The sequence below is a fragment of the Anthonomus grandis genome, chromosome 3 (assembly GCF_022605725.1).
Source record: "Anthonomus grandis grandis chromosome 3, icAntGran1.3, whole genome shotgun sequence".
Taxonomy (NCBI): Eukaryota; Metazoa; Arthropoda; class Insecta; order Coleoptera; family Curculionidae; genus Anthonomus; species Anthonomus grandis.
This window is the reverse complement of record NC_065548.1, coordinates 33,756,184-33,828,272: the sequence shown is the minus strand read 5'-3', so window position 1 is coordinate 33,828,272 and position 72,089 is coordinate 33,756,184.

The window sequence follows — 72,089 nt, the reverse complement described above, 5'->3', positions numbered from 1 at the left end:
ATAAATTTGAATAATAGATAACCGTAATTGAATGAGATATGACTATTTTTTTTAAACACAATACATCAAAATATTTTTAAAAAATACTTAAGGTTAAACAAATTATATCTAAAAATTAAATTAAAATTAAATCTGAACAATCGTTAGCGCTATTAGATATTATATTTTCTTAATTCTGGTTGTGTTCAAACCGTAAAAAACATCATTTGGCTATCTTGTATATGCGAAATAGTAAATTTAAATTATATTCGAATAATAGATAACAGTAATAGATTGAGATATAATTATTTTTTTAAAAAACAATTCATAATTTATTTAATTAAAAAACAATTAAATTGGAATCAAATCGGACAATGCTATAATAATTAATTGTTCTATTTTCTTAACCCTGGTTATGTCCAAAGTTAAAAAGGATCATTTGGGTCATCTTGAAGAACCTAAATATTAATTTTAAAATAAATTTGAATAATAGATAACCGTAATTGAGTGAGATATGACTATTTTTTTTAAACACAATACATCAAAATATTTTTAAAAAATACTTAAGGTTAAACAAATTATATCTAAAAATTAAATTAAAATTAAATCTGAACAATCGTTAACGCTATTATTTATTACATTTTCTTAACTCTGGTTGTGTTCAAACCGTAAAAAACATCATTTGGCTAACTTGTGGATGCGAGATAATAAATTTAAATTATATTCGAATAATAGATAACAGTAATAGAGTGAGATAAAATAATTTTTTAAAAAACAATTCATGAGAAAAATTTTAAAAATAATTTACAGTACATTAAATGAACTTCAAAAATTAAATTGGAATGAAATCGGACAATGCTATAATGATTAATTGTTCTATTTTCTTAACCCTGGTTATGTCCAAAACTTAAAAAGGATCATTTGTGTCATCTTGTATTACCTAAATATTAATTTTAAAATAAATTTGAATAATAGATAACCGTAATCCGTGAGATATGACTATTTTTTTTAAACACAATACATCAAAATATTTTAAAAAATTACTTAAGGTTAAACAAAGTATATCTAAAAATTAAATTGAAATTAAATCGGATTAATCGTTAACGCTATTAGTTATTATATTTTCTTATTTCTGGTTGTGTTCAAACCGTAAAAAACATCATTTGGCTAACTTGTATATGCGAAATAGTAAATTTAAATTATATTCGAATAATAGATAACAGTAATAGAGTGAGATATAATTATTTTTTTAAAAAATAATTCATAAGAAAAATTTTAAAAATACTTTAAAGTACATCAAATGAACTTCAAAAATTTAATTGGAATCAAATCGGACAATGCTATAATAATTAATTGTTCTATTTTCTTAACCCTGGTTATGTCCAAAACTTAAAAAGGATCATTTGGGTCATCTTGTATAACCTCCTAAATATTAATTTGAATAATAGATAACCGTAATTGAGTGAGATATGACTATTTTTTTTAAACACATTACATCAAAATATTTTTACAAATCATTTAGAGTTATTCAAATTATATCTAAAAATGAAATCGGAACAATCGTTAACGCTATTAGTTATTACATTTTCTTAACTCTGGTTGTGTTCAAACCATAAAAAACATCATTTGGCTATCTTGTATATGCGAAATAGTAAATTTAAATTATATTCGAATAATAGATAACACTAATAGAGTGAGATATAATTATTTTATTCTAAAAACAATTCATAATAAAAATTTTAAAAATAATTTACAGTACATTAAATGAACTTCAAAAATTAAATTGGAATGAAATCGGACAATGCTATACAATGATTAATTGTTCTATTTTCTTAACACTGGTTATGTCCAAAACTTAAAAAGGATCATTTGTGTCATCTTGTATTACCTAAATATTAATTTTAAAATAAATTTGAATAATAAATAACCGTAATCCGTGAGATATGACTATTTTTTTTAAACACAATACATCAAAATATTTTAAAAAATTACTTAAGGTTAAACAAAGTATATCTAAAAATTAAATTGAAATTAAATCGGATTAATCGTTAACGCTATTAGTTATTATATTTTCTTATTTCTGGTTGTGTTCAAACCGTAAAAAACATCATTTGGCTAACTTGTATATGCGAAATAGTAAATTTAAATTATATTCGAATAATAGATAACAGTAATAGAGTGAGATATGACTATTTTTTTAAAACACAATACATAAAACTATTTTTAAATATCATTTAGGGTTAATCAAATTATATCTAAGAATTAATTTAAAATTAAATCGGAACAATCGTTAACGCTATTAGTTATTATATTTTCTTAATTCTGGTTGTATTCAAACCGTAAAAAACTTCATTTGGCTATCTTGTATATGCGAAATAGTAAATTTAAATTATATTCGAATAATAGATAACAGTAATAGAGTGAAATACGATATTTTTTTTTAAAAACAATACATCAGAAAAATTTAAAAATAATTTACAGTACATTAACTGAACTTCAAAAATTAAATTGTAGTCCAATCGGACAATGCTATAATGATTAATTGTTCTATTTTCTTAACCCTGGTTATGTCCAAAACTTAAAAAGGATTATTTGTGTCGTCTTGTATAACCTAAATATTAATTTTAAAATAAATTTGAATAATAGATAACCGTAATTGAGTGAGATATGACTATTTTTTTAAACACAATACATCAAAATATTTTTAAAAATCATTTAGGGTTAATCAAATTATATCTAAAAATTAAATTAAAATTAAATCGGAACAATCGTTAACGCTATTAGTTATTATAATTTCTTAATTCTGGTTGTGTTCAAACCGTAAAAAACATCATTTGGTATCTTGTATATGCAAAGTAGTAAATTTAAATTATATTCGAATAATAGATAACAGTAATTGAGTGAGATATGATTATTTTTTTTAAAAACAATATATTAGAAAAATTTTAAAAATAATTTACAGTACATTAACTAAACTTCAAAAATTAAATTGTAGTCAAATCGGACAACAAATCAATCACCTGGTTATGTCCAAAACTTAAAAAGGATCATTTGTGTCATCTTGTATAACCTAAATATTAATTTTAAAATAAATTTGAATTATAGATAACCGTAATTGAGTAAGATATGACTATTTTTTTTAAACACAATACATCAAAATATTTTTAAAAATCATTTAGGGTTAATCAAATTATATCTAAAAATTAAATCAAAATTAAATCGGAACAATCGTTAACGCTATTAGTTATTATATTTTCTTAATTCTGGTTGTGTTCAAACCGTAATAAACATCATTTGCCTATCTTGTATATGCGAAATAGTAAATTTAAATTATATTCGAATAACAGATAACAGTAATAGAGAGAGATATGATTATTTTTTTTAAAAACAATACATCAGAAAAATTTTAAAAATAATTTACAGTACATTAACTGAACTTCAAAAATTAAATTGTACTCAAACCGGACAATATTATAATGATTAATTGTTCTATTGTCTTAACCCTGGTTATGTCCAGAACTCAAAAAGGATCATTTGTGTCATCTTGTATAACCTAAATAATAATTTTAAAATAAATTTGTATTATAGATAACCGTAATTGATTGAGATATGACTATTTTTTTTAAACACAATACATCAAAATATTTTTAAAAATCATTTAGGGTTAATCAAATTATATCTAAAAATTAAATTAAAATTAAATCGGAACAATCGTTAACGCTATTAGTTATTACATTTTCTTAACTCTGGTTGTGTTCAAACGGTAAAAAACATCATTTGGGTCAGCTTGTATAACCTAAATATTAATTTTAAAATAAATTTGAATAATAGATAACCGTAATTGAATGAGATATGACTATTTTTTTTAAACACAATACATCAAAATATTTTTAAAAATCATTTAGGGTTAATCAAATTATATCTAAAAATTAAATCGGAACAATCGTTAACGCTATTAGTTATTCCATTTTCTGAACTCTGGTTGTGTTCAAACCGTAAAAAACATCATTTGGCTATCTTGTTATGCGAAATAGTAAATTTAAATTATATTCGAATAATAAATAACAGTAATAGAGTGAGATATAATATTTTTTTTTTAAAACAATTCATAATAAAAATTTTAAAAATAATTTACAGTACATTACATGAACTTCAAAAATTAAATTGGAATTAAATCGGACAATACTGTAATGATTAATTGTTCTATTTTCTTAACCCTGGTTATGTCCAAAACTTAAAAAGGATCATTTGGATCATCTTGTATAACCTAAATATTAATTTTAAAATAAATTTGAATAATAGATAACCGTAAATGAGTGAGATATGACTATTTTTCTAAAACAAAATACATAAATCTATTTTTAAAAATCATTTAGGGTTAATCAAATTATATCTAAAAATTGATTTAAAATTAAATCGGAACAATCGCCAACGCTATTAGTTATTATATTTTCTTAACTCTGGTTGTGTTCACAACCGTAAAAAACATAATTTGGCTGTCTTGTATATGCGAAATAGTAAATTTAAATTATATTCGAATAATAGATAACACTAATAGAGTGAGATATAATTATTTTTTTAAAAAACAATTCATAAGAAAAATTTTAAAAATAATTTACAATAAATCAAATGAACTTCAAAAATTAAAATGGAATCAAATCGGACAATGCTATAATACTTAATTGTTCTATTTTTTTAACCCTGGTTAGGTCCAAAGTTAAAAAGGATCATTTGGGTCATCTTGTATAACCTAAATATTAATTTTAAAATAAATTTGAATAATAGATAACCGTAATTGAGTGAGATATGACTATTTTTTTTAAACACAATACATCAAAATATTTTTACAAATCATTTAGAGTTATTCAAATTATATCTAAAAATTAAATCGGAACAATCGTTAACGCTATTAGTTATTACATTTTCTTAACTCTAGTTGTGTTCAAACCATAAAAAACATCATTTGGCTATCTTGTATATGCGAAATAGTAAATTTAAATTATATTCGAATAATAGATAACACTAATAGAGTGAGATATAATTATTTTATTCTAAAAACAATTCATAATAAAAATTTTAAAAATAATTTACAGTACATTAAATGAACTTTAAAAATTAAATTGGAGTCAAATCGGACAATGCTATAATGATTAATTGTTCTATTTTCTTAACCCTGGTTATGTCCAAAACTTAAAAAGGATCATTTGTGTCATCTTGTATTACCTAAATATTAATTTTAAAATAAATTTGAATAATAGATAACCGTAATGCGTGAGATATGACTATTTTTTTTAAACACAATACATCAAAATATTTTAAAAGATTACTTAATAGGTTAAACAAAGTATATCTAAAAATTAAATTAAAATTAAATCGGATCAATCGTTAACGCTATTAGATATTATATTTTCTTAATTCTGGTTGTGTTCAAACCGTAAAAAACATCATTTGGCTATCTTGTATATGCGAAATAGTAAATTTAAATTATATTCGAATAATAGATAACAGTAATAGAGTGAGATATAATTATTTTTTTAAAAAACAATTCATAAGAAAAATTTTAAAAATAATTTACAGTACATTAAATGAACTTCAAAAATTAAATTGGAATGAAATCGGACAATGCTATACAATGATTAATTGTTCTATTTTCTTAACCCTGGTTATGTCCAAAACTTAAAAAGGATCATTTGTGTCATCTTGTATAACCTAAATATTAATTTAAAAATAAATTTGAATATTAGATAACCGTAATTGAGTGAGATTTATTTAGAGATTTATTTAGAGAACTATTTTTTTTAAACACAATACATAAAACTATTTTTAAAAATCATTTAGGGTTAATCAAATTATATCTTAAAATTGAATTAAAATTAAATCGAAACAATCGCCAACGCTATTAGTTATTATCTTTTCTTAAAGAGTTAGGAAAATAGAAACCAGAGGGTTGTGTTCAAACCGTAAAAAACATCATTTGGCTATCTCGTATATGTGAAATAGTAAATTTAAATTATATTTGAATAATAGATAACAGTAATAGTGTGAAATATGATTATTTTTTTTAAAAACAATACATCAGAAAAATTTAAAAAATAATTTACAGTAGATCAAATGAACTTCAAAAATTAAATTGTAGTCCAGTCGGACAATGATTAATTGTTTTATTTTCTTAACCCTAGTTATGTCCAAAACTTAAAAAGGATTATTTGTGTCATCCTGTATAACCTAAATATTAATTTTAAAATAATTGATTGAGATATGACTATTTTTTTTAAACACAATACATCGAAATATTTTTACAAATCATTTAGAGTTATTCAAATTATATCTAAAAATTAAATCGGAACAATCGTTAACGCTATTAGTTATTATAATTTCTTAATTCTGGTTGTGTTCAAACCGTAAAAAACATCATTTGGTATCTTGTATATGCAAAATAGTAAATTTAAATTATATTCGAATAATAGATAACAGTAATAGAGTGAGATATGATTATTTTTTTAAAAAACATTTCATAAGAAAAATTTTGAAAATAGTTAACAGTACATTAAATAAACTTCAAAAATTAAATTGGAAACAAATCGGACAATGCTATAATAATTAATTGTTCTATTTTCTTAACCCTGGTTATGTCCAAAACTTAAAAAGGATCATTTGCGTCATCTTGTATAACCTAAATATTAATTTGAATAATAGATAACCGTAATTGAGTGAGATATGACTATTTTTTTTAAACACAATACATCAAAATATTTTTACAAATCATTTAGAGTTATTCAAATTATATCTAAAAATTAAATCGGAACAATCGTTAACGCTATTAGTTATTATAATTTCTTAATTCTGGTTGTGTTCAAACCGTAAAAAACATCATTTGGTATCTTGTATATGCAAAATAGTAAATTTAAATTATATTCGAATAATAGATAACAGTAATAGAGTGAGATATGATTATTTTTTTTAAAAACAATACATTAGAAAAATTTTAAAAATAATTTACAGTACATTAACTAAACTTTAAAAATTAAATTGTAGTCAAATCGGACAACAAATCAATCACCTGGTTATGTCCAAAACTTAAAAAGGATCATTTGTGTCATCTTGTATAACCTAAATATTAATTTTAAAATAAATTTGAATTATAGATAACCGTAATTGAGTAAGATATGACTATTTTTTTTAAACACAATACATCAAAATATTTTTAAAAATCATTTAGGGTTAATCAAATTATATCTAAAAATTAAATCAAAATTAAATCGGAACAATCGTTAACGCTATTAGTTATTATATTTTCTTAATTCTGGTTGTGTTCAAACCGTAATAAACATCATTTGCCTATCTTGTATATGCGAAATAGTAAATTTAAATTATATTCGAATAACAGATAACAGTAATAGAGAGAGATATGATTATTTTTTTTAAAAACAATACATCAGAAAATTTTTAAAAATAATTTACAGTACATTAACTGAACTTCAAAAATTAAATTGGAGTCAAATCGGACAATGCTATAATGATTAATTGTTCTATTTTCTTAACCCTGGTTATGTCCAAAACTTAAAAAGGATCATTTGTGTCATCTTGTATTACCTAAATATTAATTTTAAAATAAATTTGAATAATAGATAACCGTAATGCGTGAGATATGACTATTTTTTTTAAACACAATACATCAAAATATTTTAAAAGATTACTTAATAGGTTAAACAAAGTATATCTAAAAATTAAATTGAAATTAAATCGGATCAATCGTTAACGCTATTAGATATTATATTTTCTTAATTCTGGTTGTGTTCAAACCGTAAAAAACATCATTTGGCTATCTTGTATATGCGAAATAGTAAATTTAAATTATATTCGAATAATAGATAACAGTAATAGAGTGAGATATAATTATTTTTTTAAAAAACAATTCATAAGAAAAATTTTAAAAATACTTTAAAGTACATCAAATGAACTTCAAAAATTTAATTGGAATCAAATCGGACAATGCTATAATAATTAATTGTTCTATTTTCTTAACCCTGGTTATGTCCAAAACTTAAAAAGGATCATTTGCGTCATCTTGTATAACCTAAATATTAATTTGAATAATAGATAACCGTAATTGAGTGAGATATGACTATTTTTTTTAAACACAATACATCAAAATATTTTTACAAATCATTTAGAGTTATTCAAATTATATCTAAAAATTAAATCGGAACAATCGTTAACGCTATTAGTTATTACATTTTCTTAACTCTGGTTGTGTTCCATCCATAAAAAACATCATTTGGCTATCTTGTATATGCGAAATAGTAAATTTAAATTATATTCGAATAATAGATAACACTAATAGAGTGAGATATAATTATTTTATTCTAAAAACAATTCATAATAAAAATTTTAAAAATAATTTACAGTACATTAAATGAACTTCAAAAATTAAATTGGAATGAAATCGGACAATGCTATACAATGATTAATTGTTCTATTTTCTTAACCCTGGTTATGTCCAAAACTTAAAAAGGATCATTTGTGTCATCTTGTATTACCTAAATATTAATTTTAAAATAAATTTGAATAATAGATAACCGTAATCCGTGAGATATGACTATTTTTTTTAAACACAATACATCAAAATATTTTAAAAAATTACTTAAGGTTAAACAAAGTATATCTAAAAATTAAATTGAAATTAAATCGGATTAATCGTTAACGCTATTAGTTATTATATTTTCTTATTTCTGGTTGTGTTCAAACGGTAAAAAACATCATTTGGCTAACTTGTATATGCGAAATAGTAAATTTAAATTATATTCGAATAATAGATAACAGTAATAGAGTGAGATATAATTATTTTTTTAAAAAACAATTCATAAGAAAAATTTTAAAAATTATTTACAGTACATCAAATGAACTTTAAAAATTAAATTGGAATCAAATCGGACAATGCTATAAAGATTAATTGTTCTATTTTCTGAACCCTGGTTATGTCCAAAACTTTAAAAGGATAATTCGGTTCATCTTGTATAACCTAAATATTAACTTAAAAATAAATTTGAATATTAGATAACCGTAATTGAGTGAGATTTATTTAGAGAACTATTTTTTTTAAACACAATACATAAAACTATTTTTAAAAATCATTTAGGGTTAATCAAATTATATCTTAAAATTGAATTAAAATTAAATCGAAACAATCGCCAACGCTATTAGTTATTATATTTTCTTAAAGAGTTAGGAAAATAGAAACCAGAGGGTTGTGTTCAAACCGTAAAAAACATCATTTGGCTATCTCGTATATGTGAAATAGTAAATTTAAATTATATTTGAATAATAGATAACAGTAACAGTGTGAAATATGATTATTTTTTTTAAAAACAATACATCAGAAAAATTTAAAAAATAATTTACAGTAGATCAAATGAACTTCAAAAATTAAATTGTAGTCCAGTCGGACAATGATTAATTGTTTTATTTTCTTTACCCTAGTTATGTCCAAAACTTAAAAAGGATTATTTGTGTCATCCTGTATAACCTAAATATTAATTTTAAAATAATTGATTGAGATATGACTATTTTTTTTAAACACAATACATCGAAATATTTTTAAAAATCATTTAGGGTTAATCAAATTATATCTAAAAATTAAATTAAAATTAAATCGGAACAATCGGTAACGCTATTAGTTATTATATTTTCTTAATTCTGGTTGTGTTCAAACCGTAAAAAACATCATTTGGCTATCTTGTATATGCGAAATAGTAAATTTAAATTATATTCGAATAATAGATAACAGTAATAGAGTGAGATATGATTATTTTTTTAAAAAACATTTCATAAGAAAAATTTTGAAAATAATTAACAGTACATTAAATAAACTTCAAAAATTAAATTGGAAACAAATCGGACAATGCTATAATGATTAATTGTTCTATTTTCTTAACCATGGTTATGTCCAGAACTTAAAGAGGATCATTTAGGTCATCTTGTATAACCTAAATATTAATTTTAAAATAAATTTGAATAATAGATAACCGTAATTGAGTGAGATATGACTATTTTTTTAAAACACAATACATAAAACTATTTTTAAAAATCATTTAGGGTTAATCAAATTATATCTAGAAATTAAATCGGAACAATCGTTAACGCTATTAGTTACTACATTTTCTTAACTCTGGTTGTGTTCAAACCATAAAAAACGTCATTTGGCTATCTCGTATATGCGAAATAGTAAATATAATTAATATTCGAATAATAGTTAACAGTAATAGAGTGAGATATGATTATTTTTTTAAAAAACAATACATCAGAAAAATTTAAAAATAATTTACAGTACATTAACTGAACTTCAAACATTAAATTGTAGTCCAATCGGACAATGCTTAATATCTTTGACTAATGATTAATTGTTCTATTTTCTTAACCCTGATTATGTCCAAAACTTAAAAAGGATTATTTGTGTCGTCTTGTATAACCTAAATATTAATTTTAAAATAAATTTGAATAATAGATAACCGTAATTGAGTGAGATATCAGTATTTTTTTTAAACACAATACATCAAAATATTTTTAAAAATCATTTAGGGTTAATCAAATTATATCTAAAAATTAAATTAAAATTAAATCGGAACAATCGTTAGCGCTACTAGTTATTATATTTTCTTAATTCTGGTTGTGTTCAAACCGTAAACATCATTTGGCTATCTTGTATATGCGAAATAGTAAATTTAAATTATATTCGAATAATAGATAACAGTAATAGAGTGAGATATAATTATTTTTTTAAAAAACAATTCATAAGAAAAATTTTAAAAATACTTTAAAGTACATCAAATGAACTTCAAAAATTTAATTGGAATCAAATCGGACAATGCTATAATAATTAATTGTTCTATTTTCTTAACCCTGGTTATGTCCAAAACTTAAAAAGGATCATTTGCGTCATCTTGTATAACCTAAATATTAATTTGAATAAAAGATAACCGTAATTGAGTGAGATATGACTATTTTTTTTAAACACAATACATCAAAATATTTTTACAAATCATTTAGAGTTATTCAAATTATATCTAAAAATTAAATCGGAACAATCGTTAACGCTATTAGTTATTACATTTTCTTAACTCTGGTTGTGTTCAAACCATAAAAAACATCATTTGGCTATCTTGTATATGCGAAATAGTAAATTTAAATTATATTCGAATAATAGATAACACTAATAGAGTGAGATATAATTATTTTATTCTAAAAACAATTGATAATAAAAATTTTAAAAGTAATTTACAGTACATTAAATGAACTTCAAAAATTAAATTGGAATGAAATCGGACAATGCTATACAATGATTAATTGTTCTATTTTCTTAACCCTGGTTATGTCCAAAACTTAAAAAGGATCATTTGTGTCATCTTGTATTACCTAAATATTAATTTTAAAATAAATTTGAATAATAGATAACCGTAATCCGTGAGATATGACTATTTTTTTTAAACACAATACATCAAAATATTTTAAAAAATTACTTAAGGTTAAACAAAGTATATCTAAAAATTAAATTGAAATTAAATCGGATTAATCGTTAACGCTATTAGTTATTATATTTTCTTAATTCTGGTTGTGTTCAAACCGTAAAAAGCATCATTTGGCTATCTTGTATATGCGAAATATTAAATATAATTAATATTCGAATAATAGATAACAGTAATAGAGTGAGATATGATTATTTTTTTTAAAAACAATCCATAAGAAAAATTCAAAAAATAAGTAACAGTACATTAAATAAACTTCAAAAATTAAATTGGAAACAAATCGGACAATGGTTCTATTTTCTTAACCCTGGTTATGCCCAGAACTTAAAAAGGATCATTTAGGTCATCTTGTATAACCTAAATATTAATTTTAAAATAAATTTGAATAATAGATAACCGTAATTGAGTGAGATATGAATATTTTTTTAAAACACAATATATAAAATATTTTTATATTTAAAAATTAAATTAAAATTAAATCGGAACAATCGTTAACGCTATTATTTATTATATTTTCTTAATTCTGGTTGGCTTCAAACCGTAAAATACATCATTTGGCTATCTTGTATATGCGAAATAGTAAATTTAAATTATATTCGAATAACAGATAACAGTAGTAGAGGGAGATATGATTATTTTTTTTTAAAAACAATGCAACAGAAAAATTTTAAAAATAATTTACAGTACATTAACTAAACTTCAAAAATTAAATTGTAGTCAAATCGGACAATGCTATAATGATTAATTGTTCTATTTTCTTAACCCTGGTTATGTCCAAAACTTAAAAAGGATCATTTGTGTCATCTTGTATAACCTAAATATTAATTTTAAAATAAATTTGAATTATAGATAACCGTAATTGAGTAAGATATGACTATTTTTTTTAAACACAATACATCAAAATATTTTTAAAAATCATTTAGGGTTAATCAAATTATATCTAAAAATGAAATTAAAATTAAATCGGAACAATCGGTAACGCTATTAGTTATTATATTTTCTTAATTCTGGTTGTGTTCAAACCGTAAAAAACATCATATGGCTATCTTGTATATGCGAAATAGTAAATTTAAATTATATTCGAATAATAGATAACAGTAATAGAGTGAGATATGATTATTTTTTTAAAAAACAATTCATATGAAAAATTTTAAAAATAATTAACAGTACATTAAATGATCTTCAAAAATTAAATTGGAATCAAATCGGACAATGCTATAATAATTAATTGTTCCATTTTAACCCTTGTTATGTCCAGAACTTAAAAAGGATCATTTAGGTCATCTTGTATAAACTAAATATTAATTTTAAAATAAATTTGAATAATAGATAATTGTAATTGAGTGAGATATGAATATTTTTTTAAAACACAATACATAAAACATTTTTAAAAATCATTTAGGGTTAATCAAATTAAATTAAAATTAAATCGGAACAATCGTTAACCCTATTATTTATTATATTTTCTTAATTCTGGTTGTATTCAAACCGTAAAAAACATCATTTGGCTATCTTGTATATGCGAAAGAGTAAATTTAAATTATATTCGAATAACAGATAACAGTAATAGAGATATGATTATTTTTTTTAAAAACAATACATCAGAAAAATTTTAAAAATAATTTACAGTACATTAACTGAACTTCAAAAATTAAATTGTAGTCAAATCGGACAATGTTATAATGATTAATTGTTCTATTTTCTTAACACTGGTTATGTCCAGAACTCAAAAAGGATCATTTGTGTCATCTTGTATAACCTAAATATTAATTTTAAATAAATTTGAATTATAGATAACCGTAATTGATTGAGATATGACTATTTTTTTTAAACACAATACATCCAAATATTTTTAACAATCATTTAGGGTTAATCAATTTATATTTAAAAATTTAATTAAAATTAAATCGGAACAATCGTTAACGCTATTATTTATTATATTTTCTTAATTCTGGTTGTGTTCAAACCGTAAAAAACATCATTTGGCTATCTTGTATATGCAAATAGTAAATTTAATTAACATTCGAATAATAGATAACAGTAATAGAGTGAGATATGATTATTTTTTTAAAAAACAATCCATAGGAAAAATTTTAAAAATAATTAACAGTACATTAAATGATCTTCAAAAATTAAATTGGAATCAAATCGGACAATGCTATAATAATTAATTGTTCCATTTTCTTAACCCTTGTTATGTCCAGAACTTAAAAAGGATCATTTAGGTCATCTTGTATAACCTAAATATTAATTTTAAAATAAATTTGAATAATAGATAACCGTAATTGAGTGAGATATGACTATTTTTTTAAAAACAATACATAAAACTATTTTAAAAAATTATTTAGGGTTAATCAAATTATATCTAAAAATTGAATTAAAATTAAATCGGAACAATCGCTATTAGCTATTTAATTTTTTTAACTCTGGTTGTGTTCAAACCTTAAAAAACATCATTTGGCTATCTTGTATATGTGAAATAGTAAATTTAAATTATATTCGAATAACAGATAACAGTAATAGAGTGAGATATGATTATTTTTTTAAAAAACAATTCATAAGAAAAATTTTAAAAATAATTAACAGTACATTAAATGATCTTCAAAAATTAAATTGGAATTAAATCAGACAATGCTATAATGATTAATTGTTCCATTTTCTTGACCCTTGTTATGTCCAGAACTTAAAAAAGATCATTTAGGTCATCTTGGATAAACTAAATATTAATTTTAAAATAAATTTGAATAATAGATAACCGTAATTGAGTGAGATATGACTATTTTTTATAAACACAATACATCAAAATATTTTTAAAAATCATTTAGGGTTAATCAAATTATATCTAAAAATTGAATTAAAATTAAATCGGAACAATCGCTATTAGCTATTATATTTTTTTAGCTCTGGTTGTGTTCAAACCGTAAAAAACATAATTTGGCTATCTTGCATATGCGAAATAGTAAATTTAAATTATATTCGAATAACAGATAACAGTAATAGAGATATGATTATTTTTTTTAAAAACAATACATCAGAAAAATTTTTAAAATAATTTACAGTACATTAACTGAACTTCAAAAATTAAATTGTAATCAAGTCGGACAATGCTATAATGATTAATTGTTCTATTTTCTTAACCCTGGTTATGTCCAAAACTTAAAAAGGATCATTTGTGTCATCTTGTATAACCTAAATATTAATTTTAAAATAAATTTGAATAATAGATAACCGTAATTGAGTGAGATATGACTATTTTTTTAAAACACAATACATAAAACTATTTTTAATCATTTAGGGTTAATCAAATTAAATCTAAAAATTAATTTAAAATTAAATCGGAACAATCGTTAACGCTATTAGTTATTATATTTTCTTAATTCTGGTGGTATTCAAACGGTAAAAAACATCATTTGGCTATCTTGTATATGCAAAATAGTAAATTGAAATTATATTCGAATAATAGATAACAGTAATAGAGTGAGATATGATTATTTTTTTAAAAAACAATTCATAAGAAAAATTTTAAAAATAATTAACAGTACATTAAATGATCTTCAAAAATTAAATTGGAATTAAATCAGACAATGCTATAATGATTAATTGTTCCATTTTCTTGACCCTTGTTATGTCCAGAACTTAAAAAAGATCATTTAGGTCATCTTGGATAAACTAAATATTAATTTTAAAATAAATTTGAATAATAGATAACCGTAATTGAGTGAGATATGACTATTTTTTTAAAACACAATACATAAAACTATTTTTAATCATTTAGGGTTAATCAAATTAAATCTAAAAATTAATTTAAAATTAAATCGGAACAATCGTTAACGCTATTAGTTATTATATTTACTTAATTCTGGTTGTATTCAAACCGTAAAAAACATCATTTGGCTATCTTGTATATGCAAAATAGTAAATTTAAATTATATTCGAATAATAGATAACAGTAATAGAGTGAGATATGATTATTTTTTTTAAAAACAATACATCAGAAAAATTTTAAAAATAATTTACAGTACAATAAATGAACTTCAAAAATTAAATTGTAGTCAAATCGGACAATGCTATAATGATTAATTGTTTTATTTTCTTAACCCTGGTTATGTCCAAAACTGAAAAAGGATTATTTGTGTCATTCTATAACCTAAATATTAATTTTAAAATAAATTTGAATAATAGATAACCGTACTACTACTACCGATACCGACTATTTTTTTAAAACACAATACATAAAACTATTTTTAAAAATCATATAGGGTTAATCAAATTATATCTAAGAATTAATTTAAAATTAAATCGGAACAATCGTTAACGCTATTAGTTATTATATTTACTTAATTCTGGTTGTATTCAAACCGTAAAAAACTTCATTTGGCTATCTTGTATATGCGAACTAGTAAATTTAAATTATATTCGAATAATAGATAACAGTAATAGAGTGAAATACGATATTTTTTTTTAAAAACAATACATCAGAAAAATTTAAAAATAATTTACAGTACATTAACTGAACTTCAAAAATTAAATTGTACTCAAACCGGACAATATTATAATGATTAATTGTTCTATTGTCTTAACCCTGGTTATGTCCAGAACTCAAAAAGGATCATTTGTGTCAGCTTGTATAACCTAAATATTAATTTTAAAATAAATTTGAATAATAGATAACCGTAATTGAATGAGATATGACTATTTTTTTTAAACACAATACATCAAAATATTTTTAAAAATCATTTAGGGTTAATCAAATTATATCTAAAAATTAAATCGGAACAATCGTTAACGCTATTAGTTATTCCATTTTCTGAACTCTAGTTGTGTTCAAACCGTAAAAAACATCATTTGGCTATCTTGTTATGCGAAATAGTAAATTTAAATTATATTCGAATAATAAATAACAGTAATAGAGTGAGATATAATATTTTTTTTTTAAAACAATTCATAATAAAAATTTTAAAAATAATTTACAGTACATTACATGAACTTCAAAAATTAAATTGGAATTAAATCGGACAATACTGTAATGATTAATTGTTCTATTTTCTTAACCCTGGTTATGTCCAAAACTTAAAAAGGATCATTTGGATCATCTTGTATAACCTAAATATTAATTTTAAAATAAATTTGAATAATAGATAACCGTAAATGAGTGAGATATGACTATTTTTTTAAAACAAAATACATAAATCTATTTTTAAAAATCATTTAGGGTTAATCAAATTATATCTAAAAATTGATTTAAAATTAAATCGGAACAATCGCCAACGCTATTAGTTATTATATTTTCTTAACTCTGGTTGTGTTCACAACCGTAAAAAACATAATTTGGCTGTCTTGTATATGCGAAATAGTAAATTTAAATTATATTCGAATAATAGATAACACTAATAGAGTGAGATATAATTATTTTTTTAAAAAACAATTCATAAGAAAAATTTTGAAAATAATTAACAGTACATTAACTGAACTTCAAAAATTAAATTGTAGTCCAATCGGACAAATGATTAATTGTTCTATTTTCTTAACCCTGGTTATGTCCAAAACTTAAAAAGGATTATTTGTGTCATCTTGTATAACCTAAATATTAATTTTAAAATAAATTTGAATAATAGATAACCGTAATTGAGTAAGATATGACTATTTTATTTCAACACAATACATCAAAATATTTTTAAAAATCATTTAGCGTTAATCAAATTATATCTAAAAATGAAATTAAAATTAAATCGGAACAATCGGTAACGCTATTAGTTATTATATTTTCTTAATTCTGGTTGTGTTCAAACCGTAAAAAACATCATTTGGCTATCTTGTATATGCAAAATAGTAAATTTAAATTATATTCGAATAATAGATAACAGTAATAGAGTGAGATATGAATATTTTTTTAAAACACAATACATAAAATATTTTTAAAAATCATTTAGGGTTAATCAAATTATATTTAAAAATTAAATTAAAATTAAATCGGAACAATCGTTAACGCTATGATTTATTATATATTTTTTTTAATTCTGGTTGGCTTCAAACCGTAAAAAACATCATTTGGCTATCTTGTATATGCAAAATAGTAAATTTAAATTATATTCGAATAATAGATAACAGTAATAGAGTGAGATATAATTATTTTTTTTAAAAACAATACATCAGAAAAATTTTAAAAATAATTTACAGTACAATAAATGAACTTCAAAAATTAAATTGTAGTCAAATCGGACAATGCTATAATGATTAATTGTTCTATTTTCTTAACCCTGGTTATGTCCAAAACTTAAAAAGGATTATTTGTGTCATTGTATAACCTAAATATTAATTTTAAAATAAATTTGAATAATAGATAACCGTAATTGAGTGAGATATGACTATTTTTTTAAAACACAATACATAAGAGAAATTTTGAAAATAATTAACAGTACATTAACTGAACTTCAAAAATTAAATTGTAGTCAAATCGGACAATGCTATAATGATTAATTGTTCTATTTCCTTAACCCTGGTTATGTCCAGAACTTAAAAAGGATCATTTGTGTCATCTTGTATAACCTAAATATTAATTTTAAAACAAATTTGAATTATAGATAATCGTAATTGATTAAGATATGACTATTTTTTTTAAACACAATACATCAAAATATTTTTAAAAATCATTTAGGGTTAATCAAATTATATTTAAAAATTAAATTAAAATTAAATCGGAACAATCGTTTACGCTATTATTAATTATATTTTCTTAATTCTGGTTGTGTTCAAACCGTAAAAAACATCATTTGGTATCTTGTATATGCAAAATAGTAAATTTAAATTATATTCGAATAATAGATAACAGTAATAGAGTGAGATATGATTATTTTTTTAAAAAACAATTCATATGAAAAATTTTAAAAATAATTAACAGTACATTAAATGATCTTCAAAAATTAAATTGGAATCAAATCGGACAATGCTATAATGATCAATTGTTCCATTTTCTTAACCCTTGTTATGTCCAAAACTTAAAAAGGATCATTTAGGTCATCTTGTATAAACTAAATATTAATTTTAAAATAAATTTGAATAATAGATAACCGTAATTGAGTGAGATATGAATATTTTTTTAAAACACAATACATCAAAATATTTTTAAAAATCATTTTGGGTTAACCAAATTATATCTAGAAATTGAATTAAAATTAAATCGGAACAATCGCTATTAGCTATTATATTTTTTTAACTCTGGTTGTGTTCAAACCGTAAAAAACATCATTTGACTATCTTGTATATGCGAAATATTAAATTTAAATTATATTCGAATAATAGATAACAGTAATAGAGTGAGAAATGATTATTTTTTTGAAAAAACAATTCGAAAGAAAAATTTTCAAAATAATTTACAGTACATTAACTGAACTTCAAAAATTAAATTGTAGTCAAATCGGACAATGCTATAATGATTAATTGTTCTATTTTCTTAACCCTGGTTATGTCCAAAACTTAAAAATGATTATTTGTGTCATCTTGTATAACCTAAATATTAATTTTAAAATAAATTTGAATAATAGATAACCGTAATTGAGTGAGATATGACTATTTTTTTAAACACAATACATCAAAATATTTTTAAAAATCATTTAGGGTTAATCAAATTATATCTAAAAATTAAATTAAAATTAAATCGGAACAATCGTTAACGCTATTAGTTATTATAATTTCTTAATTCTGGTTGTGTTCAAACCGTAAAACACATCATTTGGTATCTTGTATATGCAAAATAGTAAATTTAAATTATATTCGAATAATAGATAACAGTAATAGAGTGAGATATGATTATTTTTTTTAAAAACAATACATTGGAAAAATTTTAAAAATAATTTACAGTACATTAACTAAACTTCAAAAATTAAATTGTAGTCAAATCGGACAACAAATCAATCACCTGGTTATGTCCAAAACTTAAAAAGGATCATTTGTGTCATCTTGTATAACCTAAATATTAATTTTAAAATAAATTTGAATTATAGATAACCGTAATTGAGTAAGATATGACTATTTTTTTTAAACACAATACATCAAAATATTTTTAAAAATCATTTAGGGTTAATCAAATTATATCTAAAAATTAAATCGGAACAATCGTTAACGCTATTAGTTATTATATTTTCTTAATTCTGGTTGTGTTCAAACCGTAATAAACATCATTTGCCTATCTTGTATATGCGAAATAGTAAATTTAAATTATATTCGAATAACAGATAACAGTAATAGAGAGAGATATGATTATTTTTTTTAAAAACAATACATCAGAAAAATTTTAAAAATAATTTACAGTACATTAACTGAACTTCAAAAATTAAATTGTACTCAAACCGGACAATATTATAATGATTAATTGTTCTATTGTCTTAACCCTGGTTATGTCCAGAACTCAAAAAGGATCATTTGTGTCATCTTGTATAACCTAAATAATAATTTTAAAATAAATTTGAATTATAGATAACCGTAATTGATTGAGATATGACTATTTTTTTTAAACACAATACATCAAAATATTTTTAAAAATCATTTAGGGTTAATCAAATTATATCTAAAAATTAAATTAAAATTAAATCGGAACAATCGGTAACGCTATTAGTTATTATATTTTCTTAATTCTGGTTGTGTTCAAACCGTAAAAAACATCATTTGGCTATCTTGTATATGCGAAATGGTAAATATAATTAATATTCGAATAATAGATAACAGTAATAGAGTGAGATATGATTATTTTTTTAAAAAACAATCCATAAGAAAAATTTAAAAAATAAGTAACAGTACATTAAATAAACTTCAAAAATTAAATTGGAAACAAATCGGACAATGGTTCTATTTTCTTAACCCTGGTTATGTCCAGAACTTAAAAAGGATCATTTAGGTCATCTTGTATAACCTAAATATTAATTTTAAAATAAATTTGAATAATAGATAACCGTAATTGAGTGAGATATGAATATTTTTTTAAAACACAATATATAAAATATTTTTAAAAATCATTTAGGGTTAATCAAATTATATTTAAAAATTAAATTAAAATTAAATCGGAACAATCGTTAACGCTATTATTTATTATATTTTCTTAATTCTGGTTGGCTTCAAACCGTAAAATACATCATTTGGCGATCTTGTATATGCGAAATAGTAAATTTAAATTATATTCGAATAACAGATAACAGTAGTAGAGGGAGATATGATTATTTTTTTTTAAAAACAATGCAACAGAAAAATTTTAAAAATAATTTACAGTACATTAACTAAACTTCAAAAATTAAATTGTAGTCAAATCGGACAATGCTATAATGATTAATTGTTCTATTTTCTTAACCCTGGTTATGTCCAAAACTTAAAAAGGATCATTTGTGTCATCTTGTATAACCTAAATATTAATTTTAAAATAAATTTGAATTATAGATAACCGTAATTGAGTAAGATATGACTATTTTTTTTAAACACAATACATCAAAATATTTTTAAAAATCACTTAGGGTTAATCAAATTATATCTAAAAATGAAATTAAAATTAAATCAGAACAATCGGTAACGCTATTAGTTATTATATTTTCTTAATTCTGGTTGTGTTCAAACCGTAAAAAACATAATTTGGGTATCTTGTATATGCAAAATAGTAAATTTAAATTATATTCGAATAATAGATAACAGTAATAGAGTGAGATATGATTATTTTTTTTTAAAAACAATACATCAGAAAAATTTTAAAAATAATTTACAGTACAATAAATGAACTTCAAAAATTAAATTGTAGTCAAATCGGACAATGCTATAATGATTAATTGTTCTATTTTCTTAACCCTGGTTATGTCCAGAACTTAAAAAGGATCATTTAGGTCATCTTGTATAACCTAAATATTAATTTTAAAATAAATTTGAATAATAGATAACCGTAATTGAGTGAGATATGACTATTTTTTTAAAACACAATACATAAAACTATTTTTAAAAATCATTTAGGGTTAATCAAATTATATCTAAAAATTGAATTAAAAATTAATCGGAACAATCGCTATTACCTATTATATTTTTTTAACTCTGGTTGTGTTGAAACCGTAAAAAACATAATTTGGCTATCTTGTATATGCGAAATAGTAAATTTAAATTATATTCGAATAACAGATAACAGTAATAGAGATATGATTATTTTTTTTAAAAACAATACATCAGAAAAATTTTAAAAATAATATACAGTACATTAACTGAACTTCAAAAATTAAATTGTACTCAAATCGGACAATGTTATAATGATTAATTGTTCTATTTTCTTAACCCTGGTTATGTCCAGAACTCAAAAAGGATCATTTGTGTCATCTTGTATAACCTAAATATTAATTTTAAAATAAATTTGAATTATAGATAACCGTAATTGATTAAGATATGACTATTTTTTTTAAACACAATACATCAAAATATTTTTAAAAATCATTTAGGGTTAATCAAATTATATTTTAAAAATTAAATTAAAATTAAATCGGAACAATCGTTTACGCTATTATTAATTATATTTTCTTAATTCTGGTTGTGTTCAAACCGCAAAAAACATCATTTGGTATCTTGTATATGCAAAATAGTAAATTTAAATTATATTCGAATAATATATAACAGTAATAGAGTAAGATATGATTATTTTTTTTAAAAACAATACATTAGAAAAATTTTAAAAATAATTTACAGTACATTAACTAAACTTCAAAAATTAAATTGTAGTCAAATCGGACAATGCTATAATGATTAATTGTTCTATTCTTCCCTGGTTATGTCCAAAACTTAAAAAGGATCATTTGTGTCATCTTGTATAACCTAAATATTAATTTTAAAATAAATTTGAATTATAGATAACCGTAATTGATTAAGATATGACTATTTTTTTTAAACACATCAAAATATTTTTAAAAATCATTTAGGGTTAATCAAATTATATCTAAAAATTAAATTAAAATTAAATCGGAACAATCGTTAACGCTATTAGTTATTATATTTTCTTAATTCTGGTTGTATTTAAACCGTAATAAACATCATTTGGCTATCTTGTATATGCGAAATAGTAAATTTAAATTATATTCGAATAATAGATAACAGTAATAGAGTGAGATATGATTATTTTTTTAAAAAACAATTCATATGAAAAATTTTAAAAATAATTAACAGTACATTAAATGATCTTCAAAAATTAAATTGGAATCAAATCGGACAATGCTATAATGATTAATTGTTCCATTTTCTTAACCCTTGTTATGTTCAGAACTTAAAAAGGATCATTTAGGTCATCTTGTATAAACTAAATATTAATTTTAAAATAAATTTGAATAATAGATAACTGTAATTGAGTGAGATATGAATATTTTTTTAAAACACAATACATAAAACATTTTTAAAAATCATTTAGGGTTAATCAAATTAAATTAAAATTAAATATTAACAATCGTTAACCCTATTATTTATTATATTTTCTTAATTCTGGTTGTATTCAAACCGTAAAAAACATCATTTGGCTATCTTGTATATGCGAAAGAGTAAATTTAAATTATATTCGAATAACAGATAACAGTAATAGAGATATGATTATTTTTTTTAAAAACAATACATCAGAAAAATTTTAAAAATAATTTACAGTACATTAACTGAACTTCAAAAATTAAATTGTAGTCAAATCGGACAATGTTATAATGATTAATTGTTCTATTTTCTTAACACTGGTTATGTCCAGAACTCAAAAAGGATCATTTGTGTCATCTTGTATAACTTAAATATTAATTTTAAATAAATTTGAATTATAGATAACCGTAATTGATTGAGATATGACTATTTTTTTTAAGCACAATACATCCAAATATTTTTAACAATCATTTAGGGTTAATCAATTTATATTAATATATACATCATATATATACATCAAAATATTTTTAAAAATCATTTAGGGTTAATCAAATTATATCTAAAAATTGAATTAAAATTAAATCGGAACAATCGCTATTAGCTATTATATTTTTTTAGCTCTGGTTGTGTTCAAACCGTAAAAAACATAATTTGGCTATCTTGCATATGCGAAATAGTAAATTTAAATTATATTCGAATAACAGATAACAGTAATAGAGATATGATTATTTTTTTTAAAAACAATACATCAGAAAAATTTTAAAAATAATTTACAGTACATTAACTGAACTTCAAAAATTAAATTGTAGTCCAGTCGGACAATGCTATAATGATTAATTGTTCTATTTTCTTAACCCTGGTTATGTCCAAAACTTAAAAAGGATCATTTGTGTCATCTTGTATAACCTAAATATTAATTTTAAAATAAATTTGAATAATAGATAACCGTAATTGAGTGAGATATGACTATTTTTTTAAAACACAATACATAAAACTATTTTTAATCAATTAGGGTTAATCAAATTATATCTAAAAATTAATTTAAAATTAAATCGGAACAATCGTTAACGCTATTAGTTATTATATTTTCTTAATTCTGGTGGTATTCAAACCGTAAAAAACATCATTTGGCTATCTTGTATATGCAAAATAGTAAATTTAAATTATATTCGAATAATAGATAACAGTAATAGAGTGAGATATGATTATTTTTTTAAAAAACAATTCATAAGAAAAATTTTAAAAATAATTAACAGTACATTAAATGATCTTCAAAAATTAAATTGGAATTAAATCAGACAATGCTATAATGATTAATTGTTCCATTTTCTTGACCCTTGTTATGTCCAGAACTTAAAAAAGATCATTTAGGTCATCTTGGATAAACTAAATATTAATTTTAAAATAAATTTGAATAATAGATAACCGTAATTGAGTGAGATATGACTATTTTTTATAAACACATTACATCAAAATATTTTTAAAAATCATTTAGGGTTAATCAAATTATATCTAAAAATTGAATTAAAATTAAATCGGAACAATCGCTATTAGCTATTATATTTTTTTAACTCTGGTTGTGTTCAAACCGTAAAAAACATAATTTGGCTAGCTTGCATATGCGAAATAGTAAATTTAAATTATATTCGAATAACAGATAACAGTAATAGAGATATGATTATTTTTTTTAAAAACAATACATCAGAAACATTTTAAAAATAATTTACAGTACATTAACTGAACTTCAAAAATTAAATTGTAGTCCAGTCGGACAATGCTATAATGATTAATTGTTCTATTTTCTTAACCCTGGTTATGTCCAAAACTTAAAAAGGATCATTTGTGTCATCTTGTATAACCTAAATATTAATTTTAAAATAAATTTGAATAATAGATAACCGTAATTGAGTGAGATATGACTATTTTTTTAAAACACAATACATAAAACTATTTTTAATCATTTAGGGTTAATCAAATTATATCTAAAAATTAATTTAAAATTAAATCGGAACAATCGTTAACGCTATTAGTTATTATATTTTCTTAATTCTGGTGGTATTCAAACCGTAAAAAACATCATTTGGCTATCTTGTATATGCAAAATAGTAAATTTAAATTATATTCGAATAATAGATAACAGTAATAGAGTGAGATGATTATTTTTTTAAAAAACAATTCATAAGAAAAATTTTGAAAATAATTAACAGTACATTAACTGAACTTCAAAAATTAAATTGTAGTCAAATCGGACAATGCTATAATGATTAATTGTTCTATTTTCTTAACCCTGGTTATGTCCAAAACTTAAAAAGGATCATTTGTGTCATCTTGTATAACCTAAATATTAATTTTAAAACAAATTTGAATTATAGATAACCGTAATTGATTAAGATATGACTATTTTTTTTAAACACAATACATCAAAATATTTTTAAAAATCATTTAGGGTTAATCAAATTATATTTTAAAAATTAAATTAAAATTAAATCGGAACAATCGTTTACGCTATTATTAATTATATTTTCTTAATTCTGGTTGTGTTCAAACCGCAAAAAACATCATTTGGTATCTTGTATATGCAAAATAGTAAATTTAAATTATATTCGAATAATATATAACAGTAATAGAGTAAGATATGATTATTTTTTTTAAAAACAATACATTAGAAAAATTTTAAAAATAATTTACAGTACATTAACTAAACTTCAAAAATTAAATTGTAGTCAAATCGGACAATGCTATAATGATTAATTGTTCTATTCTTCCCTGGTTATGTCCAAAACTTAAAAAGGATCATTTGTGTCATCTTGTATAACCTAAATATTAATTTTAAAATAAATTTGAATTATAGATAACCGTAATTGATTAAGATATGACTATTTTTTTTAAACACAATACATCAAAATATTTTTTAAAATCATTTAGGGTTAATCAAATTATATTTAAAAAATAAATTAAAATTAAATCGGAACAATCGTTAGCGCTATTAGTTATTATATTTTCCTTATTCTGGTTGTGTTCAAACCGTAAAAAACATCATTTGGCTATCTTGCATGTTGTCCAAAACTTAAAAAGGATCATTTGTGTCATCTTGTATAACCTAAATATTAATTTTAAAATAAATTTGAATAATAGATAACCGTAATTGAGTGAGATATGACTATTTTTTTCAAACACAGTACATCAAAATATTTTAAAAAATCATTTAGGGTTAATCAAATTATATTTAAAAATTAAATTAAAATTAAATCGGAACAATCGTTAACGCTATTATTTATTATATTTTCTTAATTCTGGTTGTGTTCAAACCGTAAAAAACATCATTTGGCTATCTTGTATATGCAAATAGTAAATTTAAATTATATTCGAATAATAGATAACAGTAATAGAGTGAGACATGATTATTTTTTTTAAAAACAATACATCAGAAAAATTTTAAAAATAATTTACAGTACATTAACTGAACTTCAAAAATTAAATTGTAGTCAAATCGGACAATGCTATAATGATTAATTGTTCTATTTTCTTAACCCTGGTTATGTCCAAAACTTAAAAAGGATCATTTAGGTCATCTTGTATAACCTAAATATTAATGTTAAAATAAATTTGAATAATAGATAACCGTAATTGAGTGAGATATTATACATAAGAAGAATTTTAAAAATAATTTACAGTACAATAACTGTCAAAAATTAAATTGTAGTCAAATCGGATAATGCTATAATGATTAATTGTTCTATTTTCTTAACCCTGGTTATGTCCAAAACTTAAAAAGGATCATTTGTGTCATCTTGTATAACATAAATATTAATTTTAAAATAAATTTGAATAATAGATAACCGTAATTGAGTGAGATATGACTATTTTTTTTAAACACATCAAAATATTTTTAAAAATCATTTAGGGTTAATCAAATTATATCTAAAAATTAAATTAAAATTAAATCGGAACAATCGTTAACGCTATTAGTTATTATATTTTCTTAATTCTGGTTGTATTTAAACCGTAATAAACATCATTTGGCTATCTTGTATATGCGAAATAGTAAATTTAAATTATATTCGAATAATAGATAACAGTAATAGAGTGAGATATGATTATTTTTTTAAAAAACAATTCATATGAAAAATTTTAAAAATAATTAACAGTACATTAAATGATCTTCAAAAATTAAATTGGAATCAAATCGGACAATGCTATAATGATTAATTGTTCCATTTTCTTAACCCTTGTTATGTCCAGAACTTAAAAAGGATCATTTAGGTCATCTTGTATAAACTAAATATTAATTTTAAAATAAATTTGAATTATAGATAACCTTAATTGATTGAGATATGACTATTTTTTTTAAGCACAATACATCCAAATATTTTTAACAATCATTTAGGGTTAATCAATTTATATTAATATATACATCATATATATACATCAAAATATTTTTAAAAATCATTTAGGGTTAATCAAATTATATCTAAAAATTGAATTAAAATTAAATCGGAACAATCGCTATTAGCTATTATATTTTTTTAGCTCTGGTTGTGTTCAAACCGTAAAAAACATAATTTGGCTATCTTGCATATGCGAAATAGTAAATTTAAATTATATTCGAATAACAGATAACAGTAATAGAGATATGATTATTTTTTTTAAAAACAATACATCAGAAAAATTTTAAAAATAATTTACAGTACATTAACTGAACTTCAAAAATTAAATTGTAGTCCAGTCGGACAATGCTATAATGATTAATTGTTCTATTTTCTTAACCCTGGTTATGTCCAAAACTTAAAAAGGATCATTTGTGTCATCTTGTATAACCTAAATATTAATTTTAAAATAAATTTGAATAATAGATAACCGTAATTGAGTGAGATATGACTATTTTTTTTAAACACATCAAAATATTTTTAAAAATCATTTAGGGTTAATCAAATTATATCTAAAAATTAAATTAAAATTAAATCGTAACAATCGTTAACGCTATTAGTTATTATATTTCCTTAATTCTGGTTGTGTTTAAACCGTAATAAACATCATTTGGCTATCTTGTATATGCAAAATAGTAAATTTAAATTATATTCAAATAATAGATAACAGTAATAGAGTGAGATATGATTATTTTTTTAAAAAACAATTCATATGAAAAATTTTAAAAATAATTAACAGTACATTAAATGATCTTCAAAAATTAAATTGGAATCAAATCGGACAATGCTATAATGAATAATTGTTCCATTTTCTTAACCCTTGTTATGTCCAGAACTTAAAAAGGATCATTTAGGTCATCTTGTATAAACTAAATATTAATTTTAAAATAAATTTGAATAATAGATAACTGTAATTGAGTGAGATATGAATATTTTTTTAAAACACAATACATAAAACATTTTTAAAATTCATTTAGGGTTAATCAAATTAAATTAAAATTAAATCGGAACAATCGTTAACCCTATTATTTATTATATTTTCTTAATTCTGGTTGTATTCAAACCGTAAAAAACATCATTTGGCTATCTTGTATATGCGAAAGAGTAAATTTAAATTATATTCGAATAACAGATAACAGTAATAGAGATATGATTATTTTTTTTAAAAACAATACATCAGAAAAATTTTGAAAATAATTTACAGTACATTAACTGAACTTCAAAAATTAAATTGTAGTCAAATCGGACAATGTTATAATGATTAATTGTTCTATTTTCTTAACACTGGTTATGTCCAGAACTCAAAAAGGATCATTTGTGTCATCTTGTATAACCTAAATATTAATTTTAAATAAATTTGAATTATAGATAACCGTAATTGATTGAGATATGACTATTTTTTTTAAACACAATACATAAAACTATTTTTAAAAATCATTTAGGGTTAATCAAATTATATCTAAAATTGAAATTAAAATTAAATCGGAACAATCGTTAACGCTATTAGTTATTATATTTTCTTAATTCTGGTTGTGTTCAAACGGTAAAAAACATCATTTGGCTATATTATATATGCGAAATATTAAATTTAAATTATATTCGAATAATAGATAACAGTAGTAGAGTGAGATATCATTATTTTTTTAAAAAACAATTCATAAGAAAAATTTTAAAAATAATTAACAGTACATCAAATGAACTTCAAAAATTAAATTGGAATCAAATCGGACAATGCTATAATGATTTATTGTTCTATTTTCTTAACGCTGGTTATGTCCAAAACTTAAAAAGGATCATTTGTGTCATCTTGTATAACCTAAATATTAATTTTAAAATAAATTTGAATTATAGATAACCGTAATTGATTAAGATATGACTATTTTTTTTAAACACAATACATCAAAATATTTTTAAAAATCATTTAGGGTTAATCAAATTATATCTAAAATTGAAATTAAAATTAAATCGGAACAATCGTTAACGCTATTAGTTATTATATTTTCTTAATTCTGGTTGTGTTCAAACCGTAAAAAACATCATTTGGCTATCTTGCATGTTGTCCAAAACTTAAAAAGGATCATTTGTGTCAACTTGTATAACCTAAATATTAATTTTAAAATAAATTTGAATAATAGATAACCGTAATTGAGTGAGATATGACTATTTTTTTAAAACACAATACATAAAACTATTTTTAAAAATCATTTAGAGTTAATCAAATTATATCTAAAAATTAAATCGGAACAATCGTTAACGCTATTAGTTACTACATTTTCTTAACTTTGGTTGTGTTCAAACCATAAAAAACGTCATTTGGCTATCTTGTATATGCCAAATAGTAAATTTAAATTATATTCGAATAATAGATAACAGTAATAGAGTGAGATATTTTTTAAAAAAACAATTTTTATTTTTTTAAAAAACAATTCATAAGAAAAATTTTAAAAATAATTAACAGTACATTAAATGATCTTCAAAAATTAAATTGGAATCAAATCGGACAATGCGATAATGATTAATTGTTCCATTTTCTTAACCCTTGTTATGTCCAGAACTTAAAAAGGATCATTTAGGTCATCTTGTATAAACTAAATATTAATTTTAAAATAAATTGAATAATAGATAACCGTAATTGAGTGAGATTTGAATATTTTTTTAAAACACAATGGATCAAAATATTTTAAAAAATTACTTAAGGTTAAACAAATTATATCTAAAAACTAAATTAATATCATATCGGAACAATAGCTATAGGTAATAGTAACCGATTTTCTTTATTCTGGTTATGTCCAAAACTTAAAAAGGATCATTTGAGTCATCTTGATAACCTAAATATTAATTTTTAATTATATTTGAATAATTAGTAGCCGTAATAGAGTGAGATATGACTATTTTTTTAAAACACAATACATAAAACTATTTTTTTAAATCATTTAGGGTTAATCAAATTATATCTAAAAATTAAATCGGAACAATCGTTAACGCTATTAGTTATTATATTTTCTTAATTCTGGTGGTATTCAAACCGTAAAAAACATCATTTGGCTATCTTGTATATGCAAAATAGTAAATTTAAATTATATTCGAATAATAGATAACAGTAATAGAGTGAGATATGATTATTTTTTGAAAAAACAATTCATAAAAAAAATTTTGAAAATAATTAACAGTACATTAACTGAACTTCAAAAATTAAATTGTAGTCCAATCGGACAATGCTATAATGACTAATTATTCTATTTTCTTAACCCTGGTTATGTCCAAAACTTAAAAAGGATTATTTGTGTCATCTTGTATAACCTAAAAATTAATTTTAAAATAAATTTGAATAATAGATAACCGTAATTGAGTGAGATATGACTATTTTTTTTAAACACAATACATCAAAATATTTTCAAAAATCATTTAGGGTTAATTAAAATATATCTAAAAATGAAATTAAAATTAAATCGGAACAATTGTTAACGCTATTAGTTATTATATTTTCTTAATTCTGGTTGTGTTCAAACCGTAAAAAACATCATTTGGCTATCTTGTATATGCCAAATAGTAAATTTAAATTATATTCGAATAATAGACAACAGTAATAGAGTGAGATATGATTATTTTTTTTAAAAAACAATTCATAAGAAAAGTTTTAAAAACAATTTACAGTAGATCAAATGATCTTCAAAAATTAAACTGGAATCAAATCGGACAATGCTATAATGAATAATTATTCTATTTTCTTAACCCTGGTTATGTCAAAAAACTTAAAAAGGATCATTTGGGTCATCTTGTATAACCTAAATATTAATTTTAAAATAAATTTCAATAATAGATAACAGTAATAGAGTGAGATATGATTATTTTTTTAAAAAACAATTCATCAGAAAAATTTTAAAAATAATTTATAGTAAATCAGATGAACTTCAAAAATTGAATTGGGAGTCAAATCGGACAATGATATACGGATTAAATGTTCTAATTTCTTAACCCTGGTTATATCCAAAATGTAAAAAGAATCATTTGAGTCATCTTGTATAACCTAAATACTATTTTTAAATTATATTCGAATAATAGATCATTGTGATAGAGTGAGATATTTATTGATTTATTTATTGATTTTCTTAAAAAACAATACATTAGAAAAATTTTAAAAATAATTTATAGTAAATCAAATGAACATCAAAAATTAACTTGGCAGTCAAATTGGACAATGATATAGGGATTAATTGTTCTAATTTCTTAACCATGGCTACATTCAAAATGTAAAAAGAATAATTTAAGTCATCTTGTATAACCTAAATACCAAATTTAAATTACATTCGAATAATAGATCATTGTAATAGAGTGAGATATGACTATTTTTTTAAAAAGCAATAGATCAGAAAAATTTTTAAAATAATTTATAATAAATCAAATGAACTTCAAAAATTAAATTAGGAGTCAAATTGGACAATGATATAGGGATTAATTGTTCTAATTTCTTTATCATCGCTACATTCAAAATGTAAAAAGAATCATTTAAGTCATCTTGTATAACCTAAATACCAAATTTAAATTACATTCGAATAATAGATCATTGTAATAGAGTGAGATATGACTATTTTTTTAAAAAGCAATAAATTTAAAAAATTTTAAAGATAATTTATAGTAAATCAAATGAACATCAAAAATTAAATTAGGAGTCAAATTGAACAATGATATAGGGATTACTTGTTCTAATTTTTTAACCCTGGTTATATCCAAAATGTAAAAAGAATCATGACTCAAATGAGTCATCTTGTATAACCTAAATACTATTTTTAAATTATATTGGAATAATAGATAACCGTAATAGAGTGAGATATGACTATTTTTTTAAATCAGAATACTTCAAATTATTTTTAAAAATTAAAATACATTCGAATAATAGATCATTGTAATAGAGTGAGATTTGACTAATTTTTTTAAAAACAATACATCAGAAAAATCTTAAAAATAATTTATAGTAAATCAAATGAACATCAAAAATTAAATTGGGAGTCAAATCGGACAAAGCTATAGGGATTATTTGTTCTAATTTCTTAACCCTGGTTATATCCAAAATGTAAAAAGGATCATTTGAGTCATCTTGTATAAACTAAATACCAAATTTAAATTATATTCGAATTATAGATAACAGTAATAGAGTGAGATTTGACTATTTTTTTTTAAAGACAACACATTAGAAAATTTTAAAAAATAATTTATAGTAAATCAAATGAAATTCAAAAATTAAATTGGGAGTCAAATCGAACAATGCTATAGGGATTAATTGATCTAATTTCTTAACCCTGGTTATATCCAAAATGTAAAAAGAATTATTTGAGTCATCTTGTATAACCTAAATACTATTTTTAAATTATATTCGAATAATAGATCATTGTAATAGAGTGAGATATGACTATTTTCTTTAAAAACAATACATTAGAAAAATTTTAAAAATAATTTATAGTAAATCAAATGAACATCAAAAATTAAATTGGGAGTCAAATCGGACAATGATATAGGGATTAATTGTTCTAATTTCTTAACCCTGGTTATATCCGAAATGTAAAAAGAATCATTTGAGTCATCTTGTAAAACCTAAATACATCAGAAAAATTTTAAAAATAATTTATAGTAAATCAAATGAAAATCAAAAATTAAATTGGGAGTCAAATCGGACAATGATATAAGGAATAATTGTTTTAATTTCTTAACCCTGGTTACATCCAAAATGTTAAAAGAATCATTTGAGTCATCTTGTAAAACCTAAATACCAAATTTAAATTACATTCGAATAATAGATCATTGTAATAGAGTGAGATATGAATATTTATTTAAAGCACAATACTTCAAAATATCTTTAAAAATCATTTAGGGTTAAACAAATAATATCTAAAAATTAAATTAAAATTAAATCTGAACAATAGCTAACGCTATTAGTTATCGTATTTTCTTAATTCTGGTTATGTTCAAACAGTAAAAAAGATCATTTGGCTATCTTGTATTTGCGAAATACTAAATTTAAATTATATTCGAATAATAGATAACATTAAAAGAGTGAGATATGACTATTTAAAAAAAAAAATTTATTAGAAAAATATTATATTAATTTATAGTAAATCAAATGAAATTCAAAAATTAAATTGGGAGTCAAATCGGACAATGCTATAGGAATTAATTGATCTAATTTCTTAACCCTGGTTATATCCAAAATGTAAAAAGAATCATTTGAGTCATCTTGTAAAACCTAAATACTATTTTTAAATTATATGCGAATAATAGATCATTGTAATAGAGTGAGATATGACTATTTTCTTAAAAAACAATACATTAAAAATTTTTTTAAAATAATTTATAGTAAATCAAATGAAATTCAAAAATTAAATTGGGAGTCACATCGGACAATGCTATAGGGATTAATTGATCTAATTTCTTAACCCTGGTTATATCCAAAATGTAAAAAGAATCATTTGAGTCATCTTGTATAACCTAAATACTATTTTCAAATTATATTCGAATAATAGATAGCCGTAATAGAGTGAGATATGACTTTTTTTTTATATCAGAATACTTCAAATTATTTTTAAAGATTAAATTACATTCGAATAATAGATCATTGTAATAGAGTGAGATATGACTATTTTCTTAAAAAACAATACATTGGAAAAATTTTAAAAATAATTTATAGTAAATCAAATGAAAATCAAAAATTAAATTGGGAGTCAAATCGGACAATGATATAAGGAATAATTGTTCTAATTTCTTAACCCTGGTTACATCCAAAATGTTAAAAGAATCATTTGAGTCATCTTGTAAAACCTAAATACCAAATTTAAATTACATTCGAATAATAGATCATTGTAATAGAGTGAGATATGAATATTTATTTAAAGCACAATACTTCAAAATATCTTTAAAAATCATTTAGGGTTAAACAAATTATATCTAAAAATTAAATTAAAATTAAATCTGAACAATAGCTAACGCTATTAGTTATCGTATTTTCTTAATTCTGGTTATGTTCAAACCGTAAAAAAGATCATTTGGCTATCTTGTATTTGCGAAATACTAAATTTAAATTATATTCGAATAATAGATAACATTAAAAGAGTGAGATATGACTATTTAAAAAAAAAAATACATTAGAAAAATATTATATTAATTTATAGTAAATCAATTGAAATTCAAAAATTAAATTGGGAGTCAAATCGGACAATGCTATAGGAATTAATTGATCTAATTTCTTAACCCTGGTTATATTCAAAATGTAAAAAGAATCATTTGAGTCATCTTGTATAACCTAAATACTATTTTTAAATTATATGCGAATAATAGATAACCGTAATAGAGTGAGATATGACTATTTTCTTAAAAAACAATACATAATAAAATTTTAAAAATAATTTATAGTAAATCAAATGAACATCAAAAATTAAATTAGCAGTCAAATCAGACAATAATATAGGGATTAATTGTTCTAATTACTTAACCCTGGTTATATCCAAAATGTAAAAAGAATCATTTGAGTCATCTTGTATAAACTAAATACTATTTTTAAATTATATTCGAATAATAGATCTTTAATTTACTAAAAAACAATACATTAGAAAAATTTTAAAGATAATTTATAGTAAATCAAATAAACATCAAAAATCAAATTGGGAGTCAAATGGGACAATGCTATAGGGATTAATTGATCTAATTTCTTAACCCTGGTTATATCCAAAATGTAAAAAGAATCATTTGAGTCATCTTGCACAACCTAAACACCAAATTTAAATTACATTCGAATAATAGATCATTGTAATAGAGTGAGATATGACTATGTTTTTAAAACACAATACATCTAAATATCTTTAAAAACCATATAGGGTAAACAAATTATATCTAAAAATTACATTAAAATTAAATCGGAACAATAAATTGCTAACGCTATTAATTATCGTATTTTCTTATTTCTGGTTATGTCCAAAATGTAAAAAGGATTATTTGAGCCATCTTGTATAACCTTAATTCTAATTTTAAATTATATTCGAATAATAGATAAAAGTAATAGAGTGAGATATGACTATATTTTTAAAAAACAATACATTAGAAAATTTTTTTAAATAATTTATAGTAAATCAAATGAAGTTCAAAAATTAAATTAGGAGTCAATGATATAGGGATTAATTGTTCTAATTTCTTAGCCTTGACTGCATCCAAAATGTAAAAAGAATCATTTGAGTCATCTTGTATAACCTAAATACCAAATTTAAATTACATTTGAATAATAGATCATAGTAATAGAGTGAGATATGACTATTTTCTTAAAAAACAATACATTAAAAAAATTTTTTAAATAATTTATAGTAAATCAAATGAAATTTAAAAATTAAATTGGGAGTCAAATCGGACAATGCTATAGGGATTAATTGATCTAATTTCTTAACCCTGGTTATATCCAAAATGTAAAAAGAATCATTTGAGTTATCTTGTATAACCTAAATACTATTTTCAAATTATATTCGAATAATAGATAACCGTAATAGAGTGAGATATGACTATTTCTTTAAATCAGAATACTTCAAATTATTTTTAAAGATTAAATTACATTCGAATAATAGATCATTGTAATAGAGTGAGATATGACTATTTTCTTAAAAAACAATACATTGGAAAAATTTTAAAAATAATTTATAGTAAATCAAATGAACATCAAAAATTAAATTGGCAGTCAAATCGGACAATGATATAGGGATTATTTGTTTTAATATCTTAACCCTGGTTACATCCAAAATGTAAAAAGAATCATTTGAGTCAACTTGTATAAACTGAATACCAAATTTAAATTATATTCGAATAATAGATAACAGTAATACAGTGATATTTGACAATTTTTTTTTAAGAACAATTTTTAAAAATTAAAATTAGAAAAATTTTAAAAATAATTTTTAGTAAATCAAATGAACTTCAAAAATTAAATTGGGACTCAAATCGGACAATGATATAGGGATTAATTGTTCTAATTTCTTAACCCTGGTTACATCCAAAATGTCAAAAGATTCATTTGAGTCATCTTGTATAAACTAAATACCAAATTTAAACTATATTCGAATTATAGATAACAGTAATAGAGTGAGATTTGACTATTTTTTTTAAAGACAATACATCAGAAAAATTTTAAAAATAATTTATAGTAAATCAAATGAACTTCAAAAATTAAATTGGGACTCAAATCAGACAATGATATAGGGATTAATTGTTCTAATTTCTTAACCCTGGTTATATCCAAAGTGTAAAAAGAACCATTTGAGTCATCTTGTAAAACCTAAATACCAAATTTAAATTACATTCGAATAATAGATTATTGTAATAGAGTGAGATATGACTATTTTTTAAAGCAGAATACATCAAAATATGTTTAAAAATCATTTAGGGTTAAACAAATTATATCTAAAAATTAAATTAAAATTAAATCAGAACAATAGCTAACGCTGTTAGTTATCGTATATTGTTATATAGGAGCGTCAGCGACTATATTATGAGCGTCACCTAGACCTCGCGCGATCGTGTTTTTTGGGATATAAAAATTCATAACTTTGGCTGTATGGCTAGTGAAACGATGAAATTTGGCATGTGGCCTCTCAATACATTGGGAATAATGGATATGTAAACAATTTTTTTTTCCGACACCCGCGACGGAAGCGGTTGCGAGTTGAAGTCAAAAAATGGTAAAAAAGCCGGTCAAATTCCTGTTTCTCACTAGAACTCAATTTTAAAGCCCTTAAATGACTTGAAATTTTTTGGACATAAGGGTCGGTGGGAGCTTAAGAGCTGTATACTTTTTGGGCCATATCCGTATACAGGGTGATTTATTATAAGCGATCAAAGTTCAGTAAAAAAAAAATTGAAAATGTTCCAGAGGCTAAAAGATAATTTTTATAAAAAAAGTTTTTCGGCGGAAAGACTTAGTTTTATGAGAGAAATAACATATTTAGAGCTTTTTTTTCAAAAAAATTTTTTTAACGAGTTCTGGCATTTTCAGTTTTTTTGAATTTGCCGCCAAACGAAACTTATTAAAAAAAAAAAAAAAATACCAAAAAAAAGCTTCATCTTTTGTCTTTCAAATGCCATATAACCGAAATTTTTGTGAACCATACAGGGCGAGCAATAAAAAAATTTTCCCATGAAGGTCCAAAAAATTGACAAAAAAAAATTACATTTTATTTAATAACTTTTTAAGGGTGGCACTTGGACATTTCAAACTTTCAACATTTATAATACTTTTTAAGAGCTTTTTTCTGATATACTCTACGGTCGTCTACGTAGAGTAGTTTTTGCTCTACACCTTTTTTTAACTTTGACGCTTAATACTGGAATACCTATGCAACGTAGAAAGACCATTTTTACCTTCAGACACGCGGAATTTATCTGGCTATAATCCACTAAATACCGTTTTGTTTCAAATATTACTATTTTCCAAGAAAATTCCATATTCTATGAAAAGTGCCAAAAATCAGTCAGTGGAATGCTGAACACCCCCGGTGCGGGGCTATCAGGGTACAATAAGTAAGTGGTCTAGCACCCGTCGTTAAAGCGTACGGAGGCGTTCTGCATCGATCATCTGACCGGATAACGTTGTCGAGTAAATGGCGGCCGCTGCTAAATTTGGCCGGGACCGACTTTTTAAATTCGAAAATTAGAAGCTAAAAATGGGTCGAAATGATCAGGAATTGGTAGTGTCAATATGCTGAAACTTTAAATTTTTTGAATATGGGCATATTTTTTATCGAATCGTCTTTATTAAGTCAGGAAAATTCGCCGCGTTCTGTTGTTTACATAAATTTACACTTTCAAGGGCCATGGGTGGAATAAGGATAAAGAGGTGACGCTGAATATGAATCGAACCTAGTTCGTTTCTGCACAAAGTAATGAGTTGAAGTAGTTTGTTCCGTGGGAGAAGGATGGCGAGTCTGGCAATGATTAAAACTTCATCGTGTTCGTCTCGTGACGTCACGGACTATTTTTAATAAATCATTCTTGATATTTTGGCGATATTTTACTAATTAATTCTTGATGTTATAAATTATTAATGTTGTTAATATACAGAGGGCCTTGATGTTTAGGGACATTTATGAGGATAATAAAAGTATAGTAATAGAATTATACTGGGGGTTTTAAGGTTTAGGGCATTTGTAAGGAATACAATAATTATAATAATAATAATAGTTGTAATAATATACAGGGTGTTTTAATGTTTTAGGGCATTTATAAGAAAAAAATTATGTATAATAATGGTAAAATTATTATATAGGGTTCCAAAATTGTGAATTTTAAAGTCACGTGACTTTTATAACTCTTTTGCTATTGATCCGATTGGGTTGAAATTTAGTATTTGGGGTTGATTTAGGATGCAATTAATAAATTTTGATAGATTTTTGACTTTTGAGGTCCAGGTCACGTGACACCGTAACTCTTTTGCTATTGATCCGATTGGGTTGAAATTTGGTATTTGGGGTTGATTTAGGATGCAATTAATAAATTTTGATAGATTTTTGACTTTTGAGGTCCAGGTCATGTGACACCCTAACTTTTTTGCTATTGATCCGATTGGGTTGAAATTTGGTATTTGGGGTTGATTTAGGATGCAATTAATAAATTTTGATAGATTTTTTACTTTTGAGGTCCAGGTCACGTGACACCCTAACTCTTTTGCTATTGATCCGATTGGGTTGAAATTTGGTATTTGGGGTTGATTTAGGATGCAATTAATAAATTTTGATAGATTTTTGACTTTTGAGGTCCAGGTCACGTGACACCGTAACTTTTTTGCTATTGATCCGATTGGGTTGAAATTTGGTATTTGGGGTTGATTTAGGATGCAATTAATAAATTTTGATAGATTTTTGACTTTTGAGGTCCAGGTCACGTGACACCGTAACTCTTTTGCTATTGATCCGATTGGGTTGAAATTTGGTATTAAGAGTTAATTTAGGATACAAATAATAAACGTTGACAGATATTTGACATATAACACATTCTATTGACATACAACGCGACTATATAACAAATTATGGTTCTTTGAAGCATGATACCCCAACAACTGGTCCTCTCTTTCCTTGGCATATAAACGTTGGCCCCCCGGCTGTTCAGACCTAAGTACACTTGATAATTTTTATTTTTTTTTTAAGAATTCCTTTATAGCCATTCACAGAAAAGACCTAAAGGTTCCAAACTGGTCCCCACGGACCAAAAGTATAGGAGCGAAGCGACTATACTTGTTAATTCTGTTTAGGTTCAAACCATAAAAAAGATCATTTGGCTATCTTGTATATGCGAAATACGAAATTTAAATTATATTCGAATAATAGATAACAGTAATAGAGTGAGATTTGACTATTTTTTTTAAAAACAATACATCAGAAAAATTTTAAAAATAATTTATAGTAAATCAAATGAACTTAAAAAATTAAATTGGGACTCAAATCGGACAATGATATAGGGATTATTTGTTCTAATTTCTTAACCCTGGTTATATCCAAAATGTAAAAAGAATCATTTGAGTCATCTTGTATAAACTAAATACCAAATTTAAATTATATTTAAATTATAGATAACAGTAATAGAGTGAGATTTGACTATTTTTTTTAAAGACAACACATCAGAAAAATTTTTAAAATAATTTATAGTAAATCAAATAAACTTCAAAAATTAAATTGGGATTCAAATCGGACAATGATATAGGGATTAATTGTTCTAATTTCTTAACCCTGATTATATCCAAAATGTAAAAAGAATCATTTGAGTCATCTTGTAAAACCTAAATACCAAATTTAAATTACATTCGAATAATAGACCATTGTAATAGAGTGAGATATGACTATTTTTTTAAAACACAATACATTAGAAAAATTTAAAAAATAATTTATAGTAAATCAAATGAAATTCAAAAATTAAATTGGGAGTCAAATCGGACAATGCTATAGGGATTAATTGATCTAATTTCTTAACCCTGGTTATATCCAAAATATAAAAAGAATTATTTGAGTCATCTTGCATAAGCTAAATACTATTTTTAAATTATATTCGAATAATAGATAACCGTAATAGAGTGAGATATGACTATTTTTTTAAAGCAGAATATTTAAAATTCTTTTAAAAAATTAAATTACATTCGAATAATAGATCATTGTAATAGAGTGAGATATGACTATTTTCTTTAAAAACAATACGTTAGAAAAATTTTAAAAATAATTTATAGTAAATCAAATGAACATCAAAAATTAAATTGGGAGTCAAATCGGACAATGATATAGGGATTAATTGTTCTAATTTCTTAACCCTGGTTATATCCAAAATGTAAAAAGAATCATTTGAGTCATCTTGTAAAACCTAAATACATCAGAAAAATTTAAAAAATAATTTATAGTAAATCAAATGAAAATCAAAAATTAAATTGGGAGTCAAATCGGACAATGATATAAGGAATAATTGTTCTAATTTCTTAACCCTGGTTACATCCAAAATGTTAAAAGAATCATTTGAGTCATCTTGTAAAACCTAAATACCAAATTTAAATTACATTCGAATAATAGATCATTGTAATAGAGTGAGATATGAATATTTATTTAAAGCACAATACTTCAAAATATCTTTAAAAATCATTTAGGGTTAAACAAATTATATCTAAAAATTAAATTAAAATTAAATCTGAACGATAGCTAACGCAATTAGTTATCGTATTTTCTTAATTCTGGTTATGTTCAAACCGTAAAAAAGATCATTTGGCTATCTTGTATTTGCGGAATACTAAATTTAAATTATATTCGAATAATAGATAACATTAAAAGAGTGAGATATGACTATTTAAAAAAAAAATACATTAGAAAAATATTATATTAATTTATAGTAAATCAATTGAAATTCAAAAATTAAATTGGGAGTCAAATCGGACAATGCTATAGGAATTAATTGATCTAATTTCTTAACCCTGGTTATATCCAAAATGTAAAAAGAATCATTTGAGTCATCTTGTATAACCTAAATACTATTTTTAAATTATATGCGAATAATAGATAACCGTAATAGAGTGAGATATGACTATTTCTTTAAATCAGAATACTTCAAATTATTTTTAAAAATTAAATTACATTCGAATAACAGATCATTGTAATAGAGTGAGATATGACTATTTTCTTAAAAAACAATACATAATAAAATTTTAAAAATAATTTATAGTAAATCAAATGAACATCAAAAATTAAATTAGCAGTCAAATCAGACAATGATATAGGGATTAATTGTTCTAATTACTTAACCCTGGTTATATCCAAAATGTAAAAAGAATCATTTGAGTCATCTTGTATAAACTAAATACTATTTTTAAATTATATGCGAATAATAGATAACCGTAATAGAGTGAGATATGACTATTTCTTGAAATCAGAATACTTCAAATTATTTTTAAAAATTAAATTACATTCGAATAACAGATCATTGTAATAGAGTGAGATATGACTATTTTCTTAAAAAACAATACATAATAAAATTTTAAAAATAATTTATAGTAAATCAAATGAACATCAGAAATTAAATTAGCAGTCAAATCAGACAATGATATAGGGATTAATTGTTCTAATTACTTAACCCTGGTTATATCCAAAATGTAAAAAGGATCATTTGAGTCATCTTGTATAAACTAAATACTATTTTTAAATTATATTCGAATAATAGATCATTCTAATAGAGTGAGATATGACTATTTTCTTAAAAAACAATACATTAGAAAAATTTTAAAGATAATTTATAGTAAATCAAATAAACATCAAAAATCAAATTGGGAGTCAAATGGGACAATGCTATAGAGATTAATTGATCTAATTTCTTAACCCTGGTTATATCCAAAATGTAAAAAGAATCATTTGAGTCATCTTGCACAACCTAAACACCAAATTTAAATTACATTTGAATAATAGATCATTGTAATAGAGTGAGATATGACTATTTTTTTAAAACACAATACATCTAAATATCTTTAAAAACCATATAGGGTTAAACAAATTATATCTAAAAATTACATTAAAATTAAATCGGAACAATAAATAGCTAACGCTATTAATTATCGTATTTTCTTATTTCTGGTTATGTCCAAAATGTAAAAAGGATTATTTGAGCCATCTTGTATAACCTTAATTCTAATTTTAAATTATATTCGAATAATAGATAAAAGTAATAGAGTGAGATATGACTATTTTTTTAAAACACAATACATTAGAAAAATTTTTTAGATAATTTATAGTAAATCAAATGAACTTCAAAAATTAAATTAGGAGTCAATGATATAGGGATTAATTGTTCTTATTTCTTAGCCTTGACTGCATCCAAAATGTAAAAAGAATCATTTGAGTCATCTTGTATAACCTAAATACCAAATTTAAATTACAATCGAATAATAGATCATTGTAATAGAGTGAGATATGACTATTTTCTTAAAAAACAATACATTAAAAAAAAAATTTTAATAATTTATAGTAAATCAAATGAAATTCAAAAATTAAATTGGGAGTCAAATCGGACAATGCTATAATGCTATACATATGCTATTGATCTAATTTCTTAACCCTGGTTATATCCAAAATGTAAAAAGAATCATTTGAGTTATCTTGTATAACCTAAATACTATTTTCAAATTATATTCGAATAATAGATAACCGTAATAGAGTGAGATATGACTATTTTTTTAAATCAGAATACTTCAAAATATTTTTAAAAATCATTTAGGGTTAAACAAATTATATCTAAAAATTAAATTAAAATTAAATCAGAACAATAGCTAACGCTATTATTTATTATATTTTCTTAATTCTGGTTGTGTTCAAACCGTAAGAAACATCATTTGGCTATCTTGTATATGCAAATAGTAAATCTAAATTATATTCGAATAATAGATAACAGTAATAGAGTGAGATATGATTATTTTTTTAAAAAACAATTCATAAGAAAAATTTTAAAAATAATTAACAGTACATTAAATGATCTTCAAAAATTAAATTGGAATCAAATCGGAAAATGCTATAATGATTAATTGTTCCATTTTCTTAACCCTTGTTATGTCCAGAACTTAAAAAGGATCATTTAGGTCATCTTGTATAACCTAAATATTAATTTTAAAATAAATTTGAATAATAGATAACCGTAATTGAGTGAGATATGACTATTTTTTTAAATCAGAATACTTCAAATTATTTTTAAAGATTAAATTACATTCGAATAATAGATCATTGTAATAGAGTGAGATATGACTATTTTCTTAAAAAACAATACATTGGAAAAATTTTAGAAATAATTTATAGTAAATCAAATGAACATCAAAAATTAAATTGGCAGTCAAATCGGACAATGATATAGGGATTATTTGTTCTAATATCTTAACCCTGGTTACATCCAAAATGTAAAAAGAATCATTTGAGTCAACTTGTATAAACTGAATACCAAATTTAAATTATATTCGAATAATAGGTAACAGTAATACAGTGATATTTGATAATTTTCTTTAAGAACAATGTATTGTTCTTAAAAAAAATTTTAAAAATAATTTTTAGTAAATCAAATGAACTTCAAAAATTAAATTGGGACTCAAATCGGACAATGATATAGGGATTAATTGTTCTAATTTCTTAACCCTGGTTACATCCAAAATGTCAAAAGATTCATTTGAGTCATCTTGTATAAACTAAATCCCAAATTTAAACTATATTCGAAATATAGATAACAGTAATAGAGTGAGATTTGACTATTTTTTTTAAAGACAATACATCAGAAAAATTTTAAAAATAATTTATAGTAAATCAAATGAACTTCAAAAATTAAATTGGGGCTCAAATCGGACAATGATATAGGGTTTAATTGTTCTAATTTCTTAACCCTGGTTATATCCAAAATGTAAAAAGAACCATTTGAGTCATCTTGTAAAATCTAAATACCAAATTTAAATTACATTCGAATAATAGATCATTGTAATAGAGTGAGATATGACTATTTTTTTAAAGCAGAATACATCAAAATATTTTTAAAAATCCTTTAGGGTTAAACAAATTATATCAAAAAATTAAATTAAAATTAAATCAGAACAATAGCTAACGCTGTTAGTTATCGTATGTTGTTAATTCTGTTTAGGTTCAAACCATAAAAAAGATCATTTGGCTATCTTGTATATGCGAAATACGAAATTTAAATTATATTCGAATAATAGATAACAGTAATAGAGTGAGATTTGACTATTTTTTTTTAAAAACAATACATCAGAAAAATTTTAAAAATCATTTATAGTAAATCAAATGAACTTAAAAAATTAAATTGGGACTCAAATCGGACTTTGGCTATCTTGTATATGCAAATAGTAAATTTAAATTATATTCGAATAATAGATAACAGTAATAGAGTGAGATATGATTATTTTTTTTAAAAACAATACATCAGAAAAATTTTAAAAATAATTTACAGTACATTAACTGAACTTCAAAAATTAAATTGTAGTCAAATCGGACAATGCTATAATGATTAATTGTTCTATTTTCTTAACCCTGGTTATGTCCAAAACTTAAAAAGGATCATATAGGAATTAATTGTTCTAATTTCTGAACCCTGGTTACATCCAAAATGTCAAAAGATTCATTTGAGCCATCTTGTATAAACTAAATACCAAATTTAAATTATATTCGAATTATAGATAACAGTAATAGAGTGAGATTTGACTATTTTTTTTTAAGACAATACATTAGAAAAATTTTAAAAATAATTTACAGTACATTAACTGAACTTCAAAAATTAATTTGTAGTCAAATCGGATAATGCTATAACGATTAATTGTTCTATTTTCTTAACCCTGGTTATGTCCACAACTTAAAAAGGATCATTTGTGTCATCTTGTATAACCTAAATATTAATTTTAAAATAAATTTGAATAATAGATAACCGTAATTGAGTGAGATATGACTATTTTTTTAAAACACAATACATAAAACTATTTTTAAAAATCATTTAGAGTTAATCAAATTATATCTAAAAATTAAATCGGAACAATCGTTAACGCTATTAGTTACTACATTTTCTTAACTTTGGTTGTGTTCAAACCATAAAAAACGTCATTTGGCTATCTTGTATATGCCCAATAGTAAATTTAAATTATATTCGAATAATAGATAACAGTAATAGAGTGAGATATTTTTTAAAAAAACAATTTTTATTTTTTTAAAAAACAATTCATAAGAAAAATTTTAAAAATAATTAACAGTACATTAAATGATCTTCAAAAATTAAATTGGAATGAAATCGGACAATGCGATAATGATTAATTGTTCCATTTTCTTAACCCTTGTTATGTCCAGAACTTAAAAAGGATCATTTAGGTCATCTTGTATAAACTAAATATTAATTTTAAAATAAATTGAATAATAGATAACCGTAATTGAGTGAGATTTGAATATTTTTTTAAAACACAATGGATCAAAATATTTTAAAAAATTACTTAAGGTTAAACAAATTATATCTAAAAACTAAATTAATATCATATCGGAACAATAGCTATAGGTAATAGTAACCGATTTTCTTTATTCTGGTTATGTCCAAAACTTAAAAAGGATCATTTGAGTCATCTTGATAACCTAAATATTAATTTTTAATTATATTTGAATAATTAGTAGCCGTAATAGAGTGAGATATGACTATTTTTTTAAAACACAATACATAAAACTATTTTTTTAAATCATTTAGGGTTAATCAAATTATATCTAAAAATTAAATCGGAACAATCGTTAACGCTATTAGTTATTATATTTTCTTAATTCTGGTGGTATTCAAACCGTAAAAAACATCATTTGGCTATCTTGTATATGCAAAATAGTAAATTTAAATTATATTCGAATAATAGATAACAGTAATAGAGTGAGATATGATTATTTTTTGAAAAAACAATTCATAAAAAAAATTTTGAAAATAATTAACAGTACATTAACTGAACTTCAAAAATTAAATTGTAGTCCAATCGGACAATGCTATAATGACTAATTATTCTATTTTCTTAACCCTGGTTATGTCCAAAACTTAAAAAGGATTATTTGTGTCATCTTGTATAACCTAAAAATTAATTTTAAAATAAATTTGAATAATAGATAACCGTAATTGAGTGAGATATGACTATTTTTTTTAAACACAATACATCAAAATATTTTCAAAAATCATTTAGGGTTAATTAAAATATATCTAAAAATGAAATTAAAATTAAATCGGAACAATTGTTAACGCTATTAGTTATTATATTTTCTTAATTCTGGTTGTGTTCAAACCGTAAAAAACATCATTTGGCTATCTTGTATATGCCAAATAGTAAATTTAAATTATATTCGAATAATAGACAACAGTAATAGAGTGAGATATGATTATTTTTTTTAAAAAACAATTCATAAGAAAAGTTTTAAAAATAATTTACAGTAGATCAAATGATCTTCAAAAATTAAACTGGAATCAAATCGGACAATGCTATAATGAATAATTATTCTATTTTCTTAACCCTGGTTATGTCAAAAAACTTAAAAAGGATCATTTGGGTCATCTTGTATAACCTAAATATTAATTTTAAAATAAATTTCAATAATAGATAACAGTAATAGAGTGAGATATGATTATTTTTTTAAAAAACAATTCATCAGAAAAATTTTAAAAATAATTTATAGTAAATCAGATGAACTTCAAAAATTGAATTGGGAGTCAAATCGGACAATGATATACGGATTAAATGTTCTAATTTCTTAACCCTGGTTATATCCAAAATGTAAAAAGAATCATTTGAGTCATCTTGTATAACCTAAATACTATTTTTAAATTATATTCGAATAATAGATCATTGTGATAGAGTGAGATATTTATTGATTTATTTATTGATTTTCTTAAAAAACAATACATTAGAAAAATTTTAAAAATAATTTATAGTAAATCAAATGAACATCAAAAATTAACTTGGCAGTCAAATTGGACAATGATATAGGGATTAATTGTTCTAATTTCTTAGCCCTGGTTTATATCCAAAATGTAAAAAGGATCATTTGAGCCATCTTGTATAACCTAAACTCTAATTTTAAATTATATTGGAATTATAGATAACAGTAATGACTATTTTCTTAAAAAACAATACATTAAAAAATTTTTTTAAATAATTTATAGTAAATCAAATGAAATTCAAAAATTAAATTGGGAGTCAAATCGGACAATGCTATAGGGATTAATTGATCTAATTTCTTAACCCTGGTTATATCCAAAATGTAAAATGAATCATTTGAGTTATCTTGTATAACCTAAATACTATTTTCAAATTATATTCGAATAATAGATAACCGTAATAGAGTGAGATATGACTATTTCTTTAAATCAGAATACTTCAAATTATTTTTAAAGATTAAATTACATTCGAATAATAGATCATTGTAATAGAGTGAGATATGACTATTTTCTTAAAAAACAATACATTGGAAAAATTTTAAAAATAATTTATAGTAAATCAAATGAACATCAAAAATTAAATTGGCAGTCAAATCGGACAATGATATAGGGATTATTTGTTCTAATATCTTAACCCTGGTTACATCCAAAATGTAAAAAGAATCATTTGAGTCAACTTGTATAAACTGAATACCAAATTTAAATTATATTCGAATAATAGATAACAGTAATACAGTGATATTTGACAATTTTTTTTTAAGAACAATACATCAGAAAAATTTTAAAAATAATTTTTAGTAAATCAAATGAACTTCAAAAATTAAATTGGGACTTAAATCGGACAATGATATAGGGATTAATTGTTCTAATTTTCGTCATCTTGTAAAACCTAATTTGAGTCATCTTGTAAAACCTAAATACCAAATTTAAATTACATTCGAATAATAGATCATTGTAATAGAGTGAGATATGACTATTTTTTTAAAGCAGAATACATCAAAATATTTTTAAAAATCATTTAGGGTTAAACAAATTATATCAAAAAATTAAATTAAAATTAAATCAGAACAATAGCTAACGCTGTTAGTTATCGTATGTTGTTAATTCTGTTTAGGTTCAAACCATAAAAAAGATCATTTGGCTATCTTGTATATGCGAAATACGAAATTTAAATTATATTCGAATAATAGATAACAGTAATAGAGTGAGATTTGACTATTTTTTAAAAAACAATACATCAGAAAAATTTTAAAAATAATTTATAGTAAATCAAATGAACTTAAAAAATTAAATTGGGACTCAAATCGGACAATAATATAGGAATTAATTGTTCTAATTTCTTAACACTGGTTATATCCAAAATGTAAAAGGAATCATTTGAGTCATATTGTAAAACCTAAATACTAAATTTAAATTACATTCGAATATTAGATCATTGCAATAGAGTGAGATATGACTATTTTTTTAAATCAGAATACTTCAAATTATTTTTAAAAATTAAAATACATTCGAATAATAGATCATTGTAATAGAGTGAGATTTGACTATTTTTTTTAAAAACAATACATCAGAAAAATCTTAAAAATAATTTATAGTAAATCAAATGAACATCAAAAATTAAATTGCGAGTCAAATCGGACAATGATATAGGGATTATTTGTTCTAATTTCTTAACCCTGGTTATATCCAAAATGTAAAAAGGATCATTTGAGTCATCTTGTATAAACTAAATACCAAATTTAAATTATATTCGAATTATAGATAACAGTAATAGAGTGAGATTTGACTATTTTTTTTAAAGACAACACATTAGAAAAATTTAAAAAATAATTTATAGTAAATCAAATGAAATTCAAAAATTAAATTGAAATAGATTTCTTCTAGATAAATTAATTCGAATAATAGATCATTGTAATAGAGTGAGATATGACTATTTTCTTTAAAAACAATACATTAGAAAAATTTTAAAAATAATTTATAGTAAATCAAATGAACATCAAAAATTAAATTGGGAGTCAAATCGGACAATGATATAGGGATTAATTGTTCTAATTTCTTAACCCTGGTTATATCCGAAATGTAAAAAGAATCATTTGAGTCATCTTGTAAAACCTAAATACATCAGAAAAATTTTAAAAATAATTTATAGTAAATCAAATGAAAATCAAAAATTAAATTGGGAGTCAAATCGGACAATGATATAAGGAATAATTGTTTTAATTTCTTAACCCTGGTTACATCCAAAATGTTAAAAGAATCATTTGAGTCATCTTGTAAAACCTAAATACCAAATTTAAATTACATTCGAATAATAGATCATTGTAATAGAGTGAGATATGAATATTTATTTAAAGCACAATACTTCAAAATATCTTTAAAAATCATTTAGGGTTAAACAAATAATATCTAAAAATTAAATTAAAATTAAATCTGAACAATAGCTAACGCTATTAGTTATCGTATTTTCTTAATTCTTGTTATGTTCAAACAGTAAAAAAGATCATTTGGCTATCTTGTATTTGCGAAATACTAAATTTAAATTATATTCGAATAATAGATAACATTAAAAGAGTGAGATATGACTATTTAAAAAAAAAAATTTATTAGAAAAATATTATATTAATTTATAGTAAATCAAATGAAATTCAAAAATTAAATTGGGAGTCAAATCGGACAATGCTATAGGAATTAATTGATCTAATTTCTTAACCCTGGTTATATCCAAAATGTAAAAAGAATCATTTGAGTCATCTTGTAAAACCTAAATACTATTTTTAAATTATATGCGAATAATAGATCATTGTAATAGAGTGAGATATGACTATTTTCTTAAAAAACAATACATTAAAAATTTTTTTAAAATAATTTATAGTAAATCAAATGAAATTCAAAAATTAAATTGGGAGTCAAATCGGACAATGCTATAGGGATTAATTGATCTAATTTCTTAACCCTGGTTATATCCAAAATGTAAAAAAAATCATTTGAGTTATCTTGTATAACCTAAATACTATTTTCAAATTATATTCGAATAATAGATAGCCGTAATAGAGTGAGATATGACTATTTTCTTAAAAAACAATACATTGGAAAAATTTTAAAAATAATTTATAGTAAATCAAATGAAAATCAAAAATTAAATTGGGAGTCAAATCGGACAATGATATAAGGAATAATTGTTCTAATTTCTTAACCCTGGTTACATCCAAAATGTTAAAAGAATCATTTGAGTCATCTTGTAAAACGTAAATACCAAATTTAAATTACATTCGAATAATAGATCATTGTAATAGAGTGAGATATGAATATTTATTTAAAGCACAATACTTCAAAATATCTTTAAAAATCATTTAGGGTTAAACAAATAATATCTAAAAATTAAATTAAAATTAAATCTGAACAATAGCTAACGCTATTAGTTATCGTATTTTCTTAATTCTTGTTATGTTCAAACAGTAAAAAAGATCATTTGGCTATCTTGTATTTGCGAAATACTAAATTTAAATTATATTCGAATAATAGATAACATTAAAAGAGTGAGATATGACTATTTAAAAAAAAATTTATTAGAAAAATATTATATTAATTTATAGTAAATCAAATGAAATTCAAAAATTAAATTGGGAGTCAAATCGGACAATGCTATAGGAATTAATTGATCTAATTTCTTAACCCTGGTTATATCCAAAATGTAAAAAGAATCATTTGAGTCATCTTGTAAAACCTAAATACTATTTTTAAATTATATGCGAATAATAGATCATTGTAATAGAGTGAGATATGACTATTTTCTTAAAAAACAATACATTAAAAATTTTTTTAAAATAATTTATAGTAAATCAAATGAAATTCAAAAATTAAATTGGGAGTCAAATCGGACAATGCTATAGGGATTAATTGATCTAATTTCTTAACCCTGGTTATATCCAAAATGTAAAAAAAATCATTTGAGTTATCTTGTATAACCTAAATACTATTTTCAAATTATATTCGAATAATAGATAGCCGTAATAGAGTGAGATATGACTATTTTCTTAAAAAACAATACATTGGAAAAATTTTAAAAATAATTTATAGTAAATCAAATGAAAATCAAAAATTAAATTGGGAGTCAAATCGGACAATGATATAAGGAATAATTGTTCTAATTTCTTAACCCTGGTTACATCCAAAATGTTAAAAGAATCATTTGAGTCATCTTGTAAAACCTAAATACCAAATTTAAATTACATTCGAATAATAGATCATTGTAATAGAGTGAGATATGGATATTTATTTAAAGCACAATACTTCAAAATATCTTTAAAAATCATTTAGGGTTAAACAAATTATATCTAAAAATTAAATTAAAATTAAATCTGAACAATAGCTAACGCTATTAGTTATCGTATTTTCTTAATTCTGGTTATGTTCAAACCGTAAAAAAGATCATTTGGCTATCTTGTATTTGCGAAATACTAAATTTAAATTATATTCGAATAATAGATAACATTAAAAGAGTGAGATATGACTATTTAAAAAAAAAAATACATTAGAAAAATATTATATTAATTTATAGTAAATCAATTGAAATTCAAAAATTAAATTGGGAGTCAAATCGGACAATGCTATAGGAATTAATTGATCTAATTTCTTAACCCTGGTTATATTCAAAATGTAAAAAGAATCATTTGAGTCATCTTGTATAACCTAAATACTATTTTTAAATTATATGCGAATAATAGATAACCGTAATAGAGTGAGATATGACTATTTTCTTAAAAAACAATACATAATAAAATTTTAAAAATAATTTATAGTAAATCAAATGAACATCAAAAATTAAATTAGCAGTCAAATCAGACAATAATATAGGGATTAATTGTTCTAATTACTTAACCCTGGTTATATCCAAAATGTAAAAAGAATCATTTGAGTCATCTTGTATAAACTAAATACTATTTTTAAATTATATTCGAATAATAGATCTTTAATTTACTAAAAAACAATACATTAGAAAAATTTTAAAGATAATTTATAGTAAATCAAATAAACATCAAAAATCAAATTGGGAGTCAAATGGGACAATGCTATAGGGATTAATTGATCTAATTTCTTAACCCTGGTTATATCCAAAATGTAAAAAGAATCATTTGAGTCATCTTGCACAACCTAAACACCAAATTTAAATTACATTCGAATAATAGATCATTGTAATAGAGTGAGATATGACTATGTTTTTAAAACACAATACATCTAAATATCTTTAAAAACCATATAGGGTAAACAAATTATATCTAAAAATTACATTAAAATTAAATCGGAACAATAAATTGCTAACGCTATTAATTATCGTATTTTCTTATTTCTGGTTATGTCCAAAATGTAAAAAGGATTATTTGAGCCATCTTGTATAACCTTAATTCTAATTTTAAATTATATTCGAATAATAGATAAAAGTAATAGAGTGAGATATGACTATATTTTTAAAAAACAATACATTAGAAAATTTTTTTAAATAATTTATAGTAAATCAAATGAAGTTCAAAAATTAAATTAGGAGTCAATGATATAGGGATTAATTGTTCTAATTTCTTAGCCTTGACTGCATCCAAAATGTAAAAAGAATCATTTGAGTCATCTTGTATAACCTAAATACCAAATTTAAATTACATTTGAATAATAGATCATAGTAATAGAGTGAGATATGACTATTTTCTTAAAAAACAATACATTAAAAAAAATTTTTAAATAATTTATAGTAAATCAAATGAAATTTAAAAATTAAATTGGGAGTCAAATCGGACAATGCTATAGGGATTAATTGATCTAATTTCTTAACCCTGGTTATATCCAAAATGTAAAAAGAATCATTTGAGTTATCTTGTATAACCTAAATACTATTTTCAAATTATATTCGAATAATAGATAACCGTAATAGAGTGAGATATGACTATTTCTTTAAATCAGAATACTTCAAATTATTTTTAAAGATTAAATTACATTCGAATAATAGATCATTGTAATAGAGTGAGATATGACTATTTTCTTAAAAAACAATACATTGGAAAAATTTTAAAAATAATTTATAGTAAATCAAATGAACATCAAAAATTAAATTGGCAGTCAAATCGGACAATGATATAGGGATTATTTGTTTTAATATCTTAACCCTGGTTACATCCAAAATGTAAAAAGAATCATTTGAGTCAACTTGTATAAACTGAATACCAAATTTAAATTATATTCGAATAATAGATAACAGTAATACAGTGATATTTGACAATTTTTTTTTAAGAACATTTTTTAAAAATTAAAATTAGAAAAATTTTAAAAATAATTTTTAGTAAATCAAATGAACTTCAAAAATTAAATTGGGACTCAAATCGGACAATGATATAGGGATTAATTGTTCTAATTTCTTAACCCTGGTTACATCCAAAATGTCAAAAGATTCATTTGAGTCATCTTGTATAAACTAAATACCAAATTTAAACTATATTCGAATTATAGATAACAGTAATAGAGTGAGATTTGACTATTTTTTTTAAAGACAATACATCAGAAAAATTTTAAAAATAATTTATAGTAAATCAAATGAACTTCAAAAATTAAATTGGGACTCAAATCAGACAATGATATAGGGTTTAATTGTTCTAATTTCTTAACCCTGGTTATATCCAAAATGTAAAAAGAACCATTTGAGTCATCTTGTAAAACCTAAATACCAAATTTAAATTACATTCGAATAATAGATTATTGTAATAGAGTGAGATATGACTATTTTTTAAAGCAGAATACATCAAAATATGTTTAAAAATCATTTAGGGTTAAACAAATTATATCTAAAAATTAAATTAAAATTAAATCAGAACAATAGCTAACGCTGTTAGTTATCGTATATTGTTATATAGGAGCGTCAGCGACTATATTATGAGCGTCACCTAGACCTCGCGCGATCGTGTTTTTTGGGATATAAAAATTCATAACTTTGGCTGTATGGCTAGTGAAACGATGAAATTTGGCATGTGGCCTCTCAATACATTGGGAATAATGGATATGTAAACAATTTTTTTTTCCGACACCCGCGACGGAAGCGGTTGCGAGTTGAAGTCAAAAAATGGTAAAAAAGCCGGTCAAATTCCTGTTTCTCACTAGAACTCAATTTTAAAGCCCTTAAATGACTTGAAATTTTTTGGACATAAGGGTCGGTGGGAGCTTAAGAGCTGTATACTTTTTGGGCCATATCCGTATACAGGGTGATTTATTATAAGCGATCAAAGTTCAGTAAAAAAAAAATTGAAAATGTTCCAGAGGCTAAAAGATAATTTTTATAAAAAAAGTTTTTCGGCGAAAAGACTTAGTTTTATGAGAGAAATAACATATTTAGAGCTTTTTTTTCAAAAAAATTTTTTTAACGAGTTCTGGCATTTTCAGTTTTTTTGAATTTGCCGCCAAACGAAACTTATTAAAAAAAAAAAAAAAATACCAAAAAAAAGCTTCATCTTTTGTCTTTCAAATGCCATATAACCGAAATTTTTGTGAACCATACAGGGCGAGCAATAAAAAAATTTTCCCATGAAGGTCCAAAAAATTGACAAAAAAAAATTACATTTTATTTAATAACTTTTTAAGGGTGGCACTTGGACATTTCAAACTTCCAACATTTATAATACTTTTTTAAAGCTTTTTTCTGATATACTCTACGGTCGTCTACGTAGAGTAGTTTTTGCTCTACACCTTTTTTTAACTTTGACGCTTAATACTGGAATACCTATGCAACGTAGAAAGACCATTTTTACCTTCAGACACGCGGAATTTATCTGGCTATAATCCACTAAATACCGTTTTGTTTCAAATATTACCATTTTCCAAGAAAATTCCATATTCTATGAAAAGTGCCAAAAATCAGTCAGTGGAATGCTGAACACCCCCGGTGCGGGGCTATCAGGGTACAATAAGTAAGTGGTCTAGCACCCGTCGTTAAAGCGTACGGAGGCGTTCTGCATCGATCATCTGACCGGATAACGTTGTCGAGTAAATGGCGGCCGCTGCTAAATTTGGCCGGGACCGACTTTTTAAATTCGAAAATTAGAAGCTAAAAATGGGTCGAAATGATCAGGAATTGGTAGTGTCAATATGCTGAAACTTTAAATTTTTTGAATATGGGCATATTTTTTATCGAATCGTCTTTATTAAGTCAGGAAAATTCGCCGCGTTCTGTTGTTTACATAAATTTACACTTTCAAGGGCCATGGGTGGAATAAGGATAAAGAGGTGACGCTGAATATGAATCGAACCTAGTTCGTTTCTGCACAAAGTAATGAGTTGAAGTAGTTTGTTCCGTGGGAGAAGGATGGCGAGTCTGGCAATGATTAAAACTTCATCGTGTTCGTCTCGTGACGTCACGGACTATTTTTAATAAATCATTCTTGATATTTTGGCGATATTTTACTAATTAATTCTTGATGTTATAAATTATTAATGTTGTTAATATACAGAGGGCCTTGATGTTTAGGGACATTTATGAGGATAATAAAAGTATAGTAATAGAATTATACTGGGGGTTTTAAGGTTTAGGGCATTTGTAAGGAATACAATAATTATAATAATAATAATAGTTGTAATAATATACAGGGTGTTTTAATGTTTTAGGGCATTTATAAGAAAAAAATTATGTATAATAATGGTAAAATTATTATATAGGGTTCCAAAATTGTGAATTTTAAAGTCACGTGACTTTTATAACTCTTTTGCTATTGATCCGATTGGGTTGAAATTTAGTATTTGGGGTTGATTTAGGATGCAATTAATAAATTTTGATAGATTTTGACTTTTGAGGTCCAGGTCACGTGACACCGTAACTCTTTTGCTATTGATCCAATTGGGTTGAAATTTGGTATTTGGGGTTGATTTAGGATGCAATTAATAAATTTTGATAGATTTTTGACTTTTGAGGTCCAGGTCATGTGACACCCTAACTTTTTTGCTATTGATCCGATTGGGTTGAAATTTGGTATTTGGGGTTGATTTAGGATGCAATTAATAAATTTTGATAGATTTTTTACTTTTGAGGTCCAGGTCACGTGACACCCTAACTCTTTTGCTATTGATCCGATTGGGTTGAAATTTGGTATTTGGGGTTGATTTAGGATGCAATTAATAAATTTTGATAGATTTTTGACTTTTGAGGTCCAGGTCACGTGACACCCTAACTCTTTTGCTATTGATCCGATTGGGTTGAAATTTGGTATTTGGGGTTGATTTAGGATGCAATTAATAAATTTTGATAGATTTTTGACTTTTGAGGTCCAGGTCACGTGACACCGTAACTTTTTTGCTATTGATCCGATTGGGTTGAAATTTGGTATTTGGGGTTGATTTAGGATGCAATTAATAAATTTTGATAGATTTTTGACTTTTGAGGTCCAGGTCACGTGACACCGTAACTTTTTTGCTATTGATCCGATTGGGTTGAAATTTGGTATTTGGGGTTGATTTAGGATGCAATTAATAAATTTTGATAGATTTTTGACTTTTGAGGTCCAGGTCACGTGACACCGTAACTCTTTTGCTATTGATCCGATTGGGTTGAAATTTGGTATTAAGAGTTAATTTAGGATACAAATAATAAACGTTGACAGATATTTGACATATAACACATTCTATTGACATACAACGCGACTATATAACAAATTATGGTTCTTTGAAGCATGATACCCCAACAACTGGTCTTCTCTTTCCTTGGCATATAAACGTTGGCCCCCCGGCTGTTCAGACCTAAGTACACTTGATAATTTTTGTTTTTTTTTTAAGAATTCCTTTATAGCCATTCACAGAAAAGACCTAAAGGTTCCAAACTGGTCCCCACGGACCAAAAGTATAGGAGCGAAGCGACTATACTTGTTAATTCTGTTTAGGTTCAAACCATAAAAAAGATCATTTGGCTATCTTGTATATGCGAAATACGAAATTTAAATTATATTCGAATAATAGATAACAGTAATAGAGTGAGATTTGACTATTTTTTTTAAAAACAATACATCAGAAAAATTTTAAAAATAATTTATAGTAAATCAAATGAACTTAAAAAATTAAATTGGGACTCAAATCGGACAATGATATAGGGATTATTTGTTCTAATTTCTTAACCCTGGTTATATCCAAAATGTAAAAAGAATCATTTGAGTCATCTTGTATAAACTAAATACCAAATTTAAATTATATTTAAATTATAGATAACAGTAATAGAGTGAGATTTGACTATTTTTTTTAAAGACAACACATCAGAAAAATTTTTAAAATAATTTATAGTAAATCAAATAAACTTCAAAAATTAAATTGGGATTCAAATCGGACAATGATATAGGGATTAATTGTTCTAATTTCTTAACCCTGATTATATCCAAAATGTAAAAAGAATCATTTGAGTCATCTTGTAAAACCTAAATACCAAATTTAAATTACATTCGAATAATAGACCATTGTAATAGAGTGAGATATGACTATTTTTTTAAAACACAATACATTAGAAAAATTTAAAAAATAATTTATAGTAAATCAAATGAAATTCAAAAATTAAATTGGGAGTCAAATCGGACAATGCTATAGGGATTAATTGATCTAATTTCTTAACCCTGGTTATATCCAAAATATAAAAAGAATTATTTGAGTCATCTTGTATAAGCTAAATACTATTTTTAAATTATATTCGAATAATAGATAACCGTAATAGAGTGAGATATGACTATTTTTTTAAAGCAGAATATTTAAAATTCTTTTAAAAAATTAAATTACATTCGAATAATAGATCATTGTAATAGAGTGAGATATGACTATTTTCTTTAAAAACAATACGTTAGAAAAATTTTAAAAATAATTTATAGTAAATCAAATGAACATCAAAAATTAAATTGGGAGTCAAATCGGACAATGATATAGGGATTAATTGTTCTAATTTCTTAACCCTGGTTATATCCAAAATGTAAAAAGAATCATTTGAGTCATCTTGTAAAACCTAAATACATCAGAAAAATTTAAAAAATAATTTATAGTAAATCAAATGAAAATCAAAAATTAAATTGGGAGTCAAATCGGACAATGATATAAGGAATAATTGTTCTAATTTCTTAACCCTGGTTACATCCAAAATGTTAAAAGAATCATTTGAGTCATCTTGTAAAACCTAAATACCAAATTTAAATTACATTCGAATAATAGATCATTGTAATAGAGTGAGATATGAATATTTATTTAAAGCACAATACTTCAAAATATCTTTAAAAATCATTTAGGGTTAAACAAATTATATCTAAAAATTAAATTAAAATTAAATCTGAACGATAGCTAACGCAATTAGTTATCGTATTTTCTTAATTCTGGTTATGTTCAAACCGTAAAAAAGATCATTTGGCTATCTTGTATTTGCGGAATACTAAATTTAAATTATATTCGAATAATAGATAACATTAAAAGAGTGAGATATGACTATTTAAAAAAAAAATACATTAGAAAAATATTATATTAATTTATAGTAAATCAATTGAAATTCAAAAATTAAATTGGGAGTCAAATCGGACAATGCTATAGGAATTAATTGATCTAATTTCTTAACCCTGGTTATATCCAAAATGTAAAAAGAATCATTTGAGTCATCTTGTATAACCTAAATACTATTTTTAAATTATATGCGAATAATAGATAACCGTAATAGAGTGAGATATGACTATTTCTTTAAATCAGAATACTTCAAATTATTTTTAAAAATTAAATTACATTCGAATAACAGATCATTGTAATAGAGTGAGATATGACTATTTTCTTAAAAAACAATACATAATAAAATTTTAAAAATAATTTATAGTAAATCAAATGAACATCAAAAATTAAATTAGCAGTCAAATCAGACAATGATATAGGGATTAATTGTTCTAATTACTTAACCCTGGTTATATCCAAAATGTAAAAAGAATCATTTGAGTCATCTTGTATAAACTAAATACTATTTTTAAATTATATGCGAATAATAGATAACCGTAATAGAGTGAGATATGACTATTTCTTGAAATCAGAATACTTCAAATTATTTTTAAAAATTAAATTACATTCGAATAACAGATCATTGTAATAGAGTGAGATATGACTATTTTCTTAAAAAACAATACATAATAAAATTTTAAAAATAATTTATAGTAAATCAAATGAACATCAGAAATTAAATTAGCAGTCAAATCAGACAATGATATAGGGATTAATTGTTCTAATTACTTAACCCTGGTTATATCCAAAATGTAAAAAGGATCATTTGAGTCATCTTGTATAAACTAAATACTATTTTTAAATTATATTCGAATAATAGATCATTCTAATAGAGTGAGATATGACTATTTTCTTAAAAAACAATACCTTAGAAAAATTTTAAAGATAATTTATAGTAAATCAAATAAACATCAAAAATCAAATTGGGAGTCAAATGGGACAATGCTATAGAGATTAATTGATCTAATTTCTTAACCCTGGTTATATCCAAAATGTAAAAAGAATCATTTGAGTCATCTTGCACAACCTAAACACCAAATTTAAATTACATTTGAATAATAGATCATTGTAATAGAGTGAGATATGACTATTTTTTTAAAACACAATACATCTAAATATCTTTAAAAACCATATAGGGTTAAACAAATTATATCTAAAAATTACATTAAAATTAAATCGGAACAATAAATAGCTAACGCTATTAATTATCGTATTTTCTTATTTCTGGTTATGTCCAAAATGTAAAAAGGATTATTTGAGCCATCTTGTATAACCTTAATTCTAATTTTAAATTATATTCGAATAATAGATAAAAGTAATAGAGTGAGATATGACTATTTTTTTAAAACACAATACATTAGAAAAATTTTTTAGATAATTTATAGTAAATCAAATGAACTTCAAAAATTAAATTAGGAGTCAATGATATAGGGATTAATTGTTCTTATTTCTTAGCCTTGACTGCATCCAAAATGTAAAAAGAATCATTTGAGTCATCTTGTATAACCTAAATACCAAATTTAAATTACAATCGAATAATAGATCATTGTAATAGAGTGAGATATGACTATTTTCTTAAAAAACAATACATTAAAAAAAAAATTTTAATAATTTATAGTAAATCAAATGAAATTCAAAAATTAAATTGGGAGTCAAATCGGACAATGCTATAATGCTATACATATGCTATTGATCTAATTTCTTAACCCTGGTTATATCCAAAATGTAAAAAGAATCATTTGAGTTATCTTGTATAACCTAAATACTATTTTCAAATTATATTCGAATAATAGATAACCGTAATAGAGTGAGATATGACTATTTTTTTAAATCAGAATACTTCAAAATATTTTTAAAAATCATTTAGGGTTAAACAAATTATATCTAAAAATTAAATTAAAATTAAATCAGAACAATAGCTAACGCTATTATTTATTATATTTTCTTAATTCTGGTTGTGTTCAAACCGTAAAAAACATCATTTGGCTATCTTGTATATGCAAATAGTAAATCTAAATTATATTCGAATAATAGATAACAGTAATAGAGTGAGATATGATTATTTTTTTAAAAAACAATTCATAAGAAAAATTTTAAAAATAATTAACAGTACATTAAATGATCTTCAAAAATTAAATTGGAATCAAATCGGACAATGCTATAATGATTAATTGTTCCATTTTCTTAACCCTTGTTATGTCCAGAACTTAAAAAGGATCATTTAGGTCATCTTGTATAACCTAAATATTAATTTTAAAATAAATTTGAATAATAGATAACCGTAATTGAGTGAGATATGACTATTTTTTTAAATCAGAATACTTCAAATTATTTTTAAAGATTAAATTACATTCGAATAATAGATCATTGTAATAGAGTGAGATATGACTATTTTCTTAAAAAACAATACATTGGAAAAATTTTAGAAATAATTTATAGTAAATCAAATAAACATCAAAAATTAAATTGGCAGTCAAATCGGACAATGATATAGGGATTATTTGTTCTAATATCTTAACCCTGGTTACATCCAAAATGTAAAAAGAATCATTTGAGTCAACTTGTATAAACTGAATACCAAATTTAAATTATATTCGAATAATAGGTAACAGTAATACAGTGATATTTGATAATTTTCTTTAAGAACAATGTATTGTTCTTAAAAAAAATTTTAAAAATAATTTTTAGTAAATCAAATGAACTTCAAAAATTAAATTGGGACTCAAATCGGACAATGATATAGGGATTAATTGTTCTAATTTCTTAACCCTGGTTACATCCAAAATGTCAAAAGATTCATTTGAGTCATCTTGTATAAACTAAATCCCAAATTTAAACTATATTCGAAATATAGATAACAGTAATAGAGTGAGATTTGACTATTTTTTTTAAAGACAATACATCAGAAAAATTTTAAAAATAATTTATAGTAAATCAAATGAACTTCAAAAATTAAATTGGGGCTCAAATCGGACAATGATATAGGGTTTAATTGTTCTAATTTCTTAACCCTGGTTATATCCAAAATGTAAAAAGAACCATTTGAGTCATCTTGTAAAATCTAAATACCAAATTTAAATTACATTCGAATAATAGATCATTGTAATAGAGTGAGATATGACTATTTTTTTAAAGCAGAATACATCAAAATATTTTTAAAAATCCTTTAGGGTTAAACAAATTATATCAAAAAATTAAATTAAAATTAAATCAGAACAATAGCTAACGCTGTTAGTTATCGTATGTTGTTAATTCTGTTTAGGTTCAAACCATAAAAAAGATCATTTGGCTATCTTGTATATGCGAAATACGAAATTTAAATTATATTCGAATAATAGATAACAGTAATAGAGTGAGATTTGACTATTTTTTTTTTAAAAACAATACATCAGAAAAATTTTAAAAATCATTTATAGTAAATCAAATGAACTTAAAAAATTAAATTGGGACTCAAATCGGACTTTGGCTATCTTGTATATGCAAATAGTAAATTTAAATTATATTCGAATAATAGATAACAGTAATAGAGTGAGATATGATTATTTTTTTTAAAAACAATACATCAGAAAAATTTTAAAAATAATTTACAGTACATTAACTGAACTTCAAAAATTAAATTGTAGTCAAATCGGACAATGCTATAATGATTAATTGTTCTATTTTCTTAACCCTGGTTATGTCCAAAACTTAAAAAGGATCATATAGGGATTAATTGTTCTAATTTCTGAACCCTGGTTACATCCAAAATGTCAAAAGATTCATTTGAGCCATCTTGTATAAACTAAATACCAAATTTAAATTATATTCGAATTATAGATAACAGTAATAGAGTGAGATTTGACTATTTTTTTTTAAGACAATACATTAGAAAAATTTTAAAAATAATTTACAGTACATTAACTGAACTTCAAAAATTAATTTGTAGTCAAATCGGATAATGCTATAACGATTAATTGTTCTATTTTCTTAACCCTGATTATGTCCACAACTTAAAAAGGATCATTTGTGTCATCTTGTATAACCTAAATATTAATTTTAAAATAAATTTGAATAATAGATAACCGTAATTGAGTGAGATATGACTATTTTTTTCAAACACAGTACATCAAAATATTTTAAAAAATCATTTAGGGTTAATCAAATTATATTTAAAAATTAAATTAAAATTAAATCGGAACAATCGTTAACGCTATTATTTATTATATTTTCTTAATTCTGGTTGTGTTCAAACCGTAAAAAACATCATTTGGCTATCTTGTATATGCAAATAGTAAATTTAAATTATATTCGAATAATAGATAACAGTAATAGAGTGAGATATGATTATTTTTTTTTAAAACAATACATCAGAAAAATTTTAAAAATAATTTACAGTACATTAACTGAACTTCAAAAATTAAATTGTAGTCAAATCGGACAATGCTATAATGATTAATTGTTCTATTTTCTTAACCCTGGTTATGTCCAAAACTTAAAAAGGATCATTTAGGTCATCTTGTATAACCTAAATATTAATGTTAAAATAAATTTGAATAATAGATAACCGTAATTGAGTGAGATATTATACATAAGAAGAATTTTAAAAATAATTTACAGTACATTAACTGTCAAAAATTAATTTGTAGTCAAATCGGATAATGCTATAACGATTAATTGTTCTATTTTCTTAACCCTGGTTATGTCCACAACTTAAAAAGGATCATTTGTGTCATCTTGTATAACCTAAATATTAATTTTAAAATAAATTTGAATTATAGATAACCGTAATTGATTGAGATATGACTATTTTTTTTAAACACAATACATCAAAATATTTTTAAAAATCATTTAGGGTTAATTAAATTATATTTAAAAATTAAATTAAAATTAAATCGGAACAATCGTTAACGCTATTATTCATTATATTTTCTTAATTCTGGTTGTGTTCAAACCGTAAAAAACATCATTTGGCTATCTTGTATATGCAAATAGTAAATTTAATTAATATTCGAATAATAGATAACAGTAATAGAGTGAGATATGATTATTTTTTTAAAAAACAATCCATAGGAAAAATTTTAAAAATAATTAACAGTACATTAAATGAACTTCAAAAATTAAATTGGAAACAAATCGGACAATGCTATAATGATTATTTGTTCTATTTTCTTAACCCTGGTTATGTCCAAAACTTAAAAGGGATTATTTGTGTCATCTTGTATAACCTAAATTAAAATTAAATCGGAACAATCGTTAACGCTATTATTCATTATATTTTCTTAATTCTGGTTGTGTTCAAACCGTAAAAAACATCATTTGGCTATCTTGTATATGCGAAATAGTAAATTTAAATTATATTCGAATAACAGATAACAGTAATAGAGGGAGATATATATATTTAAAAATTAAATTGTAGTCAAATCGGACAGTGTCATAATGATAAATTGTTCTATTTTCTTAACCCTGGTTATGTCCAGAACTCAAAAAGGATCATTTATGTCATCTTGTATAACCTAAATATTAATTTTAAAATAAATTTGAATTACAGATAACCCTAATTGATTGAGATATGACTATTTTTTTTAAACACAATACATCAAAACATTTTTAAAAATTATTTAGGGTTAATCAAATTATATCTAAAAATGAAATTAATATTAAATCGGAACAATTGTTAACGCTATTAGTTATTATATTTTCTTAACTCTGGTTGTGTTCAAACCGTAAAAAACATCATTTGGCTATCTTGTATATGCGAAATAGTAAATTTGAATTATATTCGGATAATAGATAACAGTAATAGAGTGAGATATGATTATTTTTTTTTAAAACAATTCATAAGAAAAATTTTAAAAATAATTTACAGTACATTAACTGAACTTCAAAAATTAAATTGTAGTCAAATCGGATAATGCTATAATGATTAATTGTTCTATTTTTTTAACCCTGGTTATGTCCAGAACTCAAAAAGGATCATTTGTGTCATCTTGTATAACCTAAATATTAATTTTAAAATAAATTTGAATTATAGATAACCGTAATTGATAAAGATATGACTATTTTTTTTAAACACAATACATCAAAATATTTTTAAAAATCATTTAGGGTTAATCAAGTTATATCTAAAAATGAAATTAAAATTAAATCGGAACAATCGTTAACGCTATTAGTTATTATATTTTCTTAATTCTGGTTGTGTTCAAACCGTAAAAAATATCATTTGGCTATCTTGTATATGCGAAATAGTAAATTTGAATTATATTCGGATAATAGATAACAGTAATAGAGTGAGATATGATTATTTTTTTTTAAAACCATACATCAGAAAAATTTTAAAAATAATTTACAGTACATTAACTGAACTTCAAAAATTAAATTTTAGTCAAATCGGACAATGCTATAATGATTAATTGTTCTATTTTCTTAACCCTGGTTATGTCCAAAACTTAAAAAGGATCATTTGGTCACCTTGTATAACCTAAATATTAATTTTAAAATAAATTTGAATTATAGATAACCGCAATTGATTAAGATATGACTATTTTTTTTAAACTCAATACATCAAAATATTTTTAAAAATCATTTAGGCTTAATCAAATTATATCTAAAAATTAAATCGGAACAATCGTTAACGCTATTATTTATTATATTTTCTTAATTCTGGTTGTGTTCAAACGGTAAAAAACATCATTTGGCTATCTTATATATGCGAAATAGTAAATTTAAATTATATTCGAATAAAAGATAACAGTAGTAGAGTGAGATATCATTATTTTTTTAAAAAACAATTGATAAGAAAAATTTTAAAAATAATTAACAGTACATCAAATGAACTTCAAAAATTAAATTGGAATCAAATCGGACAATGCTATAGTGATTAATTGTTCCATTTTCTTAACCCTTGTTATGTCCAGAACTTAAAAAGGATCATTTTAGGTCATCTTGTATAAACTAAATATTAATTTTAAAATAAATTTGAATAATAGATAACCGTAATTGAGTGAGATTTGAATATTTTTTTAAAACACAATGGATCAAAATATTTTAAAAAATTGCTTAAGGTTAAACAAATTATATCTAAAAACTAAATTGAAATCATATCGGAACAATAGCTATAGGTAATAGTAACCGATTTTCTTTATTCTGGTTATGTCCAAAACTTAAAAAGGGTCATCTGAGTCATCTTGATAACCTAAATATTAATTTTAAATTATATTTGAATAATTAATAGCCGTAATAGAGTGAGATATGACTATTTTTTTAAAACACAATACATAAAACTATTTTTTAAAATCATTTAGGGTTAATCAAATTATATCCAAAAATTAATTTAAAATTAAATCGGAATAATCGTTAAACGCTATTAGTTATTATATTTTCTTAATTCTAGTTGTATTCAAACCGTAAAAAACATCATTTGGCTATCTTGTATATGCGAAATAGTAAATTTAAATTATATTCGAATAACAGATAACAGTAATAGAGGGAGATATATATATTTAAAAATTAAATTGTAGTCAAATCGGACAGTGTCATAATGATTAATTGTTCTATTTTCTTAACCCTGGTTATGTCCAGAACTCAAAAAGGATCATTTATGTCATCTTGTATAACCTAAATATTAATTTTAAAATAAATTTGAATTACAGATAACCCTAATTGATTGAGATATGACTATTTTTTTTAAACACAATACACCAAAACATTTTTAAAAATTATTTAGGGTTAATCAAATTATATCTAAAAATGAAATTAAAATTAAATCGGAACAATTGTTAACGCTATTAGTTATTATATTTTCTTAATTCTAGTTGTGTTCAAACCGTAAAAAACATCATTTGGCTATCTTGTATATGCGAAATAGTAAATTTGAATTATATTCGGATAATAGATAACAGTAATAGAGTGAGATATGATTTTTTTTTTTTTAAACAATTCACAAGAAAAATTTTAAAAATAATTTACAGTACATTAACTGAACTTCAAAAATTAAATTGTAGTCAAATCGGATAATGCTATAATGATTAATTGTTCTATTTTTTTAATTCTGGTTATGTCCAGAACTCAAAAAGGATCATTTGTGTCATCTTGTATAACCTAAATATTAATTTTAAAATAAATTTAAATTATAGATAACCGTAATTGATAAAGATATGACTATTTTTTTTAAACACAATACATCAAAATATTTTTAAAAATCATTTAGGGTTAATCAAATTATATCTAAAATTAAAATTAAATCGGAACAATCGTTAACACTATTAGTTATTCTATTTTCTTAATTCTGGTTGTGTTCAAACCGTAAAAAACATCATTTGGCTATCTTGTATATGCGAAATAGTAAATTTAAATTAAATTCGAATAATAGATATCAGTAATAGAGTGAAATATGATTATTTTTTTTTAAAAACAATACATCAGAAAAATTTTAAAAATAATTTACAGTACATTAACTGAACTTCAAAAATTAAATTGTAGTCAAATCATACAATGCTATAATGATTAATTGTTCTATTTTCTTAACCCTGGTTATGTCCAAAACTTAAAAAGGATCATTTTTGTCATCTTGTATAACCTAAATATTAATTTTAAAATAAATTTGAATTATAGATAACCGTAATTGATTATGATATGACTATTTTTTTTAAACACAATACATCAAAATATTTTTAAAAATCATTTAGGGTTAATCAAATTATATCTAAAAATGAAATTAAAATTAAATCGGAACAATCGTTAACGCTATTAGTTATTATATTTTCTTAATTCTGGTTGTGTTCAAACCGTAAAAAACATCATTTGGCTATCTTGCATGTTGTCCAAAACTTAAAAAGGATCATTTGTGTCATCTTGTATAACATAAATATTAATTTTAAAATAAATTTGAATAATAGATAACCGTAATTGAGTGAGATATGACTATTTTTTTCAAACACAATACATCAAAATATTTTTAAAAACCATTTAGGGTTAATCAAATTATATCTAAAAATTAAATTAAAATTAAATCGGAACAATCGTTAACACTATTAGTTATTCTATTTTTTTAATTCTGGTTGTGTTCAAACCGTAAAAAACATCATTTGGCTATCTTGTATATGCGAAATAGTAAATTTAAATTAAATTCGAATAATAGATAACAGTAATAGAGTGAGATATGATTATTTTTTTAAAAAACAATTCATAAGAAAATATTAAAAAATAATTAACAGTACATTAAATGAACTTCATAAATTAAATTGGAAACAAATCGGACAATGCTATAATGATTAATTGTTCTATTTTCTTAACCCTGGTTATGTCCAGAACTTAAAAAGGATCATTTAGGTCATCTTGCATAACCTAAATATTAATTTTAAAGTAAATTTGAATAATAGATAACCGTAATTGAGTGAGATATGACAATTTTTTTAAAACACAATACATAAAACTATTTTTAAAAATCATTTAGGGTAAATCAAATTATATCTAAAAATTAAATCGGAACAATCGTTAACGCTATTAGTTACTACATTCTCTTAACTCTGGTTGTGTTCAAACCATAAAAAACGTCATTTGGCTATCTTGTATATGTGAAATAGTAAATTTAAAATATATTCGAATAATAGACAACAGTAATAGAGTGAGATATGATTATTTTTTTTAAAAACAATTCATAAGAAAAATTTTAAAAATAATTTACAGTACATTAACTGAACTTCAAAAATTAAATTGTAGTCAAATCGGATAATGATATAATGATTAATTGTTCTATTTTCTTAACCCTGGTTATGTCCAAAACCTAAAAAGGATCATTTGTGTCATCTTGTATAACCTAAATATTAATTTTAAAATAAATTTGAATTATAGATAACCGTAATTGATTGAGATATGACTATTTTTTTTAAACACAATACATCAAAATATTTTTAAAAATCATTTAGGGTTAATCAAATTATATCTAAAAATTAAATCGGAACAATCGTTAACGCTATTATTTATTATATTTTCTTAATTCTGGTTGTGTTCAAACCGTAAAAAACATCATTTGGCTATCTTGTATATGCGAAATAGTAAATTTGAATTATATTCGGATAATAGATAACAGTAATAGAGTGAGATATGATTATTTTTTTTTAAAACAATTCATAAGAAAAATTTTAAAAATAATTTACAGTACATTAACTGAACTTCAAAAATTAAATTGTAGTCAAATCGGATAATGCTATAATGATTAATTGTTCTATTTTCTTAACCCTGGTTATGTCCAAAACTTAAAAAGGATTATTTGTGTCATCTTGTATAACCTAAATATTAATTTTAAAATAAATTTGAATAACAGATAACCGTAATTGAGTGAGATATGACTATTTTTTTAAAACACAATACATAAAACTATTTTTAATCATTTAGGGTTAATCAAATTATATCTAAAAATTAATTTAAAATTAAATCGGAACAATCGTTAACGCTATTAGTTATTATCTTTTCTTAATTCTGGTTGTGTTCAAACCGTAAAAAACATCATTTGGCTATCTTGTATATGCGAAATAGTAAATTTAAATTATATTCGAATAATAGATAACAGTAATAGAGTGAGATATGATTATTTTTTTAAAAAACAATTCATAAGAAAAATTTTAAAAATAATTAACAGTACATTAAATGAAATTCAAAAATTAAATTGGAAACAAATCGGACAGTGCTATAATGATTAATTGTTTTATTATCTTAACCCTGGTTATGTCCAAAACTTAAAAAGGTTTATTTGTGTCATCTTGTATAACCTAAATATTAATTTTAAAATAAATTTGAATAATAGATAACCGTAATTGAGTGAGATATGACTATTTTTTTTAAACACAATACATCAAAATATTTTAAAAAATTAAATTGGAAACAAATCGGACAATGCTATAATGATTAATTGTTCTATTTTCTTAACCCTGGTTATGTCCAAAACTTAAAAAGGATTATTTGTGTCATCTTGTATAACCTAAATATCAATTTTAAAATAAATTTGAATAATAGATAATCGTAATTGAGTAAGATATGACTATTTTTTTTAAACACAATACATCAAAATATTTTTAAAAATCATTTAGGGTTAATCAAATTATATCTAAAAATGAAATTAAAATTAAATCGGAACAATTGTTAACGCTATTAGTTATTATATTTGGCCTCGTCTTCAGTAAATAAGATCACTGGTAGTACTCTCTGTTCCTGCTCCGAACCACACATTTCCAAGCTAAGCAAAAAAATTTTGTTGCTCTCCGCTCCCGTCCCCGAATATCCCATAACCATGTCTCATTCTTTGTTTGTGTGCCGAACCGTATAAACGTTAATCGTTGATGATAAAAATTGCTTATTCTACGTTTTTTATTTTTGTTATTTTTAACTTCTAAGTATCTAATATGCCTAAGCATCGCGAAGTGCATACGAGAGATTCGGGAACCTCTTTACAAGAGGAAGTGCGCGTAATGCGAAAACAATTACGAAAATTAGAAAAGTTAGCGGAATCCACCCAAGGTGTCAGTGATACCAGGAGCTTGAATTATCGCCGTGCGCGGGAATCACCGCGGTCATCGCGTTCTCGCAGCAGATCAAGAAGTCGAATTGTGCCGCGTCATCGGTATCCTAAGATAAGGCGGCTTTCGAGTTCCAGTGAGAGTGTTAATGTTAGTTCAAATGAGGTTACAAAATCCACAAGTGACCTCGAATCGGATGAGGAAAATGATACTACAGTTGGGAGCAGTAAGTAATAAACATTTATTTGGGCCGAATTTATAGCGACTAGGACTTTATCTTGCTTCGCATGGGTGACATTGAAATATTATTTCTTGATGGTGTTTGTATTTGTTTATTTTAATTTCCTGACCGACTCGACTGTGAATACGATTGTATTATGTCTTATGCAACAATTAGTTCTTTTGTTTTTAAATTAGAAAGGAAACTAGAAAGGAAAGTTTGTTTATTTTTTTATTTTTTTTATTTTTGAGGTTTGGTGAATACCTCTGATTTAATAAACTGTTTGGTGAACACAGTAATAATAGCATTAGATAATAATGTATAGTTGGCAACATATGACCTGTGGGTTGACGTCATTTTTTTTTTTTTTTTTTTTTTATACCTACACATGGGTATTTCTGCATGTTGGGTGAACACAGCGGAAAAAATTATTAAACTGTTTGGTGAACACAGTTTCAATACACCAAAAATAAGAAACTCCAGTATTTTAGTTTTTGGTTAGGACTGATTGAAATGATTTAATTTAGGCAACTGGGTTAGCACAGCACATGGTTAATCTGTTTGGTGAACAGTTTTAACAAATCACACTGTTTGGTGAATACAGTGATTTAACTGAAAGTTAGGTGTACGTGCTACAAGCTACGTTTGTGCCTCAATCTTTTTTAATTTATATATTTATATAAATATAGAAAGTACACTTTTTTGGGCCTGTTTGTTTATGGGGAAATTTCTTTGTTGCAGTTGAACCGGAACAAATCATAGAATCAACTTCTAGCAAGTTTTCGGGTCAATCCCTTTTTGGATCTAATGTGTCGAATAATACAAACAAATTTGGGCCTCCATTACATGAGGAGATGGCAGAGACATGGTCAAGTATAATTGATAATGGAATTGATCAGGAAGAACGAAAAAGTTTAATTTCTAAATACCGGGTTCCGGAAAATATCCCTCGTTTATTGGCACCAAAGTTAAATGAAGTTGTTTTAAAAGCATCTTCAGAGTCAGTCATACGCCGAGACTCTCGATTAGTCGATCTGCAAACTCAGATAGCTGCGAGTATTTCAGCTGTTGGAGAAGTCATAACAAAGATGTTAGTTGAAAAGGAAGGGGAGGGAAGTAAGGAATATTTACAACCCCTTTGTGATGCAGGTCGCTTATTAACGGATGTTTTGAATATGGAAACCAATTCTCGAAAACAACTAGTTTCTTACCAGTTAGACAAAAATATAAAGGATACGTTGATTTCCTCTCCATCAGATGAATGGCTTTTTGGTACGGAACTAGATAAACGAGTAGAGACATCCAGACAATTGGAAAAGTCAGCTAGAACTATCAAGATTACAAAAACTAACTTTATCAAAAAGGGTGCAACAAACACAAAATATTTAAACTCCAGGAGTCTGCCTCGACAAGTGCAAGTACAAGGGAGAGGTCAAGGCAGACGTCAGCAATATCAAAGTCGGACTCCCAGTTTCTCGAGGAATGCACCTTTCAGGAATCAAATGAATCAGGACCGCAGTTACAGAAGATCGGGCCCGTCACCAAGGAAGGACAGGGCGGTATACCATCG